At 35.8% G+C, this 72089-nt stretch overlaps 5 protein-coding genes and 1 non-coding gene across 7 annotated transcripts; 2 read left to right on the top strand and 4 right to left on the bottom strand.

Annotated features, from left to right (window-relative positions):
* The first annotated feature begins 18339 nt into the window (after positions 1-18339).
* LOC104089101 (nudix hydrolase 15, mitochondrial) lies at positions 18340-24266 on the top strand. The gene is made up of 4 exons (XM_009593920.3): positions 18340-18856; positions 20543-20685; positions 23693-23812; positions 23890-24266. The coding sequence occupies exons 1-4, from the start codon at positions 18427-18429 to the stop codon at positions 24112-24114; spliced, it is 918 nt and encodes a 305-aa protein (XP_009592215.1). The 5' UTR covers positions 18340-18426; the 3' UTR covers positions 24115-24266.
* Positions 24267-25475: 1209 nt separating this feature from the next.
* LOC138897083 (uncharacterized) lies at positions 25476-25817 on the bottom strand. The gene has a single exon (XM_070183038.1). The coding sequence runs from the start codon at positions 25815-25817 to the stop codon at positions 25476-25478; it is 342 nt and encodes a 113-aa protein (XP_070039139.1).
* Positions 25818-28486: 2669 nt separating this feature from the next.
* On the top strand, positions 28487-31419 carry LOC104089102 (nudix hydrolase 11-like). The gene is made up of 4 exons (XM_009593921.4): positions 28487-28891; positions 29669-29811; positions 30653-30772; positions 30852-31419. Exons 1-4 carry the CDS (start codon positions 28573-28575, stop codon positions 31053-31055), a joined length of 786 nt encoding a protein of 261 aa, XP_009592216.1. The 5' UTR covers positions 28487-28572; the 3' UTR covers positions 31056-31419.
* Positions 31420-33706: 2287 nt separating this feature from the next.
* LOC138896620 (uncharacterized) lies at positions 33707-35317 on the bottom strand. Its single transcript, XM_070181900.1, has 2 exons — positions 35002-35317; positions 33707-34434 (listed from the first exon to the last, which is right to left on the bottom strand). The coding sequence occupies exons 1-2, from the start codon at positions 35288-35290 to the stop codon at positions 34094-34096; spliced, it is 630 nt and encodes a 209-aa protein (XP_070038001.1). The 5' UTR covers positions 35291-35317; the 3' UTR covers positions 33707-34093.
* A 4231-nt stretch (positions 35318-39548) lies between these two features.
* LOC104089103 (magnesium-chelatase subunit ChlI, chloroplastic) lies at positions 39549-42302 on the bottom strand. Of its 2 annotated transcripts, none has more exons than XM_009593922.4 (3): positions 42079-42302; positions 41880-41998; positions 39549-40742 (listed from the first exon to the last, which is right to left on the bottom strand). In XM_009593922.4, the coding sequence occupies exons 1-3, from the start codon at positions 42191-42193 to the stop codon at positions 39693-39695; spliced, it is 1284 nt and encodes a 427-aa protein (XP_009592217.1). In that variant the 5' UTR covers positions 42194-42302; the 3' UTR covers positions 39549-39692. The 2 variants fall into 2 exon arrangements, with proteins under 2 accessions (XP_009592217.1, XP_009592218.1); XM_009593923.4 differs by having other exon boundaries at positions 39549-40736; positions 42079-42282.
* A 3593-nt stretch (positions 42303-45895) lies between these two features.
* On the bottom strand, positions 45896-45978 carry TRNAL-UAA (transfer RNA leucine (anticodon UAA)). The gene has a single exon. It is a non-coding gene; the product is annotated as a tRNA-Leu (tRNA).
* Positions 45979-72089: the final 26111 nt, after the last annotated feature.

Raw genomic sequence — 72089 nt, 5'->3', positions numbered from 1 at the left:
CTTGATGAATAATGTATTTGTTACCTATCTTGACTCGTTCTTCATTCTGTTTATTGACGACATTCTGGTGTACTCCCGGAGCTGAGAAGATCATGAGCAGCACTTGAGGACTGTGCTTCAGACCTTGAGAGAAAAGAAGTTGTATGCAAAATTTTTGAAGTGTGAATTCTGGCTAGAGTCAATGGCATTTTTGGGTCATGTAGTATCGAGTGAGGGGATCAAGGTAGATACGAAGAAGATTGAAGTAGTGCAGAGTTGGCCCAGACCATCCTCAGCTACGGAGATCCGAATTTGTGAAGCCCGTGAATTTTTATACTTAGGTTGGGCTAATTTCGAACTTAAGAATGCAATTTAAATAAACCCGAGCTACATGAGATTACTTAAGTAGAAAAAAGATATTGAAATGCATTGGAGATAACAATTTCATTAATGGTGAGTGCCGGGTTAATTGGGAGTAAAAAGAAGTCATGAAGAACACGTGAGAAATATTAATCCTCAAAGGATAAATGCTGGAATAACCTACAACGAAGAACATAGTTAGCAAAACAAAATAAGCAAAATGATGAAAAGGAGAGGAACTGAAGGCAACGAATTTCATTGACTTCAAAGTCATCAACCTCACTTGAATTATATTAATTAATAAATAAGTGAATAGTTGAATAAATTACATGAGAACACTTACATATAATATGGGTATAATGGAATTAGTGGTTAGAGTTTTGGGTATACAAAAAGAGTCATGAGACTTGATTGGAAGAATATTGGCAAGGAATCAAAGGATGAGATGATAAGCTTCAGAGGATGGACACTCTCTTGGATGCGTCGCATCCCCATCACTCCAATGTTCCCAGATGCCAAGGACAAAAGCAGTGACACCTGGCCAAAGCGACAATCTTGGCGTCCAAAACTTTAAACAAAAACGAGCAGCAGCTGTTGCCTTTTAAGGCATTATAGGAAGTGATTCTTTTATTATTTTGAGGCTTGGTTTTTGAAGGTCTAGAGAGAGAAGAGACCTCTCCACAATTGATGTACTCTTGAGGTAAGAATTAAATGTATTTTTGGTAGATTTGATTCTTAAATTACATTTTCCATCTCTCCACCTACATTGAATTCATAGATGTTTTCAAGAAAATCCCAAGAACATCTCAATAGCTCAAATCTTGAAAATTTTAGGGTTTGACAAAGAGGTAACCCCTTCACTCCAATCTTATATATTATACTCTATGGACATAGTAGAGTATATTTATAAAGGAAGATTTATATTTAAGCATCTATTGATGAAACCCTATAAAGCTAGTCTTGAAATTGGAACGTTTGTTGGTAGAGATGATAAATGGTGTTGGGTTTTGTTTGACCTATGTCGTTTTGAGCTTCTAATCGAACAACTAGATTCCATAACATATTTAATGGAGAATTAGAGTTAAAACTCAAGGAATGTTCTTCAAGTGGTTGTGAAACTTGGACCTAAGTGTTAGACACTTAGTTGGTTTGGTTTGTATTGTTGCGACGCGCTATTGATACATGCGAGCTCGTATATGTAGATTGTGAATTGTTGACGTCATTCAACTTTGGGGTACGATTTGGAAAGCGACTTCGAGATAAGTTGATTAAAACTTGTTCTACTTGAGGGATTTCCTCTAAACATATATTTTGACTTGATACATGAGATTGTTCGTAAATGTGCATCCGTACTCGTGGGGAAAAGCGATAAGGGATATCACCATGTGTTTTTGAGTCGTGTTGCATATGAAGTGGTGTCATGTTGTTTTGAAAAATCTTATTTTCAAAAATTTATTAGCAAATGGCACTTGAGGCAAATGTTATAAGATTTATTAAAACCAAATGTTGATGATAAAGGGATTAAGTATTTGAGTTCGATTATTACCTTTATTTTATAAAATGAGAAACGTAATATTCCTAAAATCTTTATATTTTGAAGTAGCACTTGATAAACCTTTAAGGATTGGAATCTCATTTTTTTATGCTTCATATAAAATGAGAAAGGATACTCATTTGATTTGTTCAAACAATTTGGATTGACTATGAACGTCATGATTTGATAAAATAGATATTTGAGGATACTTGGCTATGAATTTATTTTTGGAGCTCACAGAGATTGGCTTCGAACATATCGTGTTCATCGTCATGAATTTATACGTGCCGATGTAGGCGTAGATTACCACTTTGTGGTATAGACTACGACAGAGCATCCTCCTTGAGAGGGTGTTATTTGTGCTATTACTAGCATGCCTGAGTTGATTCATACGGCACTGTGATGAGATGACCTGAGCAAGTAAGGTATATGATACTTGCCGCTAGGTACATAACCTAGCTGACCTTCTTGTGTTAGTGATGATATAGTACTCCCGATGAAAGGTAGAAGATAATTTTGTTATGTATAGGCCTAAGGAGCCGAAAGTGATTTCAATGACTTAATACATTTGAAACAGTTTCATCGGCTGATACAAGTATTTTAAAAAAAGAAGTTTGTATCATGTTTTACATTTTACTAGTTCTTTTTATTTAAATTAATAGAGTATGAACTGATGTAAGGGATTATCGCTTTATATAAAGTATTTGTTGCATATGTTTTGTAAAGACTTGTCCCAGGAACTCGAGTTAGAGAGAGTCTATGACATTTATTGAGTACCATAGTGGTATACTAAGCCATCAGGGGCCCCTCTCCAGGGTCCCGCTTTCTTTACATATTTTCAGGATGAGGTGTGGCATGTGATGAGCGGATGAGGCTAGAATGACTCTCTTTAAAAGGTATATAGTGAGGCACCATTTCTATTTCGTAATAGGTGTCGTATTGATCGTACTTTCTTCTGGTTGGGGTTTGCCCGAAGTATTTATTCCATCCTTGTGTCATAGAGATTCCATAGACAATTGTCATTACTTTGGATTGTAATTGAGAGTTATTCATATTTCATGTACGAAAGAAATATCACGCCCCAACCTCGGGGAGCACGACCGGCGCTCAACCGAGTGAACTCAGTCGAGCAAGCCTATTAGACCTTCCATACCCGACTCATTCATAATCCAAAAAGGGAACGCATCACCATTTGTTAAACAGGGGAGAGATCAGTTATATAAATAAATAAACGTTGCTAGTCTATTTTTCATTATATACATTATGCCATAGTTAAATTTCCAAAATACAACTTAGTCTAGTGACATTATGCCATAGTTAAATTTCCAAAATACAACTTAGTCTAGTGACCACTCTGATACCCATACACGACCCACATAAACATCTACGGAGCCTCTAATGATACAAAAGATCAACATGACAATGCCGGCAACAAGGCCCCGGCTATACCTCAAAATGTGAAAACTTCTACCAAAGAAGAACTACATGACCCAGGAGGAAATGGGACTCACCAAAACTGCTGTGATGAGTGTGAGGGAGAGCACCACTATCTGCGATCAGCGCTATCTGTGATGGAACCACCTACATCCATTCAAAGATGTAGCACCCTCGGCAAAAGGGGCGTTGGTATTGTTTAATAGTACTAGTATGTAAGGCAAACACCAATCTTAGTAGAATGAACAGTGAAACAAGGAGAAGGCAGTCATAATAATCAATAAGTGCTTCACAGAAATACACAGAAATACCAAGTAAGGATCACATAGTTTCCGATTCAATTTTTCCATCTTTTAAGGTTAATAATCTTTAGTGCCAAATGCCACAACTCACAATGCCACGTGATTTTACACGGAGTCCGGTCTCAGCCCGACCGGCTAAGCCATCTCAGGTGAGACATATCCATATCCACAATGTAAATCAATAACTCCAACACAAATGCCACCATGTGTACAGCATGGCGTCCGATTTCGGCCCGATCGGCTAAGCCATCTCACTTGAGACATAATCTCTTTCAATTGTTCACTCAATTCATATTTCTTTCCCATCTTTCGTTACATGGCACAAACAGCCTCATTTATTAAGTAGTTCTTGGCACTTGGGAACATTTTACAATTCAAGTCTTTCCCTTTTTATCCATTCAAATAACATCATCATTCATGTCGATAAGTATCATCACATAAGGCATTACACATATAAGGGAAGGAACTTGGAAAATCATAATAACGTTCTCAAGTAGCATGATGACATGGTAAATATCTAAAACAATTAGGGAACATGAATCTTCCAACCCAACACACTAAGGCAAACAATTCTAGTATGATCAAGTCGGAACTTACACCAATTATTCAGACACCAGGAGTTCGATTCTAGGAAGAAGAGAGTTAGCCATACATACCTCAATTGTGCTTCTTTAGACTCTACAATTATCCGAAACCCTTAGCAAACTCAATCTATTTTAGAATATACAAATTGAACCCAGAATTAGGACAACGTTCATGGTTCTAGCTTACTTTTCCCCCCACACTCTTTATCATATATGCATGCAAGATAAACCACCCTCATACCCATGAAATATCACACTAGTACCCCATTATAGCTATGTTTAAAATTAAGAGCTGAGATGATGAAGTCTTGCCCTTTTGGATGAAGAATTTGGTGCTCTACTTGAATATTTCCAAAGCTTTAAGTGATGATTGAAGATCAGTTTGATGAAAACTTAGGCCCTCCCTCTTGAACCCTCTCTCTCTCTCACTCTAGAAATATCAGAAAATGAGCTCAAAATAGACCTAAGGGGTGTTTTAATGGATTGGGGTCGGATTTTAAATTAAGAAAAAGGGTGCCCCGACACAGGTCTGTGGTCGTATATGCGATCGCATAATGGTTATGCGGTCCGCAAAGTGACAGCAGAAATGGCCCTCAGGGGCCTAAACTTTCGGCCCAGATATGCGACCAATATGCGGTCTGCATACTTGTTCAGCGGTCGCATAATGCACCGCAGAACTCCCTCCGCAGAAACCCAAGAGGAATTATGCAACCAATATGCGGTCATCATATCGATTATGCGGTCGCATAATCGACCGCAAAGCTGACCTCAAATTGGCCAAACTTTCTGCTTCACTCTGCGGCCATTGTGCGATCCACAGAGTGATTATGCAGCCGCATAATGGGCCGCAGAAACGCGTTCTTCTGCTAAATATTTTCCTCTTAGTCCGTAGGGTACTGTTCACTCCAAAAATTCCAAACCGCGGCGAGCTTGCGAGCCGCGAAGAATTTCTACAATAATAATGCACGAATCTATCTTGGCGCCATGAAACCCTGAGTTTTTAGTTTAAGTTTTTACGGGTCCTTACAAGAAATATTGCCATCCTTATGTATTTTTAATTATTAAAAATGGTGGATTTAAAGATTATGTTTCATGTATGGTCTCTTTTATTTAAAATAATAGTTTTTTTAAAAGTCTTCCACATGCATCTATTAGGCATATAGATGGGTATTCTTGTACAGGTTGGTCCACTCGGGTGAGATAGTATGCCAGGTGCTAGTCACATAGTTTTGGGTCGTGACAAACTTGGTATCAGAGCACTAGGTTCAAATTCGAGTCCTAGGAAGTTTATGGAATCGTGTCTAGTAGAGTTCCCTTATCGGTATGTTGTGCACCAGACTTATATCGGGAAGGCTACATGGACATTGTAGGATTATTTCATTCTTTTTTCTCACTCTAGATCGTGCGTTAAATCTTGAAGCAAGAGAAAAATTTCTAGTCTCTATCAAATTTTCGACGAGAATAGTGAGGAAAAGTGATAAGCATAAAGTTTGAGATTCAAGTAATGACACTAATTACTTTAGAAATAGCCATGAAAGTGTCATTGGCTTTTAATGCGAATATAAGGGCTTATGTCGAAAATAAAATGAAATATGTACAATCTGAATGGGGCAACAACAGATTGAAATTGCTAGCCAGGAGCTAATGACTTGTCTGAAGGAAGAAGAGATGGAATATTGTTGAATATTATCGTAATGACATCGAAAATTGCGAGAAGTTTGTGTTATAAAAGAATAATAAGGGCACCTTGAAAAGACATGCATTGGTATATGTTTGAAATTATTAGAGGCAGAGGACAACTAGTCACGGTGATGGCCACCAGTTTTGGATGACGAGTAGATTAGGAACAAGTAAATTTGATGAGGGAAAAGATAATCCTGAGTCGACAAAAAAAAGGGGGTTCGTATATCCAGATTTTGTGATAGAGTATCCAAGATGATATGGATTGAGGTGGTAAAGGAAGTCGAGTCACCAAGCCCATAACAAGCGTTAGTATAAATCGTAGATATGAGGCATGGTTGAAACAATGGCTGTGGATATCTTCTGATAAACTTTTGGCCCATTCTTATGATTAAGATGATGTTCAGTACCGAGGATAAAGCGTTAAGATTTTTTAATAGTTTCTAAGTTTGATACGGGGTATATTAAATAGTGTATCTACGGGATAACACGTTTAGAAATTACCTATATAAGTGTGAAGTGTAAGCTGCTTCAAGGAGAAAATTGTAAGGCCAGTTCTCTACGCACTTATAAACCAGGCGGTGTTCATGGCTGAAATGAACACATTAATGAGAACCAAAGACGGTTAAGGGTTGATTGTGTGACGTATGGCTGTCTAGGTATACACCAAAGTTTGACGATTCAAAGATATCAAATCTACCGATTGATCGAGTATATCCGACATAAGTTCACTACGGAAAGTTCAAAGAGAAACCTACTTATCCAGATGCTTACTTGCAAATCACACCATTTTTTCATGCATGTTTTTCCGGATAGCATTCCCTATTCATGAGGGGGATTGTTGGGTTTTTAAATTAAAACAAAATGAGGTGTGAATGAAAAATGGTAGAAAAAGAAATAGAGGGAAATGAAATTTTGAATTAGTCCCTTTTACAAAGGAACTTTGTCCCTCATTGAATAGGAAGAGGAAACTTCTTGTGCTCATATATAGAAACACTTCTTCTAGCTCTTAAAGAGTTGAGAAGAGAGCAAGTCTCGCGTCGTCGTCGTCGTCGTCGCTCGCTCGGCTAGGCTCGACTAGGCTCGGCTTTGGCTTTGGCTTTGGTCAATTGATATGATTGATTGATAATTTTTTGGACCAAATTTATTTTCCATTTCCGTCATTTAATATTTTCTTTCCTAATATTTTTGCGCGGAAATTCGCGACCAACCATTCCGTTTAACAGAAATTCTGTCGAATATATACTTCCTCAAACGAACAGGCACCTTTGCACCTGTTGGGACTCAACTCTGTTTGCTATAAATAGAGAGGCTCAGCCTCATTTTTCACCACCGAAATCTGAAAATCTCTGCCCTCTATCTTCTGCATTCTGCATTATTTTTCAAAGCAAAAACGTAAGCATTTTGTGTGATTTGCTCCAACATTTGAGTTCGCCAAATTTCTGTGATTTGAAGTGCCGCTATCACAGAATAATTATTTCGTTCTATCATGCGAGGAATTAATCCGAAACCTTGGGCAACTATGAGGGGATTAAATTCCTTAAGGACACACAAGAAACTTGTGGGCTCGGAATTTTCTATTTTATTTTCTTAAACTAACGTCTTCTGATTTTCTGGTTTTGAATACAGATTAATAACACACACTACTCTCCCCAGACCCTACTTGTAGGATTCAACTAGGTTTGTTGCTGCTATTGTTGTTTCCTTTTTAGTCTGTCCCTAAAAAAGTCACCTTTAATTTCTATATCTAAAAATAATTTAACTTTAGAATTTTTAGTTTAATCTTAATGAGATAATATTTAGTGACACAAATATCTAAGGCTTATTTTAGACCATAAATTTTAAAAGTCTTTATTTTTTTAAACACTATGTCAAGTCAAATAATACCACATAAATTTTACACTATAATATTTAAGATTATAAATTTAAAAAATCTATCCTTTAACAAAAACCTTCTCCACCGACTATGTTTCTCTCTCAGCGCATGTTAGCCTAACGTGCGCATCCATGGGGAAGAGGACTTGGATTCCTACGCTGAATGTGATTGAAGCTCGAGAAACCAATAAGCAAGTATCAGCAAAGACACAGAAGCAAGGAAATCAAGTAACAACAGAGATTTGCAGCACTATGTCACACCCAAAAATGGCGACAAGAGGAATGGAAATTGGGCAAGTTCAAGGAGAGGAGAAGCAGGGGAAGTGTGTACCGGAACCATGCAGTGATGAATTTCCATCTCAAACGGAAATTGATGAAGCAATCACAGAGGAAGTCAATGGAACAGTAATGGCGGCAATAAATGGAACAGTGAACGTAACTAAATCAAAAACTGTTATCCAGGAATGGGAGGAGGGGATACAGGTGTCAAATTCAATAACTAGAAAACTGCTAAAATCAACTAGTAGGAAATCATGGACTGATGAGGTAGAAGCTGAAACTGAAATTAGGGCTAAATCATCGATCTGGGAAAACTTTGATATCACCAGAATAGCAAATGCCGGTTTCAAGCTGGAATATGTGAATCGAAGTAAGATTGGGGAAACTGTACTTTGTGAGATGAAACTAGAAGACATCTCGTCTGAGATTGAATATTGGCAAAATGCCATTGTGTGCTATTTACTGGGGGCACCCCTATTTCAATGTACTCAACAACTATATATAAAGGCAATGGGGAAAACATGGTATAAATAAAGTCTCTATGTTGAAGAATGGTATTGTGCTGGTGAGGTTTGACACTGCTAATGGTAAGGATAAGGTGCTTCAAGGAGGAATCTACTATTTCGACAACAAGCATTTCATTGTAAAGGCATGGCACAAAGACATGGAATTTACAAGGGAACAGTTGTACACAGTCCCAATTTGGGTGAAACTACCAGGTTTTGACTTTAAATACTGGGGCCCTAAAGGACTCAGCAAAATAGGAAGCATGCTAGGAAAGCCTTTGATGGCTGATAAGAACACTGAAAGAAAGATTGGTATGAATTTTGCAAGACTCCTCATTGAGGTTGATGTAGACTCTCCACTACTAGAAAAGGTGGTTTTTAAAAATGAGAAAGGGGTCCTTGTGGAGCAGAGAATACAATATGATTGGAAGCCTATTTTATGCAAGCATTGCCAAAAGTATGGCCACTCTGAAGAGGAATGTAGAAGAAAGAAGCAAACATCTCCTCCTAAACAACATAAGGAAGTACCATGAGCTACTGTAAATAGCACAAATGATGGTCAGAAAACTAGACAACTGGAGGTCAATCACATTATGGAAGGAACACTAAAGTCACAAGAAGAAAGGACACAGGCACATCACAAGATGTTGTAACCAAGAAAGCACATGAAACAAATGAAGGAAGGAAAGGATCTAGTGCAACAGGATGGGTGACACCTATTAATACTAGGAAATCATATATAATCCACACGAAACAGATACAAACTACTCATAACACCTTCAATGTGTTAAGAGATGTTGGTACCAGCAACACACAACAAGGTAGTCAGTTTCAACAAGGGAGAGGCAATGCTGACACTAGCAGATCACAACAAGGTAGTCAAGTTCAACATGGGGGAGGCAATGTCCTTATTCCACATGGGAATGGATAATATACTATGCTGGAATGTTAGGGGCCTAAATGCCCCTAACAAGCAAAATGAGGTTAAACTCCTTTGTAGTAAGAAAAATATCGGCTTAGCTGGACTACTGGAGACTAAAGTAAAAGCAGAAAAATTGATGGAATAGCTAATAATATGTTTGGAGGATGGCCCTACCTCACAAATCTTGATTACCATTATAATGGTAGAGTGTTTCTAACATGGAGACCAAACTATTACCATATTAGGCAACTAATTGGAACAACACAGAGTATCACATGCTTGGTAACTGATAGTACTACTCAAATAGAGTTCCAACAGACAGCGGTATATGCAATTAATACTAAGGAAGACAGAAGAGAGCTATGACAACATTTGGAGAGCATTAAGGTGAGGATCAACCAACCATGGTTGATTCTGGGAGACATCAACTCAGTACTGCAAGCAGATAATAGAATTAGAGGAGTTCCAGTTAGCATGGGAGAGGTAATGCAATTCCAAGACTGTATTGATACTTGTGAACTAATAGAATTACCATGTGGAGGTTGTAGATACACATAGAATGACAAACATGGGGATAAAAGAATCTTCTCAAAAATTGACTGGGCTTTTGTTAATAGGGAATGGTTGGACATTATGCCAGTGGTACATGCTAACATCCTAGTGAAAGGGATAAGTGATCATTATCCTCTAAAAATAGCTAAAACTATCGGGGCATCTAAGACTAAAAGAGCATTCAAATTCTGTAATGTTTGGACTTAAAACCCTCAATTCAAGGAGACTGTTGCATATGTATGGCAACAAGATATATAGGGTTATAGTATGCTCCAAGTAGTCAAGAAGCTGAAGTTACTGAAAAAGACTTTAAAGAAGTTGAATCAACAAAATTTTAGAAATATTTTAAAGGAAGTTGAAGATGATCGAGCAGCCTTGCAACTGGCTCAGACAAAACTACATGAGAAGCCTTCAGATGTAGAACTACAAGAGCAGGAAAAGAAAATTCACCAGCAATTTAGGAAGTCTTCCTATCTTGCTGAAATATTTTTATAACAGAGGAGTAAGGCTAATTGGATCAAACTAGGTGATGACAACACCAGATATTTCTATTCAATTATAAAACACAAATGACTATAGCAGGCCATTATCCAGATTAAAGATCATACAGGGGCAGTGGTAACAGATAACACAGATATAGCTAATGTTCTGGTGGAGTATTATGAGACCATGCTGGGAAGGAGGGGAAGAAGAAAAGTAAAGGCCTTAGGAAGCTTTCTGAATAATGGACACACTCTTACAGTTGGAACTGATTAAACCTTATGAAGCTAAAGAGGTGAAATAAGCTATATAGTAGTATAGATATTAACAAAAGTCTTGGACCTGATGGTTATGGCAGTGGTTTCTATAGAGAAGCATGGAGCATAATAGGCAAAGATGTTTCCAAGCAATCCAGGAATTTTTGGAGAATGGCAAGCTATTGAGACAGATTAACTCGACAGTGATCTCCCTAATTCCTAAAGTTCCAGTCCCAGAATATGCCAACCAATTCAGACTAATAGCATACTGCAATGTGATTTATAAAGACATTTCAAAAATGATATGTATGAGACTCAAGAAAGTAATAAAAAGCCTAGTAGCAGAGAACCAGGCTGCTTTTGTTGAAGGAAGGTCCCTGATTCATAATGTCCTAATATGTCATGATTTGCTTAGACATTACAACAGAAAGACCTTCCCTAGATGCCTAATGATAATAGACCTAAGAAAGGCCTATGACATGATCAATTGGGAGTTTATTGCATAAGATCTAAGAGGTTTTGGATTCTCAGACTCCTTCACTAGACTGGTAATGACTTGTGTAACCACAACACAGTTCCAATTAGAGTTAATGGGGGAATGTTATGGGTATTTTGAAGGAAGGAAAAGACTTAGGCAAGGGGTCCTCATATCCCCATTATTATTTGTTTTGGTTATGGAATACCTTTCTAGAGTCCTAAGCAAGATGAGTTAGCTACCTGACTTTAGATTTCATCCCATGTGTAAGACTACAAAATTGACACACCTAGCTTTTGCAGACGATCTTATGATCTTCTGCAAAGGTATTGAAAAATCTATAGTTAGAGTCATGGAAGCATTTCAGCATTTCAGTGAAGTCACAAACTCACAGGATTGGAGGCAAATCAGGAGAAGTCCAACATTTTTATAGCAAGTGTTGATGAGAACACAAAATATTTCATTATCAGACAAACAGGTTTCTCCTTAGGAACCTTGTCAGTCAGGTACTTGGGTCTCCCTCTTACCTCTAGAAAATGGAATAAGATGGATTGCAAATAGCTAGTGGACAAGATCATAAGCAGAATAACTGCCTATACAAGACACTTATCATATGGTGGTAGATTGCAGGTTATTATGGCAAAATTATTTTTCATCTATAATTTCTGGACATCAGTGTTCATATTACCACAAAGTGTAGTTAAAGAGGTGGATAGAAAATGCAGGAATTTCTTATGGGGCAAAACAGATGAGACAAGGAAGATAACTCCTCTTGTAGCATCGAATAGAGTGTGTATACCAAATAGGTACGGGGGATTGAACATTAAAGGATGTTGTAAATGGAATGTTGCTTCTATAGAGAAACTACTATGGCAACTTGCCAGGAAAAAAGATATCATGTGGGTGAAGTGGATCAACAGTATCTACATGAAGGATAATGACTCTATATGGGAATATAATATATGGGAACATAATCCACCAGGGGATTGCAACTGGTATTGGAAGAAATTGAACTCTCTCAAGCTACAAATGACAGGATGGTATCAGAATAATAAGTACCTATTAACTATAACAGGAGAGTATTCAGTGTCTAGGAGTTATCAATAGATGCTGGGACCTATGGACAGAGTAAGGGAAGCTGACTTAATATGGAGTTCTGTTATGCTGCCTAAACAAAGATTTCTAGTATGGTTAGCATACCAGAATAAATTGCTAACCAAGGAGAGACTAAGTTGACTAATGATCCATGTTGATGAATATCAATGCTGCTTATGTGATCAAACACGGACAGAGACACAACTGCATCTCTTTGGCAAGTGCAACTGGATCTCAGAGCTTAGGGAAAAACTGAGCACATGGCTGGGCATCAGGATACAGGACACTGCAGCAAGTCAAGTGATCAAATGGATTAAAAAGAAGAAGTGGAGCTAGTTCCAGAAGGAAATAGTTGTAGCAATATGGGGTGCAGTGCTATATTATACTTGTCAAGCAAGGAATCGAAGGATCTTTAGGAAAGGAAATATAGATATAGATTTTGTATTTGCTCAAATAAGAAGAGAGATCACAGACAAATTAAGTATATTGCATAAGTCTAAGAGAGCTTGCAACAGTCAGTTGCTAATTCAAAAGCTATGTAACTAGTTGGATTGTTTGTATTAAGATCTAATGGTTGTGGCACTCTTCCTAGAAGGTGGCCATGACATCAGAGGCTCTTTAGGATGTAATGTTTGGATTGTTATGGTAATATTTCACATTTATTATCAAAAAAAAAAGTCTATCTTTTTTTATTAAATATTAATATGTCAAATTAATTAAGGGAAAATAAAATAAATATGAGGGGTATGTTATGAAAATAATTATATTGTGGATGTCCATTTATTACTCAGCTATAGATAATCTTCCTGAAGAAGATTATCCATTTAGTACTCTGTTGAATTTTATCTACAAGCAGCTGATGCAGGTAGGTTGCAAGCAGCTCAATCAAATGATTTGCAGCAGCTTCTTATTAAACAGACAGGTTGCAAGCAGCTCATGCAGACAGCTTACAAGCAGCTAAAGAAAAGCCTTGCAGCTGCTTCCTGAAAAGCCTTGCAGCTGCTTCCTTTCTTCTATAAATAGAGGAGTTTTCAGTTCATTATGTACATCAGTTTGAAATTGAATAATATATCAACCTCTCTCTATACTTGTCTTTGGTTTATTTACTTTATAGTCTTTATTTTATAACACGTTATCAGCACGAGACTCTGCCATTTTGAGCACTTACTTCGAATTTAATTTTTATTTCCGTGTTCATCTCCGATTTAAGGCGGCGCTCTTACGTCCGTGGTTAGATCTTGTTCATTCCTAGCATCATAAGGCATATTGTATCCTTGAGGTGGTGAGTTTTTCTTCTTGGCAGTAGTGATGTAGATATCACTTACATATGGAGTGGCCAAATTTGCGTAATTTAATTTGAGCCTTTTGCTTATATTTTAATATCTTTATCATCGCTTGCTTGGTTATATATTACGTATACAGTACCTATTTTGGTATTTATTTTTATCCTTATTATCTTAATAAAGGATTACAAAGTGGATAACATTGTTAGATCCACTTAAACTCCAGCAGAGTTTGCAAGAAATATACAACCACCAGAAGTGGTTATATTTCGTATATCTTATTGTAACTAAATTTTGTTAACCACCGGAAGTGATATATGCCTATGACTACCAGAAGTGATAATTTAGGCTTTCTATGATTACAATTAAAGATAAGCTAGAGAAATATTCTCTATATTACATGCACGCCTCGATTTGCTCCTGAAGTAGTAAATATTTTAAAAGAGGTTGAAGCATCACAATTTGATGTGATTAATGCGCGTTTAGATAATTATGTTCGATTTCCTGAAGGATGAGAATGTTTTATAAATATTAATCTATTCCCTCAAGTGAATGTGATAATATTAATAAAGTCATAAATATGAACGCGCTCTTGTTGTAAATATATTATAATTCACCTCCAAAAGAGTTAATATAATTGAGAGAATACATACTCAATATTTCGTATTTTAAATTTGCTCCTGAAGAAGTAACACAATTGAAATTTTCTCCCGAAGTAGGAGAATATTTTGAAGCAGTTTCTTTATGTGCTTAAATAAAATAATGAGCTATTTAAAGTTATTTTTGAAGCATATTTTCATTCCCTGGAGTGAATGAAAAAATACCGCAACTCACCTCTTGAAGAGGTAGAATAATAGAGGATATATATATTATTTTTGTAGCATAAAGATCATTGCCACACGTACTTGTTGTACGTAAAATATCTTGAATATTTTTATTAAGTATCATTCTAAGGCAAAAGCATTCTTGTAGAATGCTTTTTACTACAACCACATTAATATATTATGGTTAGTTATTGAGTTCCCCGAAGAAAATAACAACTCGTGTATCTTTCCTTAAAAAAATGCAATGACTATGTGGTTGCCGTATTGATATAAAATATTCAGATGTTAATGATATTTCTCCTTGAAGGAGATATTTGTCACAAAGTTAGTGGTAAAAATATTAAAATTCTTAATTTTCATCATTTAATAAATTTAGAATTGTCTTTATATTGTTAATTTAATTATGATTTTCTCTCATGATACCAGAAGTGTCTGAGAAATATTTAATAGTACAAAATGTATCAAAAACGCATGAAGAACTAACTGTTTGTCTAGAAGACACATGCCACCAATAGTGTCTGATAAATATTAGATTGTGGATAATAAATGAAGGCTCTCGAAGAGATTATATACAAATGTCATTCATATTATATGATTATGGTCAAAACATATGTTGTAGTAAACCCGAAATTTACTAATACAAATGGCTATCATATTGAGACCACAAATGATTGGAAGATTGAAAATCTTCATGTTTCCACAATCATAGGGGGTAAAATAATATGTATGTGAGACGTTACCCGCCTTATTCTTCAATTTATACTACATCATGTATCACAGTAAACCAGAAGTTTACTAATTCAAAAGCAGTCACAGTAAATCAGAAGTTTTACTGAGGCAAAAGTAGTTATTGTAAACCAGAAATTTACTGATACAAAAGAAGTCACAGTAAATCAGAAGTTTACTGATGTAAAAGTTTATGTCATAGTAAACCAGAAGTTTACTTAGAGATAGCACATGCAATGATAAACTTGAAGTTTTCATTTGCCATTTTTAAATTAGCTATTTGAGAATTCAGATAAGCATATACTGAAGAACTAGAAGATTCTTCAAGAATTCTCTTGTGTTGCTTGTTCTTATAATAAATTGATTATACCAGCTAAAGTTGGGACTAAAATCTTCGATTTCTGGAATATATAAAAGGTGAATATGGGCCCATTCACCTATCATGTGAACCACTTATATATGCATATATGAGTTGGTTACATGTGTGTTTATTGTCAACCTGCAGTTTGGCATTTGAAATTGCTTTTCTCAATTAAGAGTATAATTTTCAGATTATGAAATCAAGATAGTTTATCTTGATGATGCTGGTTTATATCCAAGCTAGTTTAGCATTGAATACCTCCTATTAATGGCTAAACTATTGCTTATGAGAACAAAGCCTCATGTGTTGGTCTAAGATTTTATAAATTGTATACAACAACACTTGTATACATCAGACCAACAAAATATGATAAGTCCTCCCCTCACAATTGGTTTAGGATTAGAAACCAAATTTTTTTACTACCTAATAACTTTTGATGTGTAATTTATGATTAATTTCTCTACCACAATGCACAAAGATATGTTTTCCAAAGAAGATTGGGGATATGAGTTAGTTTTTCTAATATTTTGGGGATGGAATAAACAGCTCAAAAATATGCTATATGAATCGAATTATCATTAATATGATCCTCACTTAGAAGATAATTCAAGTCAAATACCAGAAGCATTTGCTGATCCAAAATTAAATATCATATTTCAGCTGCAAATGCTCCTATTAAAATTAAGTCCCTGAAGGATAAAGTTTACTGCACGCATGAAGTGTAGTAAACCGATCGGTTCCAAAGTTAACAATCCTTGAAAAATAATAGGAGCAAATGATCATAATGAGGAGGAAATGAGCTCTAGAAGAGCCTACGACATAACATTTCATGAAACTCAAGAAGAAGTTCAGGCACCTGAAAATAAAGAAAGTGATGACCTATATGACTCATTTGATTAAATCTATATGAAGATCCCTAAAGGATTTAAAATGCTTGAAGCATATAGTTCAAAGTCTCGAGAAGTATACTCGATCAGATTACAAAGGTCTTTGTACGATTTAAATCAATCTGGGCGCATGTGATATATTCACCTCAGTGAATATTTGCTGAAAGAAGGTTACATAAATGATGTTATTTGTCCATGTATTTTTATAAAGAAAATGGCATCAGAATGTTATACGTGCTATTTATGTTGATGACATAAATCTTGTTGGAACTCCAGAAGATCTCCAAAAGGCAAGTGAATATCTTAAGAAAGAATTTGAGATGAAAGATCTTGAAAAGACAAAACTTTATCTTGGTGTGCGAATTGAACATTTAGCAGACGGGATCTTTATCCATCAATCTGCCTATACAGAAAGGGTCTTAAAACGCTTTTACATGGACAAAGCGCACCCATTGAGTACACCAATGGTTGTTCGATCACTTGAAGTGAATAAAGATTTGTTCCGACCTCCAAAAGAGGATGAAGAACTCCTTGGTCCCGAAGTACCCTATCTCAGTGCAATTGGTGCACTAATGTATCTTGCTAATGCTACAAGGCCTGACATAGCATTTTCTGTTAATTTACTAGCAAGATATAGTTCTTTTCCTACACAGAGATATTGGAACGAGATTAAGCATATATTACGATATTTAAAGGGAACTCTTGATATGGGTTTATTTTATGCTAACAAAGAGAGTGCAGATCTTGTTGGTTATGCAGATGCAGGTTATTTATCTGATCCTCATAAAGTTAGATCTCAAATCGGTTACGTTTTTACATGTGGAGGTACTATCATATAATGGTGCTCCACAAAGCAATCTATTGTTGCTACTTCTTCAAATCATGCTGAAATAATAGCTATTCATGAAGCAAGTAGGGAATGTGTATGGTTGAGATCAATAATTCATTTTATTCGAGAAAAATATGGTTTGGAATGTGAGAAAAGACCCACAGTTTTATACGAAGACAATGCTGCATGCATAACCCAATTGAAGGGAGGATTTATAAAAGGAGATAGAACGAAGCACATTTCACTAAAATTCTTTTACACATACGATTTTCAGAAAAATAGTGACATTGATGTGCAACAAATCCGTTCAAGTGACAATCCGGCAGATTTATTCACTAAATCTTTATCAACTTCAACTTTTGAGAAGATGGTATACAAGATTGGAATGCAGAGACTTAAATATTTGAAACAAGGCTTTCATCAGGGGGAGTAAAATACGCGATGTACTCTTTTTCCTTAATAAGGTTTTTTCCTCTAGGGTTTTTCTTATAAGGTTTTTAATGAGACAGCTAGCAATGCGTATTACTAAATATGTGTACTCTTTTTCCTTCACTAGAATTTTTTCCCACATGATTTTTTCCTAGTAAGGTTTTAATGAGGCACATTATCTATTAATGAACAACCAAGGGGGAGTGTTATGAAAATAATTATATTGTGGATGTCCATTTATTACTCCGCTATAGATAATCTTCCTGAAGAAGATTATCCATTTAGTATTCTGTTGAATTTTATCTACAAGCAGCTGATGCAGGCAGGTTACAAACAGCTCAATGAAATGATTTGCAATAGCTTCTTATTAAACAGACAGGTTGCAAGCAACTCATGCAGACAGCTTACAAGCAGCTAAAGAAAAGCCTTGCAGCTGCTTCCTGAAAAGCCTCGCGGCTGCTTCCTTTCTTCTATAAATAGAGGAGTTTTCAGTTCATTATATACATCAGTTTGAAATTGAATAATATATCAACATCTCTCTATACTTGTTTTCGATTTATTTACTTTATAACAGAGTATAACTTTTATCCATTGTTGTCTTAAATTGTTTTTTCAAAAGACTGTTCAAATCTAATTTTCTGAAACAGTAAACCAAAATCAAATCTATTAAATGTCTGAAAAACTAAACAAAAATCAAATCTTAAAGCTTTTGAAAGATGGTGTACTTTTTGATAAACCCAATTCAAACTTATTATCCAATTTAACTATGAAAAATGCTATCATCAATTAGAAGATTGTCCATGTCAATGTCCATATCATCAATTTCCTCTTTAACCCTCTATTCATTTCAATCTCCAAATTCACTTCGCAAATTAATCATGGATTCATCATCTTCAACAAACCACAGCTTTAATAATACTTCTCAAAAAAGACTATTAGCCTTAGCTCAACAATTGCGTCTTTACAAACCCCCACCTCCTCAATTTGACACTGATTTTGAGGAGAAAAAATTGGAAGAGAGTGCAGGGAAAGTTGTTTCTCAATTGGGTTTTCAAGAATCAGTGACCCCAATTTCTGCTGTGCAAACTGAAAGATTTAAACCTAAAAGAGCTGCTGTTTTGATCTGTCTTTTTGAAGGGGATGCTGATGGGGAATTAAGAGTTATTCTCACTAAGAGATCTTCTAAGCTCTCTACTCACTCTGGTCAGTGAACTTTAGATCCTGTTTTATTTTTTATGGCTCACTTTCCTTTTTAGTTAATGGCACCTTTTTATATTTAGAAATAATTTAATTTTAAACTTCATGATGATTTATTTGGCATATCTTCCGGTTTAATTTGTCCAAAAGAATGGCATATTTCTATACTCAGAACTAATTTAATTTAAATTTTTATTTTACACTTAATAAGATGATTTATGTGGCACATTTTCATTTTTAGTTTGTCCAAAAAGAATAACACATATGGATGGATATTCAGAAACAATTTAACTTTAAACTTCTTATTTTACCTTTAGTGAGGTAGATTTATATCCATATAAATGTTTGTGACTTGTTCTATACCACAAGTTTCGAAGTCTTTCTTTCTTAAACTTCATGCCTAGCCAAAGCCATTGTTCTGAAACATTTTGGCTGGAGCTGAGAGGAGGGATTATGGTGGTTGATTGATCATCATAGTGTGTGTGTGTGTGTGTGTGTGTGTGTGTGGGGGGGGGGGGGGGGGGGCAGATTATATGCAGAAACCCATAATTTACGTCAAAGGACATATCTTTTAGTATTGGAATGAAATGAGTCTGAATAGAACGGTTTGGATATAGAGGCCGAGGATTCATATGGCCGACAGACTCCAAATAATTGTTGGGATTGAGATGTAGTTGGTTGGTTGTTTTGATATATGGTTGTGATTTGATGCATGCAAGACAGCAAGAGGTATGCGGTTTACATGTCGATGATGATAGTGTGACTTGATGTATGTTTGGAATTTATCCAGCACAGTGAATTTTGCTCAGCTATAATGTAAAATTGCCTAGCGTATGGAAAATTCTTGTGTTGGTTTGCATGATAAAATAGTAAGTCTTAAAATATAACCAGTTTTCTTTTGGATTTATAAGAGGATTGTAGTCCACCATTGGTAATCAAGATTGGTACGTGTCCCACATTGGTTGAGGAAACAAAGATGTTGTCTCCTTAAATAGTCTTGGGGCAACCTTCGCCTCATGAGCTAGCTTTTTGGGTTGAGTTAGGTCAAGATCCATTTACTTAACATGTAGTAGAGCCAGATCCATTCATATTCTTGGTTTCCCAATATTGGTCCCCATGTTATGTTATCTGCGATCGAGATATCTAGGCTTGGTCGTGCGGGAGGTGTTAAATGTCCTTTATCGGTTTACAAAATGGGTTGTTGTCTCTTTATATGATCTTGGGTAACCCTCAACTCATGAGCTAGCTTTTTGAGTTGTGTTCTGCACATATTCCATTTTTTAACAAAGACTTTTAGTCTATCCAATATCCTTGTTTTCATCCAGTTGGCTCCACGTGTTAAATTGATTGTAAAACTAAGTTGACATAATTGTGTAATAGTTTTTTTGTTTTCTCTAGAGATTGTGGTTCGATGCTTCTGATAACCATTTTGATACAGATGCGTTGCTGCTGAAATGTTGTTATTTGGATGTTTAGGCAATTTACTATCTTTCTTGTGATTGATAGTTTGCGGCTTGCAAATTTTGCCTAATTGATTCATACTACTGTTTATTCAAGATATTGATTTTCTATAATCTTGTTACCAAATTGCTTAAAGTATTTTAACTTAACATTTGCTGTTATTTATACTATTCTCTCCGGCATAATATAGTGCTAGGTTAGCTGATTTGAACTAAAAAGTCATTCACGCAGGTGAAGTTGCATTACCTGGAGGGAAAGCTGAAGAGGGAGATGCAAGTGATGCTGACACTGCAACCAGAGAAGCAAAGGAGGAGATAGGATTAGATCCTTCATTGGTTAATATCGTGACTTGCCTCGAGCCATTCTTGTCTAAGGTATGTGGTTATCATCTAGCCTATAAAGAAACTTCGGGTGGATGTCATCATAGTATTGGTTGAAACAAAACTTGTTTCCTAATAAACTTGCTGAATTATTAGCTGAGCTTTCTAGTAGAGCGCACAAATGCAGGGTAAGGCTGCGTACAGTAGCTTAGTGCACCGGGCTGCCCTTTCTAGTAGAGTGAAAATTTTCTTGTCTGCGTAAATGATCAGAGAAATGTATCTGGAATGTAATGGTGAATCTGCTGAGAAAATCTTCTCTGTTTCTGTGCTAGTCAGTTGATGAATTTAATATGGAGAACACCTTTCATAAGGCTCAACTTGATGTTTTAGTTTTTCTTTAATTATTTCTTCAAGAACAACTAAGCCTCAGTCCGAAACAAGTTGGGATTGGCAATATGAATTCTCAATGACTACGTTCCCCGTTTAAATTCATGTCAGACCAACACCATACAAAATAAAAAACAAAAATGGGAAGTACTGGAAGCTCTTTATATTTCCTACTGGCATAATTTATTACTATTTCTTCAACAAGATTAAAATTCATTTAGGGTTTCTTCCAAGCAGTAGTTGTGCTCTGCTGACAGTGTACAATCCATTTAGCCTTAGGCCCCAAGTTTGTGTACTGTTTAAATGCTTGTTCTTTCCTTCTCCATCGTAGTGTACGATCTCCTGCAAATCTTTTATAGTGCTGGTTATCTCAGAAGTTCACTTTATATTAATACATCAACGTAAGAATGATTTACTCTCCTTGCTCCTTGTCTCTTATCCCTATCTGGGAAGGAGTCCTTGTTTGGTTGGGAGGAGGGCTAAGGGAGACAAATAAGAGAAAATGGTTTATGGAAAATGTGATACATTATAAATGCAAAGAAACACGAAGAAAATTCACTAGTCACAAGTTGATAATTTCACATTATTGGCTGAACATGGATCTGGATAAGCCTTTTAAACGAGTTATTGAAATGTTTTATCAAAAAAATGAAAAATGCCTGCTCACTATTTCTATGTCCAACTTAAAATTCATTGTGACCTATGTTTTGTCAAAATTATGGATCTCTTAGTGTCTGAAAAGAGCAGCATTGCAGTTAATGTACATTAAACAGAAAAACATTGCACGTACTTTACTAGTGTTACACTAATACTTGGTTTAAGTTTTGGTGCACTTTTGCACATATCTTTGGCATTTCTGTCGCATTTGTAGTTTTTGTAGTGTTAAGAGTATTAAGGTGCTGATTTTGATGTTTTTGGCTTAGTTAATATACGGCAAATATTTGAGCTGTGTGTTGCATTGAACAGAACACAATTGTTTTCTCCTCCCAAAGCGAGTTGGCATTTTTACCATTTAGCAGTGAAATTAATCAATTTTTGGAGTAAATTAGAACACTGGATAAACTTACGGATTCCGAAACTGCTTAAAGGATTACGAACCTCAGAATCTAGACTTGCAAGAGTATCAATAACAGAATTTCGAATATTCTATTAAAGAAATTGAATATTGCTGTTGGATTAGAACTGAAAATAAGAAATGTTAATCGTCTTAGGATGGAGTGAGTTAGTGGAGGTGATCACTGACGATATCTTCATCGAAGCATTACACCATTTTCTAGTAAACTTTTGAAATGTCAACCATTTCCTTACAATGGAAAATATTCTTTTACTCGTATAACTAATTACATTTTCATTCATTTAAATCTGTGCATGATTGAGAAGCTACCTTACCAGTCTATGGGATATTATCAAAAATTACAAACAACCTAGCTTGCGCGCACCTCGGCTATTTCACTAGTTACATGTTACCTTCCACCAACATAGGTACTGAGTAACTCTGCCACCTAGGCTTAAACAAATGGAAAGAAATCACCTAATGTTTTCTTTATCTCCGTTGAGATGTGACCATTTTGTCCAACCATAAAACAGACAAAGGCGTAAGCCACGTGTATCATAAGATAAAAAGAGATAATCAATGTCCACTCATGGTATATGCTATGATTTTACGTGGAAATGACACCAGGTAGCCACTCTACAAGGCTGCTATTTAGGAATTAGCCAGTGCGTCCTGAATTTTAGTTTTTCAGTTCAATTTTTCAGGACAAAAGTGTCCTAAAGTTAAGATTTTTAGTTTAAATTTTTAAGATAAAATAAGTACTGCCTAATCTCTAAATAGCATCCCTGAAAATGGCTATTTGTGCACTTGCCCCTGATTTTAGATCTAGTGGAGGGTACAGTTGCACACTTGGTTGATTAGACTGTAAACCTATCATCTGCTAGTAAGGCCTTCCATTTTATTTTCCTCCAATTTGAGTAGCCTTCCATCATCAATCCACCATATGAAATAAAGAGAAACAGTATCTATATAAAAAAAGGAAAATGTTAAAGAAATAAATAGAGGTTAAAAAAGAATTGCTAATAATGGCAAATAAAATGAAATTCCTCTTATTTACATGGCATGCCATATCGACTAAGCAAAGACAATAATGCATTTTAGGATGTAAGAATTAGTTGGTTATCTTATATTTGGTTGAACTCATTGTCGCATCATCCTGGAAGTCTTTGGCGGATCTGGTTTCAGATTTCTTTGTTGTTAGCTCATCCATTTTATTCAAGTTTTTACCAAGTTTGTCTTGTCTAAAACTTGTTGCTGCTAAATTTTTTGCATTTAAACAGCTGTGAACCCGAAGTCCGAAGGGGAGCCTTGGCGTAACTGGTAAAGTTGTTGTCATGTGACCAGGAGGTCACGGGTTCGAGCCGTAGAAACAGCCTCTTGCAGAAATGCAGGGTAAGACTGCGTATAATAGAACCTTGTGGTCCGGTACTTCCCCGGACCCCGCGCATAGTGAGAGCTTAGTGCACCGGGCTGCCTTTTGTTTTTTACACAGCTGTGAACCCGAAATTTGAATCCTGATAAGTGTCAGTATAATGGAGAAATCATTTAACTAGCAACGGAACAATCCCTTTGTACTTTTTGGTTGCGTGTGTATTTCTCATACATTTGTTATTTTTGCAGCATCTTCTTAGAGTGATTCCTGTAATTGGGATTCTCTCCAATAAAAAAGAATTCAATCCCACTCCTAATATTGCTGAAGTAGAAGCAGTTTTTGATGTCCCATTGGAGATGTTTCTCAAGGTTTGTACTTTCCTTCGACAAGTGACGAATACATTTCTTCCATTTCTTGGATACTTACGCGAAATATCTTTATTCAGGACGAGAATAGGAGATCAGAAGAAAGAGAATGGATGGGAGAAAAGTATCTGATTCATTTGTTCGACTACGAGTTGGAAAACAAGAAATATTTGATCTGGGGTCTAACTGCTGGGATTTTGATTAGAGCAGCATCAGTTGTGTATCAGAGAGCACCTGCATTCTTGGAACAAAATCCTAAATTCAAGCTCCCTAGAGTGGTGGACAAAGATACTACAATGAATTAACTTTGATCTTTGTAATTCTTGTATAATCCAGCTTGTGTAATAAATTAATTAAATGGACATAGTGGAGTATTATTATGTATTTTTCAAACATCTGATGTAGTGACAAAATTTAAGACCACAAATAATAAATTTTTACATCATTTTTTTAAAAATACCTTCCTCACAGATAAGTCCTTGACAAGGGGGTTAACACTAGGAATGGATTCTCTCTCTCTCTCTCTCTCTCTAACTGCCTGCTTTTCCTGTAGGATTTCTCCTGACTGGAATTAATGTTTTTTTTCCATGTGATGTTCAGGAATGGCGATGAGATAGCAGTGGTAAAGCTAAGAGTTTATCTTTCTTATCTGGGTTAATGAAAGAAAGATGGCTACTGGCTAGTTGAAGCACTTGGTTACTGATTTAGAGCTAGGACTAGATTTTATAATACCATCTGATGTATTCATGTTGTGTTTCAATAAGATCCAGAAATCTAAAAATACATACTTCCTATCTTTAGCAATTTTGAAGATACTTACTTGAATGGTCGCCTTGAGTCGAGGGTCTGTTGAAAATAGCCTCTCTACCTCTACAAGAGTAGGGGTAACGTTTGCATACACACTATCCTCCTCAGAACTCACTATATGAGATTATATTGGATATGTTATTGTTGTTGTTGTTGGTACTTGAATGGTCGATGTGCGCACAAGGTGGTGGTTCGAACACTACCGTCCTAAAAAGCAATTATGGGGCTGTTGAACTAGCGACAATTAATTAAGATAGGTAACTAATTATAATGCCAGTGGTTGAAGTAGGCAGTAGATTAATTGTTGGCTTCTTTATTGCCTATTGATTTATTAACCTTATTTTATACCCTATATAAAGTTGGTGTAAAGGCTTTGAGAACTTTAGGGATAATTGGAAAAACTAAATGAGAAAGTTACAAGATGGATTGAAAATTGCTTTCATTTCTGGTAAGGCTGCCTTGGTCCGAAAGGAGTTGTCAGCCAGCCAAGAAAGAACTGCATCTGTTATCACCTCAACAACAACGACCCAGTAAAATTTCACAAGTGGGTCTGTGGAGGGTAGTGTGTACGCAAACCTTACCCCTATCCCGAATGAGTAGAGAGGCTGTTTCCGAAAGACTCTCTACTCAAGAAGACGAAAAAGACGGGAAAGAACAATATATTAGTACCATCAAACAGAAATCAAAGAAATAATAACAGCATCATAGGAACTAGAAAATAGTTGGAATGCAATAACAAAACCAGAAAATAAGCCTCGATGCTATGAAAAACAGAAGGATAGTGTGAACACAACATAAACCACTATCAGTCTATGGCCACCCCTATCGAACTAACCTCACCCCCGAATTCAACTACGTCCTAACCTACAACCCTAATGCTCGACCTCCAAACTTCCTTATCAAGGGCCATGTCCAAGAAAATCTGCAGCAACGCCATGTCCTGTCTGATCACCTCTCCCCGATACTTCTTAGGTCGCCCTCTACCTCTTCTCATTCCCGCCAAAGCCAAACTCTCGCACCTCCTCACCAGAGCATCAGGGCTCCTCCTCCACACGTGCCCGAACCATCTGAGCCTCACTTCCCGCATCTTGTCATCCATAGGAGCCACACTCACCTTCTCCCGAATAACTTCATTCCTAATCTTATCCATCCTAGTATGCCCGCACATCCACCTCAACATCCTCATTTCTGCCACTTTCATTTTCTGGATATAAGAGTTCTTAACTGGCCAACACTCTACCCCATACAACATGGCCAGTCTAACCACAACTCTATAGAACTTACCTTTAAGTAACGGTACCACTCTCTTGTCACACAGGACTCCTGATGCTAACCTCCATTTTATCCACCCTACTCCTATATGGTTTGTGACGTCCTCATCACATCTCTCTGTCCCTCTGGATAATGGACCCTAGGTACTTAAAACTACGTCTCTTAAGGATGACCTGTGATCCAAGCCTCACGTCTATGCCCACTTCCCCCGACTCGGCGCTGAACTTGCACTCCAGATATTCTGTCTTAGTCTTGCTCAACTTAAAACCCTTAGATTCAAGGGTATATCTCCAAACCTCCAGCCTATCGTTAACACCGCCTCGTGTCTCATCAATCAGAACTATGTCGTCAGTGAATAACATATACCATGGCACCTCCCCTTGAATATGGTATGCCAATGCGTCCATCACCAGGGCAAATAAGAACGGGTTGAGCGCAGATCCTTGATGTAACCCCATAACAACCGAAAAATGCTCTGAGTCGCCTCTGACTGTCCTAACCCGAGTCTTAGCTCCATCATACATGTCCTTGATCGTTCTAATGTAAGCTACCGGCACACCTTTTGCCTCTAGGCATCTCCAGAGAACCTCCCTAGGGACCTTGTCATATGCTTTCTCCAAGTCAATAAACGCCATTTGCAGATCCTTCTTCCTATCCCTGTACTGTTCTATCAACCTCCTAATAAGGTGGATAGCTTCCGTAGTCGAACGACCCGATATGAATCGAAACTGGTTGTCAGATATAGACACAGTCCTCCTCACCCTTACTTCCACCATCATCTCCCAAACTTTTATGATATGACTAAGTAACTTGATACTCCTATAGTTGTTACAACACTGGATATCACCTTCGTTCTTGTACAACGATACCACCGTACTCCACTTCCACTCCTCCGGCATCCTCTTTGTTCTGAAAATAACATTAAACAGCCTAGTCAGTCGCATCTGTTATCACCTCATGGGAAAAAAAAGCTTTTAAAATGATGCAAAAACTTGCCAAGTTAATTATGTTTGTAGTAGTTGCTTTTTTTTTCTATGTTATTGCAGACAAGTTGATGTCTATCTTTTTCTTTTCCTTCACGTAGTTAATAGATGAGTAGCAAAGGTTCAATTGGATTTGAACACATAACATTACGCTTCACATTGTGACAAATTATTGATCACTAGGCTTTAGACACGGATATATATTGTATTCAGAAGCAGATTCAAAATTTAAAGTTTATGGGTTCCTATAAGAACACCATAAGTTAATATACAAGTAATAATTTGGTTTACAATCAGATATACGAAGTTCTTATTAACCCATAGCTTGTGCTCTGGATTCGTCACTGATTGTGTTCCATTTAACAACTTCTAAGGGAGATATGAACATCTACTAGGTCGCGAAAAAGTCTAATTTTGGATCTATCCACAGTCCAACTAGGGCAATCAAGTGCATGATAAATATCTTTTCTTTATTACTTACCTATGGTTAATTTATATTCTTATAATCTCAACATATCACTTAACCATAGTTAGTTAACATGATTTGGTGCATGCACTTATTTTAATAACTATAAAATTACTCAAACTAGGTTCTCATTTCTTTCTCAATATTGCAAAACAAAAGAGAATTTGAATCTTGAATTCTCCGCTACGTCGAAATCTTCCAAGATGCTTCAAAATCAATCACAAGTTAATCATTTCGAGCTGCCACATTTTTTCGTTCTTGAAATGTTTTATTTTTATAAACCTATCATATAATCACCTCTAAATTTTCTAAGTTTGGCATAAGAAAGCAACTTTTGCCATAAAAATCACCTCTCTGGTTTTTTGTGATGTTGGTGCCTTGATAAGATCAATGTTATATTACTGAGACATATCGGATATGGATACACGTATATACCAGTATGTTTTGTTATTGGTAAAATTTTAACGTACTCGAAAAAATATCGTATGAAGTACTTCCATTCATATCACAATTTTCATCACCGAAATGGTTGAGATTATCATCTTTGATCATGAATTCGAGCATCGAAGTGGAATCTTTTTCTATAAGAAACATTTTACCCCTTAATATATCTATTTGGCGCAAAAATTGATCAAAACCGGATGTTGATACCAGATGATTAAACTGTGGAAAAAAGAATACTCGTCACACAAGTACATCTAGTCAAAAAAATACACCTTCGTCTAGTCATCGAAATGTACCTTTCTATCAATGGCGAAATCAGAAAATTCAATAAGGGTTTGAACACCCTTTACCAGTGGGCTATGCAAAGGTGTTCAAAGTCTATTTTTAATCAATAACAAGTAATATTTTACCTTATACGTAGTATAATTTTTCGACGAAATATTGTGTTGACCACCCTTGGCCAATATAGCTTTGCCCCTACTTCTGATGAAACAAAATCTAGTCATCGATAAATATAAATGCATGGTATTAGCCAAAAAAAAAAAAAAAAAATCTAGTCATCGAAATGGAAAAAGAATTAAAAAAAAATATGGAAAACGAAAGGGATGAATTGGACAGATCATGACAAGGTGTACAATATTTATTAGACGACAAAATTGACCAGCAAGGCATATATATATATAATATGGAGTAACAAATTATTAAGAAGCAACCCCCAAAAATCCAGGACCCAATTAGACTTGTTAAAGCTTTAGCAAAATCTCAAATCTCCTTTCTCTTTCTCAATACCTATGGCATCTAAAAACTTTCACAGATCAGACAGTCTCATTAAATTAGCTGAAAGGCTTCAACTTTATAATCCTAATAATCACCCTTTGAATAATACCCACATTCAAAATCAAAGTCCAAGAATTCAAGAATGTACAGTAAATGAGGTTGTTTCCAAAGACCAAGAATTGAAATCAGAATTTGGGACAGACCCAATAGATAATAATTCAAGAAGATCTAAATCCAATAGGGCTGCAGTTTTGGTATGTCTATTTGAAGACCAAAAAGGCTATCTTCGTGTAATTCTCACTAAAAGAGCTTCCACTCTGTCTACACATTCTGGTAACTATTTGATTGCCCAAATTTTTGACAAAATTATTACCTTTTTGTTCCATTTTTTATGTCATTCTATCCTTTTTAGTCTGTTAAAAAATGAATGACCTTAGGAAACTTGTCAGCTTTAAACTTTACATCTTGTAGCCATAAAACCACAGGTTCAAAAACTCTTCAACTTCTAACTTTGTATTTTAACTATTTTACTGTATTGTGTCCTATAAAATCACAAGTTCTAATTATATTTCAGTAGTCCATCTGTCTTAATTTATGTGACACTATTTGTGTATCGAGAGTTAATTTGATTAAAGCTAAATTGTATTAGATCACAATATTTGAAAATTAAAATTAAAATATTCAAAAACTATCTTGAATACACGAAAAATACTATAAGTTCAATTTTTCACCGACGTGTGATGGAAAAATACATTTAAAATGTTGGTTCACGTAGTTTGAATTTAGAGAAACGAAAAATATCTCATAAATTGGGACACAGGGAGTATGCGTCAAAAGTGTCATTTTTTCTATTCTTCAACTTTAATCTTTATATTTTTCCTATTTTACTGTAAGAATATGTCCTTATAGCCATAAAGCCACAAGTTCTAAAGGTATTTTAGGCTGTGTCAAGAGTGTTATTTTCTTTTCTTTTTTATTAAAATTTTGTATCCAGTCAAACACCATCATAGATGTCGGATAAATCTGTTCACCAAAGCCAGAGTATTGATTCTAATTTTTGGATAAAATGTATTCTACAAGCCATTAATTATCTCAATGTGTTGTTTTTAGGTGAAGTTGCTTTGCCTGGTGGGAAAGTAGAAGAAGGTGATGGCAATGACATTGAAACAGCATTGAGAGAGGCTGAGGAGGAGATTGGATTGGACCGTTCACTTGTTGATGTCGTCGCTGTTCTTGAATCCTTTACCACCAAGGTAATGCATCTGTCTTCATTAGCTTCATTTAATTCTTGAGAGCATTATAAGGTGAAGCTATCAATTCCTTTCACAGATCTTATATATATAGTGGTTAAATGGTACTAACTCATTAGTTCTTGAGAGCATTGTGCAATATTAGACATGACATGCATATTATTTTTATGATGGTGGTGTTGTGGATCAGCTTCCGTGTATCCTGACTATTACATCAGTTACTTGCTACCCTCCACCAGCACATTTGTCGGGTGACTGTGCTTAAACAGATGGAATGAAATCATCCAGTGTTTTTTGCCAAGGCTGGAATTTGAGTCTGAGAGCTCATGTTTCTCCTCCAACTTCATTTGATCGCTAAGCCACACCCTTGGGTGCCATGACAAGAATATTGCTTACCCGAAAACCCAAAAGGATTATTGAAACTCCACACTACAGAAACTTGAAGATGTATTTTGTATAAAGTCCTTAACTGTCACACAACCATCATTACATTGTAAATTGTCAAAACAATGTCTTTGTTTACTTTGATAGAAGAAAATATGTTTTCAACTGAAGGATGGTTTGTGAGCACTCACATTAAACAGGAGGAGCGATGGTTGTATAAGAAAAGTTATTTTAGCAGAATGTTTCTACTCAATTTTATTAAGTTCTATTTGGAGTAGTTTTCTTGATCTGGTATCGTTGGAGCTTATGATCAATGCTTAGCTGGTATCAAGGAACAATTATAGGTAGCAAATTCCGAATGAAAGCTATTTAGCCTTCTTCATTTCTATACTTCTAGCCTTAATGTAATAAAAGTACTATGATTTGGGCATCTGCAATTGGCATTTATTTTCTTTTTCAGAAGGGAATTACAGTGGTTCCAGTTGTTGGTATACTTTGGGACCGGAACGCATTCAAGCCAGTTATAAATACTGCAGAAGTGGCAGCAATATTTGATGCACCTTTAGAGATGTTTCTTAAGGTTAGTAAGTCTAAAAACTCCCTTTTACTTTACAGATTTCATCTTCAGTTGTTCTTACCAACATATTGGTTAATATTAGGATGAAAATCGAAGAGAACAAGAGCTTGAATACATGGGAGATGAATACGTACTTCATTTCTTTGATCATGAAACAAAGAATGAGAAGTATATAATATGGGCTCTAACTGCTGGAATTTTGATTAAAGCCGCATCAGTTGTGTACCAGCGCCCCCCTGATTTTCAAGAACGACGGCCTAGTTTTTGGCATAGAAGTCGCCAATAAACATGTTATTGCCAAATCTCTCCCGAAACCTTTGCCCTTTTAATCTTGAACACAAAGGATGGTTCCTTCAAAATGAAGTGAAGCAAATTACAAATACATGTATCCTACTATAGCCGAAAGAAAGCCTTGCGTAACTGGTAAAGTTATTGTCATGTGACCGGGAGGTTACGGAACAGCCTCTAGCAGAAATGCAGGATAAGACTGCGTACAATAGACCTTTGTTGTCCGATCATTCCCCAGACCACACGCATAGCGAGAGCTTAATTTACTGGGCTGCCCTTTTCTACTATAGCCATTGCTTTCAGTGTAACAGCTCTTAGCATAATAGCAAGATTGATAGTGGAAAGTATAATATGTTATGCAATGGTTCCGCATTTCCCTAGAAATACTTTTGTATTAGTTGCTCAGTGTTATTTATCAACGCTTATTTATCAAAAGGAAACACACTTTCCTTTTGATGTTGTTAGGATCGGAAATCCGGGTAGTGCGAAATTTAGCCAAACAACGGTATAATGACAATAACAAAGACAATGGAAGTTGATAACAACGACAATTAAAGTAGATAAAGAAGACACAAATTTAACGTGGTTCGGTCAAAGTGACCAACGTCCACAAGCGGAGAGGGCAATTTACTATAACAATAAGAGTATAAAAGAGAGTATAAAATTAAAGTAAATACTCTAATTAATTCCAAATACCCTAAGGGAATAACCTCACAAGATCACTCCAAAGAAAAGGTTGACACAAGTGCTTCCCAACACTAACTCTCATACAAAATACTCTTAATAAAGGAAGAAAGGAAGAAACAAGAAATGAAGACTCAAGTCTTGTTGGTATGTTTTCAAATGAGTAGAGAGTCCTCGTTATATAAGAAGAGAAGAAAGAAATGCTTGGCTAACAATTGGCCACATCCTCTCAAAATACAAGGCTATTTATTTGGCCAACAAGGCCTTAAATAAAAGGCTCCAAATGTGCCAACAAGGCTCACAAATAAAAGGCCTAAAAATAAGGCACCTTTTACAAATCTCCACCTTGGCCTAATTTTGGCTGATATAGTAAATTTGTTTCACCTTCTCCGCAAAAGCCCCAATGGGCATATGTCAAAATTTAATGCCATCAAAATCAGACAAGTTGTCTGATACCGAAACTGCAGTAGGGCCTATAACAGTGGATCCCAATAAAGTATACAACGAACCAGATCTGTGTGCTTTCATGATCACAAGAGCATCTTGAAAAACTTTTAAAACTCCACCTCCACTAGTGAATTTGTACCTAAGGGATTCTAAAGTGCCCAAAGATATGAGATTTTTCTTCAACTCAGGAACATATCTAACATCGGTGAGAGTTCTCACCACATCATCATGCATTCTGAACCGAATTGTACCTTTGCCAATAACGTTGCAAGTAACATTGTTACCCAGTTGGACAACTTCACCTGTAACTGAATCATATGTAGAAAACAAGTCCCTGCTAGGACGCATATGATATGAACAATCGGAATCTAAAATCCACTCATTGTCTAATCTGAAACTAGTTTCAGTTGCTAAGAATATAGTTCCCTCAATCTCATCAGTTGCTACACTAGCTTCGGCGGTGTCAGTATTTTTGTGCTCATTTTTTATTTCTTTATGCTTTTCTTTATATTTCAGTTTATAGCATTAAGAGATATTGTGATCTTTCTTATGACAATAGCGACACTGTAAATTATTGTATCTGGATATGGAGTCGGATTTGCCCCTAACAAACAAGCCAACTTCTGCTTGAGTTCCACTAGTTTCCCCAGTAATATCACTATCTATCCGTTCTTTTGATTTTAAAATAGATTTAATATCCTTATAAGAGATATTATCCTTTGCATAAAGCATAGTATCTCTTATATGCTTAAAAGATGGGGGTAGAGAACAAAGCAGTAACACGGCTTGATCCTCATCTTTAATTTCAGCATCTATATTACTCAAATCCATAAGAATGGAATCAAATGTATCAAGATGAGAGAGAATAGAGGTACCTTCACCCATACGAATTGTATAAAGCTTCTACTTCAGGTAAAGTCTATTTTTCACCGTCCTCTTCATATATAAGATTTTTAATTTTTCCCACATGCCTTTGGCTGTGGTTTCTACAGAAACTTCACGTAAAACCTCATTTGAGAGATTTAAAATGATACATGCTTTTGCCCTTTTGTCTATGACTACAAACTCCTCATCCGTCATTTTATCCGGCTTCTTCTCCTTTCCTTGTAACGCCAAGTCTAAGCCATCCTGAATTAGGATAGCTTCCATCTTTAATTGCCATATTCCTAAGTTTGCACTTAGGTCAAAGTTTTCAACATAGGTCTTTGTTAGAGTCATATTGGCTACTGAAACAAACCCATTTTGATCCGCCTCTGATACCAATTTGTTAGGATCGGAAATTCGGGTAGTGCAAAATTTAGTCAAACAACGGTATAATGACAATAACAAAGACAATGGAAGTTGATAACAATGACAATTAAAGTAGATAAAGAAGACACAAATTTAACGTGGTTCGGTCAAAGTGACCAACGTCCACAAGCGGAGAGGGCAATTTACTATAACAATAAGAGTATAAAAGAGAGTATAAAATTAAAGTAAATACTCTAATTAATTCCAAATACCCTAAGGGAATAACCTCACAAGATCACTCCAAAGAAAGGGTTGACACAAGTGCTTCCCAACACTAACTCTCATACAAAATACTCTTAATAAAGGAAGAAAGGAAGAAACAAGAAATGAAGACTCAAGTCTTGTTGGTGTGTTTTCAAATGAGTAGAGAGTCCTCGTTATATAAGAAGAGAATAAAGAAATGCTTGGCTAACAATTGGCCACATCCTCTCAAAATACAAGGCCATTTATTTGGCCAACAAGGCCTTAAATAAAAGGCTCCAAATGTGCCAACAAGGCTCACAAATAAAAGGCCTAAAAATAAGGCCACCTTTTACAAATCTCCACCTTGGACATATTTTGGCTGATATAGTAAATTTGCTTCACCTTCTCCGCAAAAGCCCCAATGGGCATATGTCAAAATTTAATGCCATCAAAATCAGACAAGTTGTCTGATACCGAAACTGCAGTAGGGCCTATAACAGTGGATCCCAATAAAGTATACAATGAACCAGATCTGTGTGCTTTCATGATCACAAGAGCATCTTGAAAAACTTTTAAAACTCCACCTTCACTAGTGAATTTGCACCCAAGGGATTCTAAAGTGCCCAAAGATATGAGATTTTTCTTTAACTCAGGAACATATCTAACATCAGTGAGAGTTCTCACCACATCATCGTGTATTCTGAACCGAATTGTACCTTTGCCAATAACGTTGCAAGTAACATTGTTACCCAGTTGGACAACTCCACCTGCAACTGAATCATATGTAGAAAACAAGTCCCTGCTAGGACACATATGATATGAACAACCGGAATCTAAAATCCACTCATTGTCTAATCTGAAACTTGTTTCAGTTGCTAAGAATATAGTTCCCCCAATCTCATCAGTTGCTATACTAGCTTCGGCGGTGTCGGTATTTTTGTGCTCATTTTTTCTTTCTTTATGCTTTTCTTTATTTTTCAGTTTATAGCATTAAGAGATATTGTGACCTTTCTTATGACAATAGCGACACTGTAAATTATTGTATCTGGATATGGAGTCGGATTTGCCCCTAACAAACAAGCCAACTTCCGTTTGAGTTTCACTAGTTTTCCCAGTAATATCACTATCTATCTGTTCTTTTGATTTTAAAATAGATTTAATATCCTTATAAGAAATATTATCCTTTGCATAAAGCATAGTATCTCTTATATGATTAAAAGATGGGGATAGAGAACAAAGCAATAACACGGCTTGATCTTTATCTTTAATTTCAGCATCTATATTACTCAAAACCATAAGAATGGAATCAAAGGTGTCAAGATGAGAGAGAATAGAGGTACCTTCACCCATACGAATTGTATAAAGCTTCTGCTTCAGGTAAAGTTTATTTTCCACCGTCCTGTTCATATATAATGTTTTCAATTTTTCCCACATGTCTTTGGCTGTGGTTTCTACAGAAACTTCACGTAAAACCTCATTTGAGGGATTTAAAATGATACATGCTTTTGCCCTTTTGTCTATGACTACAAACTCCTCATCCGTCATTTTATCTGGCTTCTTCTCCTTTCCTTGTAATGCCAAGTCTAAGCCATCCTGAATTAGGATAGTGTCCATCTTTAATTGCCACATTTCTAAGTTTGCACTTCGATCAAATTTCTCAACATAGGTCTTTGTTAGAGTCATATTGGCTACTGAAACAAACCCTGTTTGATCCGGCTCTGATACCAATTTGTTAGGATCGGGAATTCGGGTAGTGCGAAATTTAGCCAAACAACGGTATAATGACAATAACAAAGACAATGGAAGTTGATAACAACGACAATTAAAGTAGATAAATAAGACACAAATTTAACGTGGTTCGGTCAAAGTGACCAACGTCTACAAGCGAAGAGGGGCAATTTACTATAACAATAAGAGTACTAAAGAGAGTACAAAATTAGAGTAAATTATCTAATTAATCCCAAATACCCTAAGAAAATAACCTCACAAGATCACTCCAAAGAAAGGGTTGACACAAGTGCTTCCCAACACTAACTCTCATACAAAACACTCTTAATAAAGAAAGGAAGGAAGAAAAATGAAATGAAGACTCAAGTCTTGTTGGTGTGTTTTCAAATGAGTAGAGAGTCCTCGTTATATAGGAAGAGAAGAAAGAAATGCTTGGCCAACAATTGGCCACATCCTCTCAAAATACAAGGCCATTTATTTGGCCAACAAGGCCTTAAATAAAAGGCTCCAAATGTGCCAACAAGGCTCACAAATAAAAGGCCTAAAAATAAGGCCACCTTTTACAAATCTCCACCTTGGCCTAATTTTGGGTGATATAGTAAATTTGCTTCACCTTCTCCGCAAAAGCCCCAATGGGCATATGTCAAAATTTATTGCCATCAAAATCAGACAAGTTGTCTGATACTGAAACTGCAGTAGGGCCTATAACAGTGGATCCCAATAAAGTATACAACGAACCAGATCTGTGTGCTTTCATGATCACAAGAGCATCTTGAAAAACTTTTAAAACTTCGCCTTCACTAGTGAATTTGCACCCAAGGGATTCTAAAGTGCCCAAAGATATGAGATTTTTCTTTAACTCAGGAACATATCTAACATCGGTGAGAGTTCTCACCACATCATCATGCATTCTGAACCGAATTGTACCTTTGCCAATAACGTTGCAAGTAACATTGTTACCCAGTTGGACAACTCCACCTGCAACTGAATCATATGTAGAAAACAAGTCCCTGCTAGGACACATATGATATGAACAACCAGAATCTAAAATCCACTCATTGTCTAATCTGAAACTAGTTTCAGTTGCTAAGAATATAGTTCCCTCAATCTCATCAGTTGCTACACTAGCTTCGGCGGTGTCAGTATTTTTGTGCTCATTTTTTCTTTCTTTATGCTTTTCTTTATTTTTCAGTTTATAGCATTAAGAGATATTGTAACCTTTCTTATGACAATAACGACACTGTAAATTATTGTATCTGGATATGGAGTCGGATTTGCCCCTAACAAACAAGCCAACTTCCGCTTGAGTTCCACTAGTTTTTCCAGTAATATCACTGTCTATCTGTTCTTTTGATTTTAAAATAAATTTAATATCCTTATAAGAGATATTATCCTTTGCATAAAGCATAGTATCTCTTATATGCTTAAAAGATGGGGGTAGAGAACAAAGTAGTAACACGGCTTGATCCTCATCTTTAATTTCAGCATCTATATTACTCAAATCCATAAGAATGGAATCAAAGGTGTCAAGATGAGAGAGAATAGAGGTACCTTCACCCATACGAATTGTATAAAGCTTCTGCTTCAGGTAAAGTCTATTTTCCACCGTCCTCTTCATATATAAGATTTTCAATTTTTCCCACATGCCTTTGGCTGTGGTTTCTACAGAAACTTCACGTAAAACCTCATTTGAGAGATTTAAAATGATACATGCTTTTGCCCTTTTGTCTATGACTACAAACTCCTCATCCGTCATTTTATCCGGCTTCTTCTCATTTCCTTGTAACGCCAAATCTAAGCCATCCTGAATTAGGATAGCTTCCATCTTTAATTGCCACATTTCTAAGTTTGCACTTCGGTCAAATTTCTCAACATAGGTCTTTGTTAGAGTCATATTGGCTACTGAAACAAATCCTGTTTGATCTGGCTCTGATACCAATTTGTTAGGATCGAGAATCCGGGTAGTGCAAAATTTAGCCAAACAACGGTATAATGACAATAACAAAGACAATGGAAGTTGATAACAACGACAATTAAAGTAGATAAAGAAGACACAAATTTAACATGGTTCGGTCAAAGTGACCAACGTCCACAAGCGGAGAGAGGCAATTTACTATAACAATAAGAGTACAAAAGAGAGTACAAAATTAGAGTAAATACTCTAATTAATTCCAAATACCCTAAGAGAATAACCTCACAAGTTCACTCCGAAGAAAGGGTTGACACAAGTGCTTTCCAACACTAACTCTCATACAAAACACTCTTAATAAAGGAAGAAAGGAAGAAACAAGAAATGAAAACTCAAGTCTTGTTGATGTGTTTTCAAATGAGTAGAGAGTCCTCATTATATAGGAAGAGAAGAAAGAAATGCTTGGCCAACAATTGGCCACATCCTCTCAAAATACAAGGCCATTTATTTGGCCAACAAGGCCTTAAATAAAAGGCTCCAAATGTACCAACAAGGCTCACAAATAAAAAGCCTAAAAATAAGGCCACCTTTTACAGATGTTATGTATCATTAAGTCTACAGGGCTAGTTATTAGCCAAGCTGAAGTTTGATTTCTTGAAGAAACCATATGCGACGTCGTCTTTTTTTCTATGATGCTGATGTCCGGGCCTCCTGAGCGGAGGGTCTTCCGGAAACAGCCTCTCTGCTTTCTTAAAGGTAGAAGAAAGGTCTGCGTACATATTATTTTTTCTAGACCCTACTTGTGAGATTATACCGGGTTTGTTGTTATCGTTATCGTTGTTGTTGTTGTTGTTGTTGTTGTTGTTGTTGTTATTGTCGTCGTCGTCATCGATGTCCGATCCAACTTGCGAGGACCTCGACTATTCCACTGATTGTGCTCTGAATTTGAGTCAATAATGTGTGTCTTGTTGAAGGAGGGTCTTTTTGTTTATGCCATAATTGTTCATCCAGAATTGGTTGAAGCTTATACTCCATAAGATCATTAATAAGTGGACAAAAGATGTTTTATTAATGTTCATATGAAGTTTACTGCCTCAGTAGGCAATAGAGGACAAGATTCAATGGCAAAAGCACAAAAATATCTCATCTGACATCTCAATATATAGACTTCTTGTGTTGTTGCTACTTGTTGATGCTGCTCCTTCTCATCTTTTCTTCGATCGAGGGTCTATCGGAAATAGACTCTCTGTCTTGCTAGGGTAGGGGTAAGGCTGCATACATACAACTCTTTCCAGACCCACTTGTGGGATTACACTGAATTTGTTATTGTTGTTGTACTATCGTTAATAATAATCTTTGTATTAGAATTAGTTGTACATTACAGATATAAACTAAGTAATTAGTACATAATGAACGTATTAAAGGTGACGTAACTTCTCTAAGTTACTAATAAATTACAATGGAAATTTGTATTTAGAAGTTGTACACTAAATGTTTAGCATGTAAATGTAAGTACAGTAATTTTATTCTATATGCGATATTTATTGTTGCCAAACAATTGTTCTTTAAAAAAGTTTAGATTAACAATCGTTTAACCAAGTATTGGGTAAAATTATGACAAACATCTTTTTGTTTTTAGGCATGATCAACGTCTAATTTTTACAATCATATGCTAAATGCAATTTTCGGCTAAATTAGAGTTGGATGAATTTCAAACTAGATTATGAATTTATGATTAGACCTTATCCAAGTCCTAAAGTCTCCAAACAAGCAAACTATCGACTTGCAATTGGTAAATGAACAATTAGACGAATCAGACATTCAAGTTCAAACTTGCGAGAAAAATCTGTACAGATATACTCTTCTCCACCTGAATATAAGTGTTTTGTTAGCGGAAGGATTCAATATCGAAATGTGAGCCTAACCCACACATCACGCGTTGTACTCTTGCCGCTGAACCACGGAGCATCTCAACGGATTTTGTTTTGCTTGGCACAGGAAAACATTGCCTTCTTTCTTTTCTGGTGCAACAGAAGTTGGCCTCAAATAAAATCTAAAAGCATTTAGCTGAGACAAGTGCATTGTATCTGGCATTTATTTCATTCTCCCTTTCCTCCCCTTTTTCTTCTTTTGTTTTTGGATGTCCTACAGTATCTAATAAGGACTGAACCAATGGAATTATAATAGTTGCTATAGAACAAAAATGAAGGATTTCAGAAAATAGAGCAGTCATAACCAAATACAACTGGCTACAGGTAATTCTGAACCCCATTTCTTAAGCACAGTACAAAGGCAAGCTTAAGCAAAAGTCTAGTGTTACAATTGTCAAATCTTTAGTTGATTTATGAATGGAAAATAAAAGCCAAAAATAAGTATCTTGCTCTATAAAACAGCTTAGGCGAAAACCTCATAAAATTTCTCAACAACAAGTACGCCCGAGTCGATAGATTCCAAAGGATCCTTCCTCAGTCTGTGTCTTAAGCAGTTGGGAATGACAGTGGCGATATCCTCCGGAGTTACCTTATCTCTTCCTTTTAGTGCAGCCAACGCTCTTGCTGCCCTGTTAGTGACTATATCACCTCTCAATCCATCGACGTTTAGTTCTGCACAGACCTTAGAGATTTTAACTCGAAGATCATGATCGATTGTAACAGCAGAAAGAGCGTTCCTAGCTGAGTCGATTTGGTTCTGGAGCTTTTCTTGCTCTGCCTTGTATGATTCCCTGAATTCCTTGGGGTTCTTATCAAAACGAGCTCTTTCCTCAACTATCTTCACTCTCAGCTCTGCATCTCTCACGGTCCCCACTTGGGCATGCATTCCAAATCGATCAAGAAGTTGTGGCCTAAGTTCTCCTTCTTCAGGATTACCCGAACCAATAAGGATAAACCGGGCAGGGTGTGATATTGATATCCCCTCTCTTTCAACAGTGTTCCATCCCGATGCTGCAGAATCCAAAAGAACATCTACTAAATGGTCGTCCAAAAGATTAACCTCATCGACGTAAAGTATTCCTCTGTTAGCTTTAGCAAGAAGACCAGGCTCGAAAGCCTTCACACCCTCAGTAAGAGCTTTCTCAATGTCGATTGTGCCACACACCCTGTCCTCAGTAGCACCAAGCGGTAAATCAACCATGTTGATTTTCGTACGGGATATAGGAAGCTTCTCTCCGCTCCTCAATTTGTCACGGACTTCTGCGCTCATTACTTCTTGGTCGTCTGGATCTGAATTGAATGGATCACCAGAAATAACTTTGATTTCAGGAAGTAAATCTACCAAAGATCTAACCGTGGTGGACTTCCCGGTTCCCCTATCACCCATTATCATCACACCTCCAATCTTTGGATCTATTACATTCAGCAAAAGACATAACTTCATTTCATCTTGTCCCACTATAGCTGCAAATGGATACACCGGTCTCTGGCTCTCCTCAGCAAGTTTCTGACCCTTAAAATGGCAAAGTAGGTGAGTTTATCAATATACTATGCGTCGTAACCGAATAAATAAAAAAGGGTTGAGAATACATTGCCTAACAAATAAATCAGTTTCCCCAAATGTTATAACTTTCTAATCTGAACCTAACAAAACTATTTTGAACTTTAATATATTCATCTCCCTCCATTTCAATATATGTTTCTTATTTTCCTTTTCAGTTTGTTCCGAAAGAAATACTTCTGTCTTTCTATATTTAGTACAGTAAATCTTTAATTCCACTATTCCTATTTTGTTCTTAATGACACTCATTATAGGAATGACATCGCACGTTTAGACCACAAGATTTAAATGTTATCGTTGATACATTATACAAATCTTTAGTTTAAGACTGCAAGATTCATAAATCTTCTTTACATTTTTAAACTTCGTGATCAATCCAACTAAGACACATAAAGTGAAACGGAGAAATCTATTTATACGAGACTCTTTCCTTTTTGGAACGTCCAGACATGTTTGAGATCACTCCATTTCAATAGAAATTTTACAACTTTCAAGAATTCAAATTCATTAAAATATCCAAACTTCTAACCTTCAATATCACGTTTTTTCCATGAAACTTATTTTCAACCATTAGTATGATATTCACTTCCACTATCACTAATATAATATACAAGTCAAATAAACTTCTCACATAATATGAAACAGAGGAAATATACCCACATTCAAGAAGCATCACAATTGGGTCCAAGAACATTTCAGCAAGCAATTTATATGCATTTTAATAATCTTTCTAGCTACTGGTGAAAACATATTAACTAGCTCTCTTGCAATGTTGCAGCCATTTCATTTCACATCCTCAACTTAGATTGCCATTTCATTTTATACCCTCAACTAAGATTTCGGAGCACAAAGCATCCCGTGTTCAAGCAGGGTCCGGAGAAGAGCTGCACCCAAAGGGTGTGATGTAGGCATCCCACCCTGATGCAAGCATCAATTCCAAGGCTCGATCCCGTGGCTATAGGTCAGACAGAGACAACTTTCCGGATGTTCCACAACCAAAACCCCAAAATCCCACACTATTTATAATACACAAATCTTCCCTAATGAAATTACCTTATCCCGAAATACCGAAATGAAGAAAATTAGTACCTGTTCTTGAGCAGGGCTGATTTCCGTCGCAACATTTGAAATTGCTACATGGAATTGGGACCTCCCTTTTTTAACTGGGACTCTAATCCCTCCATAAAACTTCCTCCCTTGACTCTGTCCTGCAATAAAAAGTAACAATTTCTGAATTATTGAACTATATGGATAAAATTTATGCAAACTACATTGTGATTGGTTATACCTGAAGAAGGGAAGAGGGAGAAAACGGCAGATTTAGAGGAGCGAGAAGATAAGGGTGTAGAAGCTAATATTGCAGCTGCTGCTGCTGAAGAGGAAGTTCCTAGTAGTGAAGCCATTTTTCTGAAGGAGGACTGTGTAGAATATTTTAGTAAAGAAGAAAAACTACTTTTGCTTTGATACTTGGCATTGGTGTGTTGGTCACTACTAATTACTGGCTTGTGTTGTATTTTGTCTGGATAAGACGATAGATTTCCGGGTCATACTTTTCTGTAGCCTATGATCCATTGGATTCCTGGCTACAAATATTTACCATTTGGCCCAAGAAAAAGAGTCGCAAATTTAGAAAAAATAATAGCCGGAAAACTATATTTTTTTGTATGTTATATATAAAAATTATATAAATTTTATATACTTTTCGACTACCAAATATAAATAATTTCTGGTGCAGGTTAAAAGTGAAAAAAGCCTCAATATTTACGCAAGGTGATCACTTTTGAGGCCTTGTATTTAGAAGTTGATCACTTTATCAAAATCAGACCAGTGAAAGTTGAAAGTGGTTATCTAGTCTGAAATTTATTACTAAAACTTAGAATTCAGAACACTGGTTTAATTTTTGAAAAGTTATCACCTTCTAAATACAAGGCCATAAAAGTGGCTACTTTGAGTAAATCAGCCAGAGGCAAGGGGGGAGCACCTCATTTGGTTACCGAAATTTTACTACCTTCTAAAAGAAAAGGCATTTTTCTTCTTTTATTTTTTTTTTTTAATTTCTGCCTTTGATTTCGTGATTTAACTGAATATTTTTTATTAACTCGTATTTATCATAGGCCTGTCACTATATGAAGTATAATTTTGTCTAATTATTGGACGCATTTGGACGTACAAATAATAATTTTCTTAATAGCAGAGTAACCAGGTACTAATGTTGCCTTTGTATAATTTTCTCTAGTTCTAATCTGTGCGAGTAAAATGCACGATACAGGAGACATAACTCAAGTCCCTAAATTTTCATCTTGGCTTTACACGACCATTTCCAAATTTCCAATAAATTTCTACGAGCAATTTTTTTTTGTTAAATTAATTTTCTAGATTTGAAAGACCCCTTTTATCCTCCTGTTTGTTAAATCCAAATCCATAACAGGTAGTTTATTTTTATTACATGAAAATAAAATTAATAGGATGTTGGCCAAACTTCTAAAATTAGCTTATTTTAAAAATATTTTTTTGCAAAAGTGCTTTGAGAAAAAAAATACGTCTAGAGAAAAATAGTTTGTATTTGGCTAATCAATTTGAAAAGTATTTTTGACCAGCAATTTTTGTTGATCCAAACTTTTCAAAAAGTATTTTTAAGTGACATAAAAGATTTGCTTAATATTTAATACGTATTATTTAAGTAGATAAGTTATTTCTAATATATTATGAAAGACTATAAGTAAGTTTTTTTATTTTTATTTAGGTAAAATATAAAAATTAATTAAAAAATCCTTGATTCTTTAAATGATTTAAATATATCAAAATATTATTTAACAAATACTCCCTCCGTTCACTTTTACTTGGCATGTATACTAAAAATAGATTTTTATTTTTACTTGTCACTTTACGAATATCAAGAGAATGGCAAATTATTTTTCCTGTTATACCCACAGTATTTATTACTCATTTCAAATCATTTTCTCAAATCCAACAAAATATGCATCAATTAATATGTGTATCATGGTAAATTATGCACATCATTTATTATTTCTTAAGGGGAGTGAAAAATCAAAACGTGCCAAGTAAAAGTGAACGGAGGGAGTATAAAATTATTCACCCAAAAGTCATCATATATAAGAAATCTATCCTAAAAATAATATAAAAAAAACTTATACATTTGAAGATTTGAGTTTAGCGTAACTAAATATTAGGTTAAATTGAGTAGGATTATTTTGATATATACAATATTTTGTTAAGGATATTTCTGCCAAGAAAAAATTAAAAACAACTTTTGCTTCTGCTTTTGGGGATCGAAAAGCTATTATTTTAAGCTTTTATTCTACTCAAAAGTACTTTTTCTCCTAAAAGTTTTCCCAAACATATTAACATTGAAACAAATGCTCTTTTTGAAGGGAAAAAAAGAGAAGAAGAAGCGCTTTTGCCTTGAAGAAGCTTGGTTAAACATACTATAATTCATAAAAGTACAAGTCAGTAACAAATCAGATCACAAGTTTAAAATAATTGAGGAAACAATATGCGACACATCAAATATTTATACTATATTTATCATTCGTAGCTATACTTTCAACAAATTTACCATTCCTAGCTATATTTGAATGTTATAGCAAATCCATGAAACAAGAGACTAATTATTTTGAACTGAAATAAGAGAGCAACAAGCTCTCGTAGCTCAGTTGGTTAGAGCGCTTGCTTAGTTAATGAAGGTCTTGAACTCACTCTCAACAAGAGCAATTTATTTTTCCGTATTTCTATATTTCGTTTTAGTTGTATTCATTATGTGAACGAATATAGTCGATACGAATACAGTCGAGTCGATACAAGTTGTATCCTTTGTATACACCCTTGTATTTCACCTCGGCTACAGTTGATACATGTTGTATATGTTGAGTGAATGAATACAATTGCGCGAACAAATATAGTTGACACAGGTTGTATTCGTTGCGCCTTTGAATACAAATAATAGAAGTTACCAACTATTAAACAGCAGCTACAATTAGTAATTAGGCTAGTTGCTCTAAACTACAGTTCTTTATGAAAAATTCTCAAGAAGTAATTTACGTCTAGAGGTCATTGGCATAATTAGACATAAACTTTTTTAATAACATTTTTATTTAGTAAAAGGATTCATTGGCAGTGCCAATATCACTTTTAAGTCTTTATGAAATCTCAATAGGTTTGGAATTAGACGAATTGGTGCCAGTATTTCTAGAGCTCCTAGCTAGTGCTATTCTTAACTGGCATTGTTAAAAAATTTGGCAGCGTTTAAATTTTTTTATAGTCCACACATGATTGTTCATCTAGTTAAATAACCTACAAAGTATATGAAGTTGACAAGATATATAGCAAAAAATATTTTCTGTATATAATATTCAAAAAGGAGGACCGTAGTATTAAATGTTTGTTCTTATCCCGAATTTGCATGTCTGATGTTCAAATGCTATGTGCATCTCAGAATCCCTATTAGGTTTTGTGCATTTGAAAGGTGCTTTAAAACTGAAGAAAAATATTTTATTTATAAATTTATGAATGATCCCTACAATTCTTTATTTTCTTCACATATAAATAAGCTACTAATACTCCTATTTATAATAGTACGAAACATATTTCAACTAGAAACATGAAAGCCTATTCCTATATTAATTATGACTACAAATTCTAGTTAGACATGAATTAAATAACTTTGTAAATACCAAATCCTAAATAATTTAGGTATCCTACTATAACTTTGAATTAGTTTTCCAACAAAAACACACTTCTTCTTCTTCTTTTCCTTATTACTCCCCCGTCTCAGTTTATATGATTTTATTCTTTTCAAGAATCAATTGACTAATTTTTTAAGTTAAATTTGATTAGATCAACTCAATAATTTAAATTAAAATTCAAATATCTAAAACTATACAAAAAACGCTAGAAGTAATAATTTTTCTCATGTCAATATGAAAAAAATATGTACATTTTAAAGTGTTGGTCAAATTACATAATCTAAATCTCGAAAAATAAAAAAATAAAAAATGTCATATAAATTGAGAGGGGAAGGGAAGTAGTTAGAATTAGTAAAGCCACTAGAGTTTGCATTTTTGAGAGGAAAACCATTTAAATAAAAATGCTGGCTATGGGGTTCGAACCCATGCGCACTTATGTGCAGAAGATCTTAAGTCTTCCCCCTTAACCTCTCGGGCAAACCAGCTTCTATGCTTAGCTTTGCTTAATTATAATCACTTATTAAAATGATAAGCTGTTCACCAATGAGTCTCCATCCCCATCAGCATCTATTCATAATCTGATGATTACTTGCTGTAATACAATTTTTATAGTCATCGTCGTTCGTCACTCATTCCTTTATTCATTCTGATTCACAGTTAAATATTTATAATTTTTTATTATATGAAAGTTCGGGCAAAAATTAGTGGATTCACATAAAGTTATACCCAATCTTCTAGATTCGCCTCATTCTGTAGACATAGTCCTCTCTCAAATCCTTATGAAACCGAGGGGTTGACTTCTCCGCCGTACCAACTTGTCAAGGAGGTTTATATTGGAGATGAATGAGTGTTGCGGATGCAGGGTCAGATTTATGTGCCCAATGAGCTCGGATTATATCAGCAAGAATGGTACATTGCCTATTTATCGTTATGGCTCGGGAGATAATTAAAATGAGCTCGCCTGCTACCTACTATACTGGACCTTTTCGTGCTAAAACGTAACTGGATAGTGGAATTGTTTGGATTGAACTGCAGAGGAGTATAGTAAAGCACCGGCTCATAATCTATGTGTGAAGACAATTACAATTGTGCTTTAAGAATCAGTTCCCTTCTTATTAAAGTTAGATGGAATAAACAAAAAAATTGTAAGTCCTAGTTTCAGCAAAAGAAATGTAGTATAAAATAGAACTTCTGAATGTCTCGAATGACTTGTCAATTGACCGAAAAATTCCACTATATAGATAAATTTTAAAAAAAGTAATGTATGTATAGTATATGTTGAATCCCTAACTTCTTCGTATATTTACTTCGATATATTTTGATCCTTTTTAGTGAAAATTCTGATTCCGCCACTGATAGGGACGTGTGAGCTCCGAGGATCTGACCCTCATCATCACTTTAAGCACTTGACCTGAATATAGTAGTTTCCGTGATTTTTTTACCATATTTGATTTTCATATCTTTTTAAGGAAGGGCAACAAATTTACTATTATTGATTTTAGTAATTTTTTAATATTTAGCTTGTCCTTTTTTTTTTTTTGGGGTGAAAGATGTTCCGAATGTGGTTGCTAAATGCTAAGTAGTCCATTCCCTCTTTAACTGTCCAACTTACTATATCTGAAAACAGAATCTAAGTTGAAATTCCATCTAAGATAAAAAGGGATTGTCCTGTCCTCATACTGCTTTATGAAAATGCATTTTTATGATCAACTATAGCACAAAGATACATCTTTTATTTGCATAATATTGAACAAAATAGTACGATCGTTAATATTCAATTTTGTTCTTATCCAGAATTCATTGCTCGATGTTCAGTTGCTGTGCTCATCTTACCATCCTTTCAAATTTTGTCTAATGAAAAGACCAATAGAACATTAATAAACCAAAGACATTACCATGAAAATTCATCTAGGTTAGCGCGGTGATTTAATTGACTAGCTATTTAAGTTTTATATATACATTGACGAGGTGTAAAGAATACTTTACATATCAATTTAACTGTTATACAAGATTATTATTTTATTTTCATGTTACCATATCAATCGACTTGCTAAAAAAAATATGGACTTGCCAACAAAAATTACATATTAGGATCAACTAAAACTCTTTGTGATATACATATTGTTGGCCTAAGTGAAGTTTGTTTTGATGATTGACAAATGAACTCAAGCATGAACCAGGTCCATATACAGTGTACACAGACATGAGCAGATTCAAGCAAAGACATGCACGTGAAGGAGTCAAGCTTAAGTAGTTATATTTGATATCTCCTAAACGAAAATGTTGCATAAGTGTTAAGGAGAAGGATTCCTTACTCGAGAGAACTCTATCCTTGATAAGGAAGGAGTTAGAAGTTGAAGATAACTAGAACTCTTCCACCAAGAAAGAGTATAGCATTGGAACTCTAGTTATTTCCTATTCTACTAACTCTATAAATTGCAGGATATTCTCATTTTACAGGGTCGCACAAACGCTGAAGTTAAACGTGAGTTGAGAGCAAAATAACAAGATATTTTGCAAGCAATTCTTGTGTGATTCAAGTATGTGAACCTGATAGAAGAACCAGTTTCAAATGTCTGTCTTTTATTCTAGTTTCATTATAGTAGGTATTCAAATTGTACCTTTTAGCTTTTATCTAGAAGCAATTGTACTAGGTACTCCGAGTATTGTATTCAAGTTAGAGTTAACTTGAAGTTGTCGCAGCAGTTAGAGGCTGGTTTCCATAACAGGATTAGAGGTAATCCTTAGGTTTACAAAGAATTTTATAAATACTATTTTGGCTCAGTGATTTAGTAAAGTGTTGGAAAAAATCCTATTGAGTAAAAATACTTTTTTTACCTTTTGAGCCGGGTGTTTTTCACGTAAAAATACTTGTATTCTTTACTTTCTGCATTTACTATTTCCGCTACAGTGGTATAAGGAACACATAGAAGAACCGGGTCCTTCTATAATCTGTGCACGCGAAAAATTGAATACCACACAAATCATCCCCCCCTCTTGTGTGTCATTGAAGTATTAAATATCAATTGGTATCAGAGCAGGTTATCCTTGAAGAGGCTAACACCTCAGAAGGAGATCAAGATGAGTGCACCATCTGGAAACTAGGAAGGGCAATCCACTGATAGGCCACCACTCTTTAATGACCAGTACTACTCTTGGTGGAAAAATAGGATGAGAGATCACATTATAGGAGAGGACTATGAGTTATGAGCTATGGGACATTGTCACCGATGATCCACTGCCTACCTTGAAGAAAAATGCTGAAGGAGTAGGTGTGCCAAAGACAAGAGCGGATTGCACTGCTGAGGACTTGAAGAAATGGGAGAAGAATGCTAAAGCCAAGAAATGGCTTGTTTATGGACTTGGTCCAGATGAGTACAACATAATCTAAAGATGTACCATTGTTAAGCAAATTTAGGACACATTGCAAGTGGCTCATGAAGGTACACCTCAGGTGAAGAGATCCAGAGGAACTCTATTGTATTCTCAGTATGAGAACTTTCCTATGAAGGAAGGAAAAACCATTCAAAAAATATACACAAGGTTCACTACACTAACAAATGAGCTAAAATCTTTTGAAAGGATTATTCGTGAAGAAGATAAAATCGAGAACATACAGACTAGCGTTTTGCCTATCACTTGGGAGAGAAAAATTACTGCCATCCAGGAATCAAAGAATATTGCCACTCTCCCACTGTATGAATTAATTGGTAATCTCACTGCCTATGAACTTAGGAGACAAACCATAAAAATGGATGTACCTAAGAAGGAAAAGAGCTTGGCACTCAGAATTACTGAAGGTTCTGATATGGAAGATGATGAAATGGTTATGATCACCAAGGACTTCAAGAAGTACCTGAGGAGAGGAAAGGGTTCTTCAAGAAGTAGAAGTTATAGCAAGTCAAAAGCTCCTGAGAAGCAAACTAATGAAGTCTGCTACAAGTGTGGAAAGACTGATCACCACATCAAGAACTGTCCTTTATAGGAAATTGAACGGAAGAGGGAAATAGCTGGACGAAGAAACATGTTCAACCCAAGAAAAGCAACAACAAATGATCAACCAAGGCTATGGTTGCTGCTTGGGGAGAAAGCTCAGATGATGATGAGGAGGATAAACAAGCAGTTATGGCCAATGGAGAATCTGATGAAGAAACTGAGGTAAGTATCATTCATCTCAAAGACAAGATTAAATTGTTATCTAAAGAAAGGTTATTTGAGTTACTACTAGAACTAATTGATGAATCTCAGGATGTAAACAATAAAAAGGAACAGTTGTCTAAAGAATGTGTGATTTTGAAGGCTAAGTGCAATAATTTGGAACTTAGGGTTAGTGAAACAGTAAGTGAAAATACTGTATTGAAGAACCAGGTTCATGCACTTGACTCAATTGTCTTAGAGCTTAGAACTGAAAATCTAAAATTGAAACTAGGAACAGGCAAAAATACAGTTGATCACACATAACTCACTTTAGAAGAAAATGTAGGGAAAATGAAGGATAAAATATACAAAAAAGATGAACATGTAAGAATTCTAAAGGAGGATCTAAGCAAGGTCAAGTATGAGCTAGACAGAACTTGTAAATGGAACAGGTCCTCCGATGCACTTTTATGGCTACAAGAACACCATAGTAGCAACAGAAGAGGACTTGGCTTTGGGAAACCCGCACCTAAGTAGGATCCCAAAAGCAAGTACCCCACACTTTCATAGAACAAGATTTGTATACACTGTGGTAAAATAAGTCACTATAAGAGTGAATGCACTACAAAAGAAAAGGAAAGTCAAAAGAACAAAGAATTTGTTCAAGGGAAGAATAGGCTACCAAGTTGGGCTAAAAAGAATTTGATTCATCCTTTTGCCTATAGAAAGGGACCCAAACTAGTTTGGGTTCCTAAGACTAATCCCTGAATTCTTTTTGTAGGTCCAAGTAAAGGGGAGCAACTAAATATGGTACATGGATAGTGGCTGCTCAAAGCATATGACAGGAAACAAGAACCAGTCTCTTTCACTTGAGGACCTTAAATGAGGTAATGTCTCCTTTGGAAATTGGAAGAAAGGTGAGATCATTGGGGTATGAAAGGTAGGTAAGACTGATTCTCACTCTATTGAGAACGTCTACTTGATAGACGGACTGAAGTACAGTCTAATAAGTATATCATAATTGTGTGATAGAGGTAACATAGTAGCATTCACCTCTACAAAATGCTGTGTGATTAATCTAACCACTGACAAGATAGTTTTGCAGAGAAAAAGAGTGAACAACATATATGTTATTGTTCTGTCCACGCTTTCAGATAATGAACTCACTTGCTTAAATGTATTGGATATTGATCCCCTCATTTGGCACAAGAGACTTGGACATGCCAGTCTAGTTAACTCAATAAACTAGTCTCCAAAGACTTGGTGATAGGACTGCCTAATATTAAGTTTAAGGAAAAAAAAATTTGTGAGACTTGTGCAAGGGGGAAGCAGGTAAGATCCTATTTCAAAAGCAAGAAAATGGTAAGCACCACCAAGACGATGGAACTCGTCCATATGGATCTTTGTAGACCAATGAGAACATTGAGCAGAGGTGGTAAGAGATATGTTATGGTGCTTGTTGATGATTACTCTAGGTTTACTTGGACATTGTTTCTAACATCTAAAGATGAAGCATTTGACATGTTCACTTATTTTGTTAGAAAAACTCAGAAACAACTAGGTAATCAACTCGTATCAATTAGGTCTGATCATGGTACTGAATTTGAAAATGCTAAATTTGCTGAATTTTGTGATGAGCATGGCATAGATCGTAATATTTCTGCTCCTAGGACTCCACAACAAAATGGAGCGGTTGAAAGAAAGAATAGGACATTGGAGGAAATGGCTAGGACTATGCTTCTTTCTAGTAAACTAACCCATAGCTTCTGGGCAGAAGTTGTGAACATTGTATGCTACATCATGAATAGACATCTTATTGAGAAGACTCCCTATGACTTACTTAAAGGAGAAAGTCAAATATATTCCATCTTAGGGCATTTGGATGCAAGTGCTTTGTGCACAATAATGGTAAAGACTCCCTACGTAATTTTGATTCCAAAAGTGATGAGGGAGTATTCTTGAAATATTTTTCACATAGTAAAGCTTATAAGATTTATAACACAAGAACTATGCGTGTAAAAGAAAGTGTACATGTGGTTTTTGATGAAACTAACATTATTTCTGAGAGGAAGGAACATGATGATGAAGCAATTGGGCTGGTAAGAAAATCAAATGAAACCACAACCCAGACTGAAGCTGCATCAGAGGAAGGAACATGTGATGGAACAGGTCCTTCCACCCAGGGCAACTTGACAGGGGGAACTGAACAAAGAGGAACTGATCCTCAAACCTCGAGGGAACCTGTCTATGAACCTGTTCCTCAGCAACAAAACATTAAAGGAACATCTAGGGGAAATCAGCTGGTTGTGAAACCTTACAAGTATCAAAGTTCTAATACCATTGAGAACATAATTGCTGACCCAACCTCTGGAATCAAAACCAGATCTTCTTTGAAGAATGTTTGTGCTTTTGATGCTTTTTTATCTCTTATTTAGCCTAAAAATATTGCCGAGGCTTTGCAGGATCCAGATTGGATAAATGCAATACAAGATGAACTCAATCAATTTGAGAGAAGGCAAGTTTGGCATCTGGTACCAAGACCCAATGACAGATCAGTAATTGGCACAAAGTAGGTCTTCAGAAACAAACTTGACAAAAATGGAACAGTTACAAGGAACAAGGCAAGATTGGTAGTTGTGAGCACCTAATTTTTTACCATACTTGAATATTTTCCCATTCATATCACCAATACCTCACTTCTCACTCCATCTTTCTACGCGTGTCTCCACTCCACTTTCCTTCACTCTCCACTCTTTGTCCCCCCACTCTTTGTCCTTACTCCACTTTCCCTTGTCCCCCACTGCTTGTCCCCAAGCTTGTCCCCCACTCACGACCCATCTTCTACTCACTCACGTTTTCACTAGGGGAACCAACTGGAAACTCCAGCTAAAAATGCAACAAGACAAACCCCATATCCCATTTTCAGCCATTAAAACACACTAAACTTCCTCCATAAACGAACCTCTCTTCTACACCAAAAAAAGAGAGGAGCAGCCTTCTTCCTCTCCTTCTTCAACCTAGCCGCCTATCTCACGTTCTTCCTCCTTCACACACAGATTTTGACCTCACTCACATACACTCACAAACACACACGAAAGGGGAAAGGAAAATAATAGAGCTGGGGAAGAGAAATAGAAAACGGAAAAGAGTTAAAAAAAAAAAAAAAAATCCATGAGAGATAGGAATAGAGAGAGATGGGAACAGATCTGAAAAACCATCTTCATCTTCAACGCCTATCATTTTTTCTTTATTTTTGTTGAATTAGAAGAGGACGGAGTTTGAGGTTGTGTTCGAGTCTTCGTTAGTGTAGCTGTCCGAGCCCTGGTCAGCGATCTCAGTTGAAACGTTTTGTTGCTCTCTATTTTTGTAACTGAAACTTGATCTCACTGTATGCAACTAATGCCTTCATTTGGCTCTTCTAAGTTTGTTTCCATTGCTGTCAAGTTATGGATCCGACTTTCAAGTCATGTAATCATTGTTTGGTATGCTTGCTACTTTATTAACACTATTTTCTTTAATCTTATTACTGGAATATTTCTTTCTCTAAGGCATTAATACTAATTAAATGTGGTTATTTCAAAAAGGTGTTTGCTTGTTTTGATTCTTCTGACCGTTTTCATTTTGTGTTTGTCAAGAGTATTTTGTTTTTTTTTTCTTCTTAATTTTGGATTAACACTTAATTTAAGGCTTTATTCCCACTTGTGGCCACGTAATGGATAATCTTTATTTAATTAGGAAAACTTGTTTAATCTTTCGTTTGCCTCATATGTAAGTCACTTGGATTGTACCCAAATTGGTCCCAGATTAGTGAATAGATTTCTAGTTTTCTATAAATAGTAGGATGATTGTTGGTAATTAATCAAATATTAGTGTAAATTTGTAAACAATTTAGTCAAAGCTCTATATCTTTACGATATTCTGTCCATATAACATTAAGCCCCACAACAATTTCAAACAAACGTAGGAAAACAATTCATTCATAAATGCTAAACAACTAATAGGCGCACTTTAACTTCTTCATTCACGGATTCGCTTGCGTAGCGTGATGTTTAACTTTTCAATAAATTAATTCATTAATTTTATACCGTATTTGTTAGCTTTAATTAATTTTTATTTAGTTAATCTCCATAATCGCGGATTTGCTTGCGTAGCGCAATTATGAAGAAAAAATAAATAATAGAATTCGTCTCGATCGCGCATTCTCTTGCGTGGTGCGGTTAGGATAATTTAATATTATTCAAATCTTTTCTTTAAATATTTTTTTTAATAAATAAAAGTGGACATAGGAAAAGCTTTAAAATCAAATAAATCACAGTTTATCCAAAATTAATTCAAGCCAAGTTTTAGTCAATAAAGTGACCGTGCTAGAACCACGAGATTCAGGGAATGCCTTACACATTCTCCCCGGTCAACAAAATTTCTTACCTGGACTTTGTTTTCGCAGACCAATATGAAAAGAGTCAAATCTTTCTTTGAATAGGGATTCAAATAAAATGTGACTTAGAACACCCAAAAATGAATTTCAAGTGGCGACTCTGAATAATAAAATAATACCTACTTCAAAATTGTCACTTTAATTGAAAAAACTCCTTAACCCACAATAATCTATGATACTTATCTTTTGTGGGGTAGAAAAGGGGTGTGACAGCTCTGGCGACTTTGCTGGGGACTTTCAGAATTCGAGCTTGCACATGTTGACTTTTTATTTGACTTTATTAATTTTGTATATATTGCGATTTATTTGTGCTTAATGTGCTACTTGTTCGCTTTTTACCGCTTTGATATTGTTGAACTGTACATATAAATTGTCTTCTCACGCACCCCCTCTGAGTTTTCTTGAAAATAAAAATTGGACATTTGCTTGACATATCCCGCTTTTTTTGAGATAGCCGAGGTGCTTGTCATCCGGTGAAGAATTTTTAGTCACACATGTTTTAGGCAGGGAGTACCACCAGCTAAGCCGGAAAGCAATGCTACCGGTACACTGACCCTCCTCGGCTCGAGTTGTCCGCTCGAGTAAGCCAGTCTAGATACCTTCTCCAATAGGATTTAAACCTAGAAGAACAAACCTTATGCCGGATATCCCTAGTAGGTTTGCTTTATTTGCATCACATGCATTTGACTTAGCGAAACTCGGCACAGGGGTCGGGTCCGTATAAGACAAGTATCCTTTTTGAGACCACCATGTTAACTTATGTGCTACTTGTTACATCATTTGGAAGGCTTTCTTTCATTGTTGACCGACTTTAGAAAATTAGTTTAGCGAAATTATTTAAAAAAGAATTATTCTCCTAGTTTAGTACAGATAATCCTTTTTTACTAAGATTTTGTAGTAGTCTGGCGTGAGGTGTAAAGATTAATTTTCATAAAAATCAAAAGAGAAAAATACTCGGTTTTACCGAACTACGCGGGTCTGATTTTCACCGGATGTGAGATACGTAGGCAAACCTCATCGGTTTCGGCCCCCAATTTTTAAAAATCCAAAAAAATATTTTTCTTTAATTCCTTCTTTAGAAGTCTTTCTTTAAGACGTCAAATCCAAAAATTCAAAAATATTTTCTTCCTTTTTAAAAAATTAAAAGAGTCTTTCTCCCAAAATTCAAATAAATAAATAAATATATTTTCTTTCTTTTTAAATTTACAAAAAAAAAAATCTAAAATATTTTCTTTCTTTTTTAAAAGTCTTTCTTCGGAAGATTCAAAAAAAAAAAGCAAAAAAAAAAAAAAACTTTCTTTAGAAGTTTTCTTTCAACAAAAATAAAATCCAAAAAAAAAAATATCCAAAATATTTTTCTTGTTAGGAGCTTTTATGGGATTATTTGTATATGTGTAAAAAAAAAAGAGTTAATTTATTTACTTTATTTTCAGATTTTAACGAACTATGGGGGTTTGATTCTCACCAAATGTGAGATACGGTGGCAAATCTCATCGGTTCCAACCCCAATTTTCACAAATCCAATTTTTTTTTCCTTTGTTCTTTAGAAAATCCCAAATAAAAAAAAATTAAAACCAGAAATATTTTTTTTAGAACTCTTTCATTTGAAAAGAAAATCAAATCAAAATTCAAAAATATGTTTTTATTCTTCTTTAGAAGTCTTTCTCCGAAAAAACAAATATAAAAAAAAATAGAAGTTCAAAAAAAAAAAATTCTTCTTTAGAAGTCTTTATTTTCAAAAATTCTCAAAAAAAATTAAAATCCAATTTTTTTTCTTGAACTACGTAATGATCTGATTCATGCGTCGTCATGATACGTAGGCAATCCCCATCAGATTCGATCATAGCCATAAACAAATTGAGTGAAAAAAACAAAAAAAAAAACAATTGAATGAAAAAGAAAGAAAAGAGTGATAAAAAATAACAGAGAAAAACAAAGAGCGAAAAACAACAAAAAGAGAAAGAAAAAAAAATCAAGATATGAAAAAAAAATTCAAAAAATAAAAAAAAGGAAAAAAAAAGAGAGCCTCTCGAGATGGAATCAGTTCACCCCTGTTGATGAATATTACTCGAGCTTGTTCCAAAAGCTAGTCAGGCTAGGTCTACTGCAGCCAGTAGCCCCGAACCGGCGCACCGGGATAATGCTAGATGTGAATACCACTCTGGAGCAGTGGGACATGATACGAAAGACTGTTGGATTCTTACGAGAGCAGTGGAAGACCTCATCGAGGTCAAGGCAATAGTGCTTAGGGATGGAGAGGCCCATAATATGATGAAATCCTCTGCCTACTCACACCAATGAGCCAGTAGTCGGAATGATCTGTGAAGATGAGGAATTTGATCTAGCACTGAAAGCCACAATAGCCATTGCCGCGGCAGAAGAGAATTAAAAATGAGCGCAAAATCTAAAAAGTTCTCTGTCAGATGGGAGTCTCGGTAGCAGGTCTTGCTATATTTAATGCGTCTGGATTATTTCAGGGTGTAATCTAGACGTTTTACTTTTATTGTCTTACTTTCTGATGTAAACCCTTCTATCTTTAAAAATTTAAAAAATTAATTTTATTTTTTTTAAAAAAATCAATTAAATGAAATTAATATTTCATTGTCTAGGAATATCTCTTTTCTTAATCTTGTCACCTTTATTATTCTCTTTTCAGTTCTGTTAATGCAGATTTTAATAACATGACATGCTTGCGGACTTCATGCCCAGATCCTAAAACGTTGTCAGACCTCGAAATAATGAATTAAGAACAGAATGTGTTGAAGATAAGGCTTGTGAGGAAATAAACAAAGAATTGAAACACTAGGCCTAAGCCAAGTCCAAATAAAATCGGAAGAAGTTGAAATTCCCTCTCTTCGGATCACTATTGAAGCCGAGATTGAGGATAAAGATTGGGTCAAGAATCGATTGGAATAACTGACATTGATTGATGAAAAATGATTGGCCGTAGTTTGCCACAGGCAGTTGTACCAACAAAGAATGACCCGTGTCTACAACAAGAAAGTGCGGCCTAGAAAATTTGAAATAGGACAACTCATGCTGAGACGTATCCTCCCACCTTATGAAGAAGCTAAAGAAAAATTAGTTCCAAATTGGAAAGGTCCATACATTGTAATGAGAGTACTGCAAAAGAGAGCATTGTACCTGGGAAGCATCGAAGAAAATGTCCCTGAAATAACTGTCAACACAGATGCAGTCAAAAGGTACTATGTTTGACCCTTTATGTAGCATTAATGTTCTCTCATTGGGATGACGAATGCTTTCATTCTCGCTATCCAAGCACTATCAACCATTTGCTAACCCTTTTGAGTCGGTTACCTTTCTTTGATTACCCTTTTTGGAACATGAAGATGTTACTAAAAAAGAAGCAAGAAAAAAAAAGAGAGAGAATAAAACCAAAACAAAGAAGACAAAAAAAAATGGTAGAAGAAAACAAGAAAACAAAAGAAAAATAAAAGAGAAAGAAAAAGACAAAAGAAAATCAAAAACAAAGTTCACTTGAACTACGTTCGATTTGATTCCAAAAGAATACGTAGGCAGCCTCATTCTAGGGTTCAGTCACATCAAAACAAAAATTTACATTCCCCCAAAAATTAAAACTGGGGCAGATGTTACATTGGTTCGGCGACGGTTTCGCCTGAAAGGTTCCAAAGTTATAATTCAATCCAAATCCTTTTTAAGTCCTTCCGATCAATCAACAAGAATGTTCAAGAATTGGGGGATACAATTACTTGGATTTGATACAACAAAAATGAGAGAAATAAAATGAGAGAGTCTTATTGGTGAAAACTCCTACAGGCACTGCAAGGCGACGATGAGTAAAGAAACCAAAATGAGAGAGTCTTGTTAGTGAAAATTCGCAAAGAATACTATAAGGCGATGGTGAGAAGAGAAATGAGATAGGTTAGTTGGTAAAAACCCGCAAAGGGCGCCACTGATCGAAAAGAGGATCTTCACAACCATTAACATTGACACAGTCCTAGGCAAGGTTTCTCGGTTTCAAGCCAAAGGTTGTGAGGAATGTCTGAGAGTCGGACAGTTGACACAAATCAGGCATCCAGCCCAAAAGACATGTTATGTTCATTGAAGTCCGCATGTACTTCAGATAAGTCCTTCATTTTCTTTCCCTAAAAGGGATACCTTTTGTTTTAAACTCATCCATCATTCCATTATTTCTTTTTCTTTGAATCCTTTTCGGTCTAATTTTGTTCTGAAAACTGAGACAAAGAAGAGATGGCAAGACTGATTTATAGGACTTTCATTTGCCGCAAGCTGATATTCAAGAGGCACCCAACCTCTGCAGGGGCATCAAGTCATCCCTGACTGTCCATGGTGGCTGATGCTTTGAAATCAAAAATTCTCAAAAGGAGGAAATCGAATTGAAAGTGCCTACAATGGCAAAATGAAGTTGAAAAGGTTAAGTTCCAAGTGGCTAACCGTTTTGGCAAAGTTTGAAAAGTCAAAGGTTCCCCAATGCCCTAAAATTAAAAGTTGTGGAGGAAAGAAGTCGAAAGTGAGATGCCACAAAGGCAAAATAAAGTTGAAAAGGTTAAGTCCCACGTGACCAACCGTCATGTAAAAGTTTGAAAAGTCAAAGGCTCTCCGGGGCCAGAAATGCAAGTGATATTCACGAAACATCTAGTGGCAGGTTGAAATCATCATCAAAAGAAGATGGGCACAAAGCCAAGCTGCCAATGACATCAAGGTCACAAAACCAACTGCCACTTTTAAAACTCACAATTTTTCTTTGTTTGCAGTGGGAACAAAGCAGTGCAGAATGGCGATTCCTAAAGGAAGAATGTCACCGAAAGTAAGTTTCCTTAAAATCTCCAATTTTCCTTTATTTTTAGCATGCATCACTATTGTTCATACCTCTTATTATTCACAGCTTAACTCAGGTAGAACCTTTTTCGCCTAGGGAAATCCAGCTCATATTTTCGAGTAGAAGTACTCTTCGCCCAGGTTTGTTTTTCATAACTTAACCCAGGTAGAACCCTTTTCGTTGAGGGGGACCAAACTCATAGTTCCGGGCAGAAGTTTTCTTCGCTCAGGCTGTTTTACAGTAGCTTAACTCAGGTAGAACCATTTCTCCTAGGGGGATCTAGCTCATAGTTCCGGGCAGAGGTACTCTTCGCTCAGGTTTCTTTTTCTAGCTTAACCTAGGTAGAACCTTTTCGCCTAGGGGAATCCAGCTTATATTTCGGGGTGGAAGTACTCTTCGCCCAGGTTTGCTTTCATATTTTAACCCAGGTAGAACCTTTTCGCCCAGGGGATTCAGCATCTTTTTAGTAATATAGGGCACCAACCCCTTGTTACATTTTCTTTTCAGTACTATATGGCGCCAACCCCTGGTTACATTTCCTTTTCGGTAATACAGGGCGCGAACACCTGGTTACATTTCCTTTTCAGTAATACATGGCACCAACACCTGGTTACATTTCCTTTTCAGTAATACATGGCGCCAACCCCTGGTTACATTTCCTTTTCAGTAATACGGGGCACCAACCCCTAGTTACATTTTCTTTCAGTAATACAGGGTGTCAACCCCTGGTTACAGTTCTTTTTCAGTAATACAAGGCACCAACCCCTGGTTACATTTCCTTTTCTATAATACATGGCACCATCCCCTGGTTACATTTCCTTGCCAGTAATACAGGGATCCAACCGTGGTTACATTTCCTTTCCAGTAATACAGGGCGCCAACCCCCGGTTACATTTCCTTTTCAGTAATACAGGGCGCCAACCCCTGGTTACATTTCCTTTTCAGTAATACATAGCGCTAATCCTTGGTTTCATTTCCTTTCCAGTAATACAGGGTATCAACCCCTGGTTACATTTCCTTTTCCGTAATACAGGGCACCATCCCCTGGTTATATTTCCTTTCCAGAAATACAGGGCGCCAACCCCTGGTTATATTTCTTTTCCAGTAATACAGGGCGCCAACCTCTGGTTACATTTCTTTTCCAGTAATATAGGGCGCCAACCCCTGGTTACATTTCTTTTCCAGTAATATAAGGTGCCAACCTCTTATCACATTTCCTTTTTCAGTAATACATGACGCTAACCCCTGGTTATATGTCCTTTCCAGTAATAGATGGCGCCAACCCCTGGTTACATTTTCTTTCTAGTAATACAGGGCACCAATCCCTGGTTACAGTTCCTTTCCAGTAATACAGGGTGCCAATCCCTGGTTACATTTCCTTTTCATTAATACAGGGCGCCAACCCCTGGTTACATTTTCTTTTCAGTAATACAGGGCACCAACTCCTGATTACATTTCCTTACCAGTATAGGGTACACCAATCCCTAGCTGTGTTCTCCAACATAGGTTACACCATTCCCTAGTTGATTTGATCTTAAATGCAGGGTACACCATTCCCGGATATCATTGCCAATATAGGGTATACCATTCTCTGGTCACATTTTCCCAATATAAGGTAACCCAATCCTTAGTTGAGACATCCTTTTTTACAATAAAAGAATACTATCCCCAAAAAAAATTATTATCATGATCTTTTTACGGTATACCATTTTCGATCTTTTATTGCTTTCAATAAAGAAGTAGTTTAGAATTTTGTTACAATAACTTACGAAATTTTTCTAGTGAAAACTGGGGCAGAAAAATTTTGTTCGTTTGTTTATTTTGATGTCTGAGCAGGTTTTACCTCAAGGTACATGGTTCAAGATGACCAAAAGAAGAATTCGCAATCCAGAATAAAGAAAGAAAAGGAAAAGAAGTGAATCCAAATGCAGAAGCAGATAGAAAAGATGTTGATTGCTCAAGACATGACTGAAGTTACGAGCATTGTACTTTCCGTTTTGATTAGAAGAAGCCATAGAAGAATGAATTAGCACCCACAACTAGCAAGCATCAAGGTTCAGATTAGAGTCTGCGTGAGAAACCAGTTAAGATTCAAGATCAAGATCAAGTTTTATAAGACTTATAAATAGGAATCTTGTAACTCATAACTAATATGCTTGTTTAGTTTCTTTTGATTTTGATGTAATAACAGCACCACGGACCGGAGCCTCGACGGAACCTCACTCGACTCTCCAACTCATCATTCCATCACTATTCTTAAGCTACACACGACCTGATTCCCTTATAACCCGGGATATATAGGTTGTCCATAACCAAGACTCGGTCGCACTCTTTTCTCTTATCTCTTCCCTTTTGAATAATGGTATGGAAAAATATTAGTCATATCGCTTATCTTTTCTTTGTCTAAAAACTCTTCGTGTTTCCAAGAAAAGAGGGGCATGCTGTAAGAACCTAATTTTTTACTATGCTTGAATTTTTTCCCATTCATCTCACCAATACCTCACTTCTCACTCCATCTTTCTCGCTCCCATCTTTTCACGCGTGTCTCCACTCTACTTTCCTTTGCTCCCCACTCTTTGTCCCCCACTCTACTTTCCCTTGTCCCCCACTCCTTATCCCTATGCTTGTCCCCCACTCACAACCCATCTTCTACTCACTCACATTTTTACTAGGGGAACCAGCTGGAAACTCCAGCTAAAAAAGGCAACAAGACAAACCCTATACCCTACAGCCATTAAAACACACCAAACTTCCTCCATAAACGGACCTCTCTTCTACACCAAAAAAAAGAGAGGAGCAACCTTCTTCCTCTCCTTCTTCAACCTAGTCGCCTATCTCACCTTCTTCCTCCTCCACCCCCAGATTTTGACCTTACTCACATACACTCACAAACATACACGAAAGGGGAAAGAAAAATAACAGAGCTGGGGAAGAGAAATAGAAAACGGAAAAGAGTTAAAAAGAAAATAAAATCCATGAGAGATAGGAATAGAGAGAGATGGGAACAGATCTGAAAAACCATCTTCATCTTCAACGCCTATAATTTTGTCTTCATTTTTGTTGAATTAGAAGAGGACGGAGTTTGAGGTTGTGTTCGAGTCTTCGTTGGTGTAGCTGTCCGAGCCCTGGTCAGCGATCTCAGTTGAAACATTTTGTTGTTCTCCATTTTCGTAACTGAAACTTGATCTCACTGTATGCAACTAATGCCTTCATTTGGCTCTTCTAAGTTTGTTTCCATTGCTGTCAAGATATGGATCCGACTTTCAAGTCATGTAATCATTGTTTGGTATGCTTGCTACTTTATTAATACTATTTTCTTTAATCTTATTAGTGAAATATTTCTTTCTCTAAGGCATTAATACTAATTAAATGTGGTTATTTCAAAAAGGTGTCTGCTTGTTTTGATTTTTCTGACCGTTTTCATTATGTGTTTGTCAAGAGTATTTTGTTTTTCTTTTCTTAATTTTGGATTAACATTTAATTTAAGGCTTTATTCCCACTTATGGCCACGTAATGGATAATCTTTATTTAATTATGAAAACTTGTTTAATCTTTCGTTTGCCTCATATGTAAGTCACTTGGATTGTACCCAAATTGGTCCCAGTTAGTGAATATATTTCTAGTTTTCTATAAATAGTAGGATGATTGTTGGTAATTATCAAATATTAGTGTAAATTTATAAACAATTTAGCCAAAGTTCTATATCTTTATGATATTCTGTCCATATAACATTAAGCCCTACAACAATTTCAAACAAACGTAGGAAAACAATTCATTCATAAACGCTAAGCAACTAATAGGCGCACTTTAACTTCTTCATTCACAGATTCGCTTGCGTAGCGTGATGTTTAACTTTTCAATAAATTAATTCATTAATTTTATACCATATTTGTTAGCTTTAATTAATTTTTATTTAGTTAATCTCCATAATTGCGGATTCGCTAGCGTAGCGCAATTATGAAGAAAAAATAAATAATAAAATTCGTCTCGATCGCGCATTCGCTTGCATGGTGCGGTTAGGATAATTTAATATTATTCAAATCTTTTCTTTAAATATTTTTTTAATAAATAAAAGCGGGCATAGAAAAAGCTTTAAAATCAAATAAATTACATTTTATCCAAAATTAATTCAAGCCAAGTTTTAGTCAATAAAGCGATCATGCTAGAACTACGGGATTGAGAGAATGCCTTACACCTTCTCCCCGGTCAACAGAATTCCTTACCCGGACTTTGTTTTTGCAGACCAACATGAAAAGAGTCAAATCTTTCTTTGAATAGGGATTCAAATAAAATGTGACTTGGAACACCCAAAAATTAATTCCAAGTGGCGACTCTGAATAATAAAATAATCCCTACTTCAAAACTGTCACTTTAATTGGAAAAACTTTTTAACCCACAACAATCCATGATACTTATCTTTTGTGGGATAGAAAAAGGGTGTGACAGTGGTTCAAGGATATAGTCAAGAGGAGGGCATATATTATAATGAGACCTTTGCTCCAGTTGTAAGATTGGAAGCAATTAGACTCCTTATAGCCTTTGCTGCTTACATGGAATTCACTCTCCATCAGATGGATGTCAAGAGTGCCTTCCTCAATGTCTATCTAAAGGAAGAAGTGTTTGTCAAGCAATCTCCGGACTTTGAAAGCAAGGAATGTCCTGATCATGTGTACAAGCTTGACAAGGTACTTTGTGGGCTCAAGCAGGCTCCAAGAGCATGGTATGAAAGATTATCAAAATTCTTGCTTGAGCAAGGCTACAAGAGAGGTAAAATTGACAATAATTTATTCTTGAAAGAAAAAAGGTAAAGATTTCTTGGTAGTTCAGATATATGTTAATAATATAATCTTTGGAGCAACTACTAATAAGTTAAGTAAAGAATTTACTAAACTAATGGGAAGTGAATTTGAAATGAGTATGATGGGTGATCTTAATTTCTTTTTAGGCTTACAAATTAAATAAAATTCAAATAGAACTATGATCCATCAACAGAAGTATGTAAAAGAGTTGCTTAAAAAGTTTAAAATGGAAGATTTCAAAGAAATTGACACTCCTATAGCAACAACCACAAAATTGGATGTAGATGAACCTGGTTCATATGTTGATCAGAAGTTGTATATGGCAGTGATTGGCTCTTTGTTATATCTCACTGCTAACAGACCTGACATTGTTTTCAGTGTAGGCCTTTGTACTAGATTTCAGGCAAATCCAAAGGAGTCTCACTTGACTGCTGTCAAGAGGATCTTGAGATACCTAAAAGGCACCACTGATCTTTGTCTATGGTATCCAAAAGGTAATAATTTTAACTTAGTGGGATATGCTGATGCTGATTATGCAATTTTTTTTTGTGGATAAAAAGAGCACCTTAGGTATGACACACTTTCTTGGCTCATGTCTTGTGTCTTGGGCCACCAAAAAGCAAAATTCTATGGCATTATTTACTGCCGAAGCTGAGTATGTTGCTGCTGCCTCATGTTGTGCTCAATTGTTGTGGATCAAACAACAATTAATGGACTTTGAAATTGATGTAGGTTGTATTTCCATCTTTTGTGATAACACTAATGTAATTAGTATGACCAAGAACCCGGTTCATCACAAAAGAACTAAGCACATAGATGTTAGGCATCACTTTTTGAGGGACAACTATGAAAAGGGTTTGATCATTGTGGAATTTTATGCTACTGACAAGCAAATAGTTGACATCTTCACAAAATCTCTAAGTAGAGATCACTTTGAAAGGAACAAGTTAGAATTAGGGATGATTAAGATCACTTAAAAGGGACCAGTTCTAACTCAAAAAATTTAATTAGGAAATTTGTGAATTTTTGTACATAATTAGATTAGATTTTGCTCAGTCTCATACTTTCTCTTGTATACTCTTGTGCCATGTGCTAAAATGTCTCATTAATCTCTAATGATATTATCTTTATTTTCTTGAAAAATTCAGACTTACACAAGAGATTTCTCAGTGAAGAATTTGATTCATTAAGATTACATGGTACGTACTCTCCACTCTGCATATATTGAAATAATTATATTTGTATTATGATCAAAAGGAGAGTCCCATTTAATCCTAACCTCTTTGAGCTTATCCGTTACGAAATGAACTAGTTTCATCCAAATAGAGTCCCAAAACACAATAAGTGCCTAGATTCTAGGGAGAGTCTTCAACGTCTTTTCAAACTGACTCCCAGTTTGATTAGACTTCTGAGCTTCTAAAAAAGCTATTGTTACCCAATTAAACTCTTCCGCTTTATATTGCTTAGGCATTAGTTGTTTCTTCACTTCTAAATTTCCAGCTGCCATACAATTCTCTCTATCTTCTCTCATCTTCTAAACACACATATACTCATCTTCTCTCATCCTCTAATCATCAATGGCTAACGTATCTGGAAATCCCTCATTACCACCCCAAGAATTCACACCCACACTTTCAACCACACCCTCAACCATACCTCTCTATAAGAAAGGAAGATTCAAGATACTTGCTCGCAAGACTGTGGTAGGGAGTGAATTATCCAAGAAGTTAGATGAAAAATTGAAAGCAAGCCAGGCCCAAGAACCCCAAAAATCTGAAGAATCATTCAAGAATGCTACTGAGGAGGAGAAAACTGTTTCTTCTGAAATAGAGCAGGTAACATCTATCCCTAAAATTACATGTGAAATAATATCTGAGGTTGCTGCAAATCTAGAAAATAGATTTGTTTTGGTAGGAAATGTGGCTGGGGTTGAGACCACTGAGTCTGGGGAAATTGGTGGTAAAAATAAAAAGAGAAAAGAAAAGGAGAGTGAGGGTGTTCAAGGTGATGTGAGGGTAATGGGAAAACAAGTGGTTGAATCTTCACCCACTCCTGTTGGTTTGACTGAAGAAACAGGAGCAATGGTAGTACGGAGTGAGGAATCTACTGGAGAAGAAGAAAGTGTAAGAGAAAAAGGGGGATGTGGGTCTGGAAAAGCTGCTGAGGGGTTGGTTAGACATGAGAAGAATGTTCATGAACTTGTTCCATCAGGACAGGAACCCCTCGAGATCTACTGAAACACGTGTCTAACATCTATAACCCAAAAAGGAAGAAGAGTTCAGGAGTTAAAATCCGTGAAATTGCTAGGGAAAATAAGAAGAGAAAGACTACCTCTTCTATATCTGTAGAGACTCTTCCCACAAGAGGAAGAGCTACAAGGAGTAAGAAGAAGCAGAGTGAGGCTGAACTTGAGAAGGCCTTGAAAGAAAGTAAAAGAATAGGTGTTGCAAAGGGAAAAAAGAAGGTTGTTAAGCATGTTGAGGCAGTTGAAATTGAGGAGATGGACCTGGTCCTTTGTGATAAAGAGGAGGCAGAAGAGGTGGAGGTTGTGACTCCAAAAGCAGAGTAAATCAAGACTTCCAAAAAGAAGTCTCCTTCGAAATCAAAGTCAGCAGAACCTTCTACCTTGGCAAAAAAAACCAGGTCTGCCTTGAAGTCTAGAAAAGTGAAAGTAGTGAAGGAAGAAGAGAGTGAATAAGAAGAAGAATCTGATGCAGAGAATGACAAGATGATTAAGTTTGGGAAAAGAGCCATCTTGAAAGGTAGACTTCTTAGGGACTTGGAGGAGAAATACATGATGATGCTGTTGGAAAAACTACAACTACAGGGTTGGAAGGACATGGTCCTTCAGATGGATGGAAAGCTTGCCAGAACTGAGATTGTGGAGTTCATGGCAAATTGTGAGATCAAAATGGCAGAGTCACAGTGTGGTAAAGGGGGTGACTGTGAGCTTTGATGACAAAGAGTTGGGAGAAATTCCGGGAGTACCTGCTGCAGGGTACAATGACTACAAAAATTTAAAATGGCCAAGCCTAGAAAACCTCCCACATCACTTGCCATTATAAGGAAGTTTGGTGATAATGAAGAAGAGTTTCAGCCCAAGGCTATATACAAAAGTGAGATGAAGCCACCCCACAAAGCGCTGTTTGAATTTATTAACAAGGTTGTGCTGCGCAAGCAGGAGAGAAGGCACATTACCATATTCATGGACCTGGTCTTTATGGAATATTTGGACAGTAGAAGGCAAATCAATTCGCCTTGGTTTATCATCCAACTTCTTGATAGGGATCTGACTGGCACCAAAACTCATGCCATACCCTATGGTCTCATTCTCACTGCTGTACTTGCACACTTCAAGGAACCCATCAAGAAATGGGAAGTTGGTACAAGCAAGGATCACTTTGGGGCAAACACTTTGACTGCATGTGACTATGAAGTCCACACCACTCCCAAAGAACCTGGTTCATCCAAGAAGGTACCTGTGAACAGAAAAGTGCGTGCTTTGGTGCAAGAGAATGGGGCCAAGGATGCTGAGATTGAGAGGCTGAAGAAGAGGCTAGCTGAATTAGAAACTGAGAAGGATGCTCTCGGGGATAAGCTTGCAAAAGAGAAGGAGAAGAATGATGGCATTCTTCATGATACGCTGGAACTACTTCACGCCAGAAACCAAGAACCTGATCCTTCTCAGCCTTGAAACCTTCCTAGCCTAGTTAGACAAACCAGTGACCCGGATGGGATTTTGTTTTGTTCTTTTTGCTCATGATCAAGTATCTTTATTTTTCTTTATGCTTTGTGGATGACTAGTATCAATGTTAATCAATTATTTTTGTGCTCTAATTGTTTGTTGATGCTTCTTAGATAGCTAATATCATTAGATTGATATATGATGATTGACTCCATGATTGCATTTGAAGTAGCCTCAGTGGCCATGAGCAATATCTAGTAAAATCTGGTTATCTAACATAATTATGCAACTTTTTGATGATGCCAAATGGGGGAAAGATAGTTTGTGTATTTTACTTTGGATTGTGATGTTTATAACCTAATAAACATGGTCCTTGATGATGTATAACTTTAAAATGGAAAGTGTTCTAACATTGCGTATTTGCGTTGATGTTGAGCTAAGTTGAAACATGGCTTATGTTTATGAAAAGCACACAGTTTGTCATCATCAAAAAGGGGAAATTTGTTGGCCCAAGTGAAGTTTATTTTGATGATTGACAAAAGAACTCAAGCATGAACCAGGTCCATACACAGTGTACACAGACACGGGCAGAATTCGGGCACAAGGCATGCACATGAAGGAGATAAGCTTAAGTGATTATATCTGACATCTCCTGAACGAAAATGTTGCATAATTGATAATGAGAAGGACTCCTTACTCGAGAGAACTTTATCCTAGATAAGGGAGGAGTTAGAAGTTGAAGATAACTAGAACTCTTCCACCAAGGAAGAGTATAGCATTAGAACTCTAGTTATTTCCTATTCTACTAACTCTATAAATTGCAGGTTGTTCTCATTTTACAGGGATGCACAAACACTGAAGTTAAACGTGATTTGAGAGCTAAATAAAATGACATTTTGCAAATAATTTTTGTGTGATTCAAGTGTGCGAACCTGAAGCTACATGAACCAGATAGAAGAACCAGTTCCAAGTGTCTGTCTTTTATTCTAGTTTCATTGTAGTATGTGTTTTCAAATTATACCTTTCAGCTTTATTTAGAAGCAATTGTACTAGGTACTCTGAGTATTGTATTCAAGTTAGAGTTAACTTGAAGTTGTCGCAACAGTTAGGAGCTGGTTGCCACAACGGGATTAGAGGTAATCCTTAGGTTTACAAAGAGTTTTGTAAATGCTGTTTTGGCTCAATGATATAGTGAAGTGTTGGGAAAAATTCTACTGAGTAGTAGATCGTGATTTTTTCACCTTTTGAGCCGGGTGTTTTGCACGTAAAAAAACTTGTGTTCTATACTTTCCGCATTTACTATTTCCGCAATAGTAGTATAAGGAACACATAGAAGAAACATGTCTTTCTATAATCTATGCACGCGAAAATTTGGACACCATACAAATCACCCCTCTTGTGTTCCTTATAATTTTTCTATCCGCTGATCTTTCTCATAATTTTGCTGAACTTTTCTGCTTTTGTATGATATATATGCTCTGTCGAATTACTTATCTGCTTCTAATAATTCTTCTTAGTCCCACTAAGATCAAATTCAAGTCGAAAATAACTCTCCATGACCACACAATGTTGCATGAGAGCAAGCAAGCAACAACCTTCTTCAGCAGAGATTTTGATTTATTGTCTCATGTCCTAATCAAAAGTTTATGATCATAATCAGAAGATTCACAGGCATAGTTATCATTGTCATTCAAAATTTCCGAGCTTATGATCTTAGGGTGTGTTTGGTATGACGGAAAATATTTTTCAGAAAATATTTGCTCATTTTTTACTGTTTGGTTGCATAAAATAGTTTGAGAAATATTTTCCTAGATATTACATTTTCTTGAAATTGGAGGAAAATGACTTCCCTATAAAAAGTTAGAAAAATATTTTCCAAAAACTCCACTTACCCTTACATCTAACTCTGCCTCTCCCCCTTCTCTCCCGTACCCCACCTCTCCCACCTCTTTCCGCCACCACCCACCCTGCTAACCCTCCGCGATGCCGCCACCCCCCCCCCCCCCCCCCAAAAAAAAATATTTTTTTGTATTTTCAATTTTCTGTAATTGATTTTCTACACCCCTCGGCAAATTATTATTTATTGTTTTTAATATTTTCAGTTATGTTTTTTTCATTTTTCAGTTTACACGTTCAAAATTTTACGAGTTTCAAATTTATGAGTCCGGAGGTTTATGCGTTTGAAAATTTGCAGGTTTAGAAATTATAGATTTTAGGAGTTCGAAAGTTTAGGTAATTTGTGGGTTCGAAAGGTTATGGCTTCATGTTTATTGTATCTAAATTATTTATGAATATTTTTGAGAAGTTATTTTTCTTAATTTGCGTGCCAAATACCGAAAAATGAGTAAGATTACTACTTATTTTTCAAAAAATATTTTCTTGACAAACATTTTTCACGGAAATATTTTCGTTATACCATACACACCCTTAATCTATGTCCCTCTTAGGAAAAGAATCTAAGTTGAAATTCTAAAAAAAAGAAAGGAATGTTCTCATATTGTTTCATGAAAATGCAGCACTTCTATTATCAACCACAATATTCAACTAGCGGCAGATCCAGAACTCAGGCGTTGTGACTTCTAAGTTGAGAGTTTGTTCTAAAATGTATATATTCATTTTATACTTATTTTTTCGCACACATAGGATTCAACCCCAAAATACTGCATTTTGCCGAACTCGTAGACTAATGCATGGTTGAATCTGTCATTGTATTCAACAAAGTCTTCTTTGTCTTTTATTGCAGGGGTGAGGTCAGTGGTGGATGAATGTTTTTTTACCCGGGAAATTCTGAAAAAAAAAATAAAAAAAAAAAATTTAAAGGATTCAATATTTAATATATATACATAAAAAACTTTGACCTTATATACACAATGTAATATTTTGCGAAAAGGGATTCAGATGAATCCCTTCCGCCCCGAGCTCGGCCCCGATGGGGTAGGGAATAGGGTCGTTTGAAGCACCCGAAGGGGCATAAATGATGGAATCAATGACCATTCTCTTTAAAATTTGCTCTTTCTTTAAGCTAACCACTTCCTTATTAAGTCACTCATTCAGCTCTTGTATGAAAACTAGTTTTGAAACTTTTGCAAGGACAAATTTGCTGATCAGGTTTATTGGACTGAGTTTATTACTTAGTAATTAGTAAAAGCCTAAAGGGCAATAAGATAATGTTTTGATGATTAAAGTACTTGATTATAATTATTTGATTTCAGATATATGCCGGCGCCCATTTCTTTGCATCATAATGGAATCTTATAAAGGATGGCATTAAACATAAGAACATGCGATGATATAATCTATTTATCTATGTTCTTGTAATTATCTGTAATTAGCATAAAAGAAAACCTGTTATATTAGCTTTTTGAAAAAATTTCATACGTACAATTTCAACAAAATCTCATAATAAGGTGTGTTAGACAACAACAAAAACAACAAATATGTTTCAATTCTAAATAATTTGGGATCGGCTAAATGAAATCTTCACTGTCCATGTCGCTCTATTTAAGTCGCCCCAGTCTTGATAGCACCTCATATAATAGATAAAGATTGATTTCATTGATTAAAGTGACAGGAGATAAGATCTAATTAATGTACAAATATGTCATTCCAGCCTACTTTTTATTTGTGGAATATTTGAAGGAGAGCTTTATAATGTTTTCTATAAAATTTTCTCTTAGCTCGAAAAATGGGCACTCTCTTGTTAAGGAAATGGAAACCCTTCTCTCTATTGCATTGTCAACTAGCTTTTCAATTTTATGGCCTTCCATTAGCAAGTTCAATGTTAATAACTTACAGGTGGAAGAAGGCAATCTATATAGGAATTTAAGAAACTTTTAGATCTGAAAAAGCATGCAAATATTTCGATACATTGCCTCTAATGTTGCAAGCCACCCACTTCAACAACAATAGAGGTCCATTTTTTAGGCTAATAAAGGTGCTTCCCATTAAATGCAACAAATTATTAGGTAATTTGTATCATAAAAAACAACTCATTACAATATCTCATTCTTCATGTATTGATATGCTAAATAAATGAAGCCACTTACAAAATGACGAGCCAAAAATGTTTAAATATAAAACAAAACATGGTAAAGAAAAGACACTTTAGAAGAACACAACAGGAATATGTTCTTTTGTAGCTTGTCTCTGTTCTTTCCACATGAGGAAGATTAGTTAAATGATTTTTAAACTTTGTAATTCCATTAGTACAATATTGGCTCCCCATTTTCAAATCTTAGCATATTCAAGGTTTGAACTTTTTGGGTTCGAGTTTGAAATTCTCTACGGTCTATTAATTTACCGAGTTCAAAATTTATTATTTATACTTTTTTTAGTAAAGTCATTAATATATAAATAATGTTAGGATTGAAATAATCAGGTGTCCTGAGGAAGCTAACAAAGCAAACCTTGAAAGACGATAAATCAAATAACAAAAAAGAAATATTCCAAAAGAGACACAAATATTTAACGTGGTTCGGTTAATTGACCTACGTCCACATACGAAATATGACCAATTCACTATATAAATTAAAGAGAATACAAAATATCAAGATCGAGGGAACAACCTGTGATGACCCAAAATGTCATCTTTAAATTTAATAATTAATTCTGTATTCTAAGACCTCAAAAAAATACTACTTATCACTCCTCGACTTGCGTGCGCAGTCCGTAAAATTTTTCAAAAAGTTTTTATGTGAAAAATGGATTAAAATGTGAAA

The sequence above is a fragment of the Nicotiana tomentosiformis genome, chromosome 8 (genome assembly GCF_000390325.3).
Source record: "Nicotiana tomentosiformis chromosome 8, ASM39032v3, whole genome shotgun sequence".
NCBI classification, from domain to species: Eukaryota; Viridiplantae; Streptophyta; class Magnoliopsida; order Solanales; family Solanaceae; genus Nicotiana; species Nicotiana tomentosiformis.
Note: the sequence above shows the minus strand (reverse complement) of the source record. Positions and strands in the feature narration are given on the sequence as shown.

Bases quoted from the DNA above. Each gene is read 5' to 3' on its own strand.
- LOC104089101 (XM_009593920.3), top strand. From the start codon at position 18,427: ATGCTATCATCAATTAGAAGATTGTCCATGTCAATGTCCATATCATCA. The intron at 18,857-20,542 runs GTCAGTGAACTT...TCATTCACGCAG, and splicing joins TAAGCTCTCTACTCACTCTG to GTGAAGTTGCATTACCTGGA. The intron at 23,813-23,889 runs GTTTGTACTTTC...ATCTTTATTCAG, and splicing joins CATTGGAGATGTTTCTCAAG to GACGAGAATAGGAGATCAGA.
- LOC138897083 (XM_070183038.1), bottom strand. From the start codon at position 25,817: ATGAAAGTGGCAGAAATGAGGATGTTGAGGTGGATGTGCGGGCATACT.
- LOC104089102 (XM_009593921.4), top strand. From the start codon at position 28,573: ATGGCATCTAAAAACTTTCACAGATCAGACAGTCTCATTAAATTAGCT. The intron at 28,892-29,668 runs GTAACTATTTGA...TGTTGTTTTTAG, and splicing joins CACTCTGTCTACACATTCTG to GTGAAGTTGCTTTGCCTGGT. The intron at 29,812-30,652 runs GTAATGCATCTG...TTTCTTTTTCAG, and splicing joins TTGAATCCTTTACCACCAAG to AAGGGAATTACAGTGGTTCC.
- LOC138896620 (XM_070181900.1), bottom strand. From the start codon at position 35,290: ATGTGGCAATTAAAGATGGACACTATCCTAATTCAGGATGGCTTAGAC. The intron at 34,435-35,001 runs GTACCTCTATTC...CATATGATTCAG, and splicing joins TACAATTCGTATGGGTGAAG to TTGCAGGTGGAGTTGTCCAA.
- LOC104089103 (XM_009593922.4), bottom strand. From the start codon at position 42,193: ATGGCTTCACTACTAGGAACTTCCTCTTCAGCAGCAGCAGCTGCAATA. The intron at 41,999-42,078 runs GTATAACCAATC...TTTTTATTGCAG, and splicing joins CTCCCTCTTCCCTTCTTCAG to GACAGAGTCAAGGGAGGAAG. The intron at 40,743-41,879 runs GTACTAATTTTC...TGCCATTTTAAG, and splicing joins TCAGCCCTGCTCAAGAACAG to GGTCAGAAACTTGCTGAGGA.